The sequence below is a fragment of the Arvicola amphibius genome, chromosome 10 (genome assembly GCF_903992535.2).
Source record: "Arvicola amphibius chromosome 10, mArvAmp1.2, whole genome shotgun sequence".
Classification (NCBI taxonomy): Eukaryota; Metazoa; Chordata; class Mammalia; order Rodentia; family Cricetidae; genus Arvicola; species Arvicola amphibius.
The window spans coordinates 61,768,837-61,837,147 of NC_052056.1; the positions used below are offsets into that span (position 1 = coordinate 61,768,837).

Here is a 68,311-nt window from a genome sequence, read left to right on the forward strand (position 1 = left end):
TGGCTCAGCAGATACACACACTTGCTGCTGTTACAGAGGACCCACCCAAGTTAAGTTCCCAGCCCCTGAGTCTGGTGGCTCACACTGACCTGTAACTCCAGCTCCAGGGCTTCCAGCACCCTCTTCTGGTATCCAAGGGGAAACCCACATACACATGGCATTCTCTCTCTCTCTCTCTCTCTCTCTCTCTCTCTCTCTCTGTTTTTTGAAACAGAGTTTTTCTGTGTAGCCCTGGCTATCCTGGAACACACTCTGTAGACCAGGCTGGCCCTGAACTCACAGAGATCCACCTGCCTCTGCTGCCGGAGTGCTGGGATTAAAGGCATGCACCACCCCGCTTAGCCTACTTTGTTTTCTATTGTAAAAAAAATACTACGACCAAGCCACCTTATAAAAGGAAGGGTTTATGTGCCGTTTTAGTTGTTCCTGAGAGAGAAGAGTCTGTCATGGCAAAGAACTGTGGTAGCAATCAGCAGGCGTGGCGTCAGGAACTGGATGCAGAGAGCTCACATCTTGAACCACAAACACCAGAGTAAGGCCACACCTGAGACCTATACAAATACAAACGGTGCCACCAACTGGGGACCAAGTACTCAGACATCTGAGCCTGTTGGGGGCGGGGTTCTCTTTTAAACTACCACTGCTACAAACTCTCAAAGCCCAGGCCACCTCCAGCCAGGATCAGAGTCCTGAAGGTTCCCTAACCTTCCCAGCCAGCTGCACCAACTGGTGATACAGGAGCCTCGTGGTGGTGTAGAGGGATAGTCTCGGCCAAACCACCACCCTAACCCAGCCGGATTTACTGACTAGGTCCTGCTCTCCTCCATTGACGGGCAATCCCTCTCTCACCACTTGCAAGTTTGGATCCAGGCCTTACTAACTTTATTTTTGGCTTTTTTTGAGAAAAGGTCTCTATGTAGCTCTCTCTGTCCTTGAACTCTCTATGTTGACCAGGTTAGCCCCTAGCTCTGGGAGCTCTGGCTGCCTCTGCTTTTTGAATGCTAGGGTTAAAGATATGTGACACCTCACTCAGCTCCTTTGTCGTGTTCTTTTTAAAATAATTTATTTATTGTTATTTTATGCGCATTGGTGTTTTGCCTGCATGTATGTCTGTGTGAGGGTGTCAGATCTTGAAGTAACAAATCGGTGTGAACTGCCATGTGGTGCTGGGAATTGAACCTGTGTCCTCTGGAAGAGCAGCCAGTGGGTGCTCTTAACTGCTGAGACCCCCTCCCCCCCACACCTTGTCATGTTTTAATCCACAATTATGTTCAATCTGGAGTTTATTCTGTCCATTAATTATTTCAAATTATTCTGTGTATTATGTTTCTAAGATTTCTCATCTGCTTCTGATGAAAGGTAAACCAATAAGGGCTGGAGTTGTGGCTCAGCTGCAAGGGTGCTTGCCTGGCGTGTAGGAAGCCTTGCGTTTGCTCCCAGTACTGCATAAAACTGGGCATGAAGATGGATACATGTAGGTCCAGCACTGGGGAAGTGGAGGCAGGATATCAGGAATTCAAGGCTAGTTATCAGTGGCTACGTAGCAAATCTGAGACCCTGTCTCAAAAAACCAAACAAAAATAATTTTATTTTTGGATTTGAGTTATGACTACATAGTTCAAGATTTAAAACACACAAAATATAATAAAAAATTATTAGTTTAAAAATATTTATCTCCAAGACGGGCTGTGGTGGCACACGCCTTTAATCCCAGCACTCGGGAGGCAGAGGCAGGCGGATCTCTGAGTTCGAGGCCAGCCTGGTCTACAAGAGCTAGTTCCAGGACAGGCTTTAGAAACTACAGGGAAACCCTGTCTCGGAAAAAACCAAAAAAAAAAAAAAAAAAAAGAAAATATTTACCTCCGAGCTAGGTGGCACACGCCTTTAGTTCCAGCACTTGGGAGGTAGAGGCAGAGGGATCTTCAGGTTCCAGGTCAGCCTGGTCTACAGAGTAAATTCTAGGACAGCCAGAGCTGTTACACAGAGAAATCCTATTTCCAAAAGCAGCCTTCCTAGAATTCAATGGGAATGAATACACAACATACTTAAACTTATGGGACACAATGAAAGTGGTTCCTCCAAAAACAAACAAACAAACAAGAAACAAAAAAACAAAAGCCTAGAAGTTGTGATACAGACCTTTAATTCCAGCACTCAGGAGGCAGAGGCAGGCAGATCGCTGTGAGTTCGAGGCCAGCCTGGTCTACCGAGTGAGTTCTAGGACAAGCTCCAAAGCTACAGAGAGAAACCCTGTCTCGAAAAACAAACAAAAAAGTGCTAAGAGGAAAGTTCATAAGCCCTAAGTGCCTTCATAAAGAAACTGGAGAGATCTTATAGTAGCAACTTAGCTCACCCAAGAGGAGTAGGCAGGAAATAATCAAACTGAGGATTGAAATAAATAAAATAGACAAAGAGAACAACGCAAAGAAACAATGAAACAAAGAACTGGAGAAAATCAACAAGATAGACAAACCCTTATTCAAACTAGCCAAAAGACAGAGAATATCCAACTTAACAAAATCAGAAATGGAAAAGGGGACATAACAGACACCAAGGAAATCCAAAGAATCATTAGGTCATACTTCAAAAACATGTACTCTACAGAATTGGAAAGTCTAAAAGAAATGAACAATTATCTCAGCAGATACCATTACCAAAGTTAAATCAAGATCAGATAATCAAACAGAAGCAGTCATTAAAAGTCTACCGACCAAAAAAAGTCTAAGGCAACTTGGTTTTCGTGTAGAATTCTACCAGACTGTCAAAGAAGACCTAATGCCAATACTCTTCAAATTATTCTACAAAAAAGAAACAGAAGGAACATTGCCACATTCATTTTATGAGGTCACAGTCACCCTGATATCCAAACCACACAAAGATTTGACGAAAATTTACAAACCAATTTCCCTCATGAACATTGATTCAAAAATACTCTAAAAATACTGGCAAACCAAATCCAAGAACACATCAAAGATATCATCCACCGTCATCAAGTAGGCTTCATCCCAGAGATGCAGGGATGGTTCAAGATACGGAAATCTGTCAATGTAACCCACCATGTAAACAAACTGAAGGAAAAAACCCCACGTGATCATCTCATTCGATGCTGAAAAAACCTTCTATAAGATCCAACACCCCTTCATGATAAAGGTCCTGGAAAGAGCAGGGATACAGGGACATGTCTAAACATAACAAAGGCAAGTTACAGCAAGCCTGTAGCCAAAATCAGATTGAATGGAGAGAAACTCAAAGCAATTCTGCTAAAATCAGGAACAAGACAAGGCTGTCCATTCTCTCCATAATCTATTCAATATAGTTCTAGCTAAAGCAACAAGACAACTAAAGGAGATAAAGGGGATACAAATTGGAAAGGAAGAAGTCTAAGTATCGATGTTTGCAGATGATATGGTAGTGAAAGGGGCACACCTTTAATCCCAGCACTCGGGAGGCAGAGGCAGGGGGATCTCTGTGAGTTGGAGGCCAGCCTGGTCTACAGAGTGAGTTCCAGGGCAGCCATGGCTACATAGAGAAACCCTGTCTCGAAAAACCAAACCAATCAAAGAACACACACACACACACACACACACACACACCAAACCAAACCAAAACAAACAAAAGAACAAAAATTCACCTGTTCTGCCAGGCACAGTGTTGTGTGCTTTTTTAGTCCTCACACTCAGGAGGCAGAGGCAGGAGGATCACTGTGAGTTCAAGGCCAGTCTGGTCTAGAGTGAGTTCCAGGACAGTCAGGGCTGCACAGTGAAACTGTCTCAATGTATATCTCTCTATATATTTTTTCTGTTCTTTTTTGTTTAGTTTTGTTTCATATACATACTTACATACATACATACATACACACATACTACATACATACAGACATAATTTTGTTAATCGAGGTGCAAGTGTTGGAGTGTGGGTGGGAGAGAAAACAGTCACTAGAGCAACAGTGGGAAGAGAGGAGCATGGGCACTGCAAAGAGTTCTGTTAAGGAGACAGCCGGCACGAGTAGGGAGCGTGGGAAGCAAGGCTAGCACAGGAGGTGGGGGCTGTCTGGAGTCTCTGGAATAGGAGAAAAGAAAGCATTGCTGAAGGACCTGGACGCCATTTTCTTAGCCATGTAGTCTTTGCAAACCTTCCTGGCAAAGCGTAACACTGTATTTGGGGAGCGGAGTATACTTGGACCGGTACCCAAGGCAAGAGGCAGGCCCGCTGTTGAAGCCTTTAAGCCCCTGATTCTCGTTTGCTGTCCCCCTTTCATAAGCTTGTATCTTGACTACTAGCCAGAATTCTAGACTTTGCCAGTACAGATTTATGTTGGTCTCTGGCTATATTTAAAGACTATTTTACTGCCTGCCTCCCACAGTTTCTGCCTGCATGTGGAAGGCAGCAGCCCTCCAAAGGGGGGGGGGGGCGGGTCTGACAGGGTTTATCCAGCAGGGGGCAGCAGCAACACACTTGGCGATGGGGTAGGTTGGGGTGCCAGGGCTGACCCGCAGAGAGGAGCTTGCTGGAGGCAAATGTTCCTCAATTCCACTTCCCAGTTAAGCCACACCCTGTGGCGGGTCCTGCCCACATGTCTTCTGCAAAGCTGAGGAGTCTTCTGGAAGGAGGAGACCTGGCTCAAACCTTTGGAAGACCCGGCCTTTTGTTTTTTGGTTTTTACCTAATACATCGTCATCTGCCTCAGCCGGAAAAGTTCTAGTTTCTCCCTGGCTGTTCCACTTCCCGTCTCTAGTAGTTTCTTTTCCTCCTGCGCTAAGATGACCTGGCAAAAGCCACTTCAGGGAGAGGGGTTCACAGCACAGATTTCCAGCCCTCAAGAGTCAGGGAGTCTCATCTATCTATCCACAGTCAGGAGGTAGAAACGGGCGGCGCACCTGCTGCAGATCTGCTCTCTTTCTCAACTAGATGACAGCCCAGGATCCCCTCCTGGGGAATGACGCTGCGGGGGTGGGGAGGGTGGGCAGGACTGCCACTTCCAGGAACTCAATCAAGATAGTTCCCCAGAGTCATGCCCAGAGCCCGTTTCCCGGGAGGATTCCAGGTTCTGTCAAGTTGACAAGACTAACCACCACATCTTGAGTTCCTGACATTTCCCCCATTTTCCTCTCACGGTCAGGACCGTGGGTTCATCCGTGTGACCTTCCAGTCCCTGTGGAACTCAGGGACACAGTGAACTAGAAGCCTGATTGCCCTGACTCATCGCATTCACCTCCAAGATTACAATCACCAGGAAGGCAAGAGCTCCTCAGTTTCTCATGTCTGTGCTCCTTCCTCATTCGCTGGCTCTTCTGTTGACAGAGCAGGGCATGGGCTCTGCCTGCAATCAGTCCTGCAGCTTTGCACACACATGGATGCCACAGGGAAGGTACCTGGGATCCGGACATACATGTCTGGGGATCAAAATATAGTGATAATGAAGAGTTCTGAGAAGATTCTCAGACAATCTGAGCCCAGGCCCTTCTGTCTTTCTCCAAAACCCACTGGCACACCCTAAATAACCTCTTCACCGCGACAGCACAGTGGAGGCAGCGTGGAGAGCACTGTCTCTCTTTGCCTAAGTCACCAGTCACACGCCCCATTACCCGCTGGACTTCAGGCAGGTCGCTTGCCCTTTCGGAGGCTCCACTGTCTGGTCTGTGACCGGGTGGTAATAACACGTTCCACAACCACCTGATTGACGTGCTAGAGGAAGGCAATGATGGAGGTGTCCCGTATAATGGAGGGCCTCAAAGCATTTTCTAAAATGTTCACGTATTGTGTGTGTCTTCATGAATGTATGTACACATGCGTATTGAAAGGGAATGGTATCAGATCTGGACACCCCAAGACCAAATTCTCAGCACAAAGGAGATTTATCTGTCCCAGAGGGACAGAGGGCAGGGACAGGAGATGGAAGATGAGAGAGAAGAGAAGGGAACAAAGGAGAAGGGCAAGGGGTATTTATCTCAGGGTGGAGGGTGTGGGGCTGGGGACAGGCAACAATAAAGAACTACCTCTGGATAGAAGGGAGACAGATGTAGATAAGGACCATAGGAAAACGGCATTTTTCCCCCTGAGACAGGGTTTCTCTGTAGCTTTGGAGCCTGTCCTGGAACTCGCTCTTGTAGACTAGGCTGACCTCGAACTCACAGAGATCCACCTGCCTCTGCTTCCTGAGCGCTGGTATTAAAAGCGTGCACCACTGTCTAGCTGGAAAATGATGCTTTATATGATGAGGTGTTTGATTTTAACTGGGCATGTTAATTAGAGTAGTCAAAGGAAGGGGGGCTTTTGATTTCTGGACTTCAATACTCTGGTAGCTGGACCGTGATAGTCAGCCTCAGGAGGCGGAAGGATAGGGAGGCCTACTTTTAAAACTGGATCTGGATTGACTGAAGCAAAGGGACACAGGCTTTAGACCATTTCTGAGGCTGCATCTAAAATAGCAGTGGTGAATGAGATGGACATGGGATAGAGTCTGCCTGTCAGCACTTCCCAGATAAATTCCAGGTTGTCTCTGGCAATGCAGGACGAAGCACGCTTTAGTGAGCTGTTCTTTACTATTTGATGTTTAGTTTTCTGATGCAATTGATGGCTGGGAGTGTTCTGAGGGTAAGAAAAAAGGCTATTCATTTTATATCCTGTCCGGCACCAAGTGGCCCTAGGGTCCCATTTGTTGACCTGACTGCATTGTTCTTTCCTCTCTGGAACTCGGAAATATGCTGGCCGGGGTTCTTTGTCTGATTTACAGGCAGCATTTGCAGAGTTCAAAACAACCCTTGCTTTAATTAGGCTTGTAATTTCTCTCCTGTTAAATCTCCCTGCTGTCCGCGTGGGCTGGGAGAGGAAGCTTTAACTCGGAGCACCTGCTTCTATATCAGGGCCATTGCTGTTCCCTGCGGTGCATGGTGGGGGCTTCCTCACCCACCCCCACATCCTTATCAAATGAAATCAAACACTGAAGGAAACTGGCCAAGAAGCCAGGGCCCCTGGGGAAACCAGAAGGCCCAGAATTAACCCTGGGCCCAGCTGGGTCGGTGGTCCCCTCCCTTTCTGCGTCTCCACCATCTTCTGCCACCTCTGGTTCTGGGGCTGGCATCTGGGGCTGAGAAGTTCTTTAGGGGTCCACGGCTTACTCCTAGCTCCAGTTCCCTCCTGACCACACTTTTCACTGCAGCTGACATTCCCAGAGGCGGGATTTTGCCACTTCCCCAGCAGATCAATGACACTTGACCTTCTGCTGCCGGCCAGCTGCCTCTAGAGGTATGGGGTGGACCCCTCTGCCCCATGGGACGGCCCTGGGGACGTTTGTTTCTAGCTCACCCCTGGGGACACCCCTGGAAGGCAGGAGTTTCTCAGAAACTTACAAACCCAAAAGGGAGTCAGGAAGGGAGGCTAAGCAGGAAGGAAACGGGAACAAAGCAGTGGTGGGCCTTCCTCCTAGGGGCCTGGGTGGCAGTTTTAACCTTGGCACTTGGCACAACCCTAACTGCCCTGCTGCTTTCCTGTGTGAGTTCATGTGTGCCAGGCGTCCTGTGGGACAAACGAGTCCACTCTCACCTTGATGCCTGTGTGTTTGTGATCGGCTCCTTGTGTGGCTCAGGCTGACCCGGAATCGACCCTGTAGCCCAGGTGGGCTGGAACTCCCAATCAGATCCTCCCACCTCAGCCTCCAGCTCGCTGGGAATAACCGGTGTATGCCACCACGCTGCGTTCATTTTCTTGCTTTATGTTGAAACTCTAAGACCATTTAAAGACATGGCGATAACCAATCCACTCTTAAATATTCCAGTATATGCGTGTAAAGCATAAGGTTGTCATTTCACCGCGAACATAAAAGTGTAAGTAAATGAGATTAACAATAATTTTCTATCACTGATGCTTTATCTATACTCAAACGTCTACAGCTGTCCTCAGAGTCTTCTCTGCTATTGTTTTGTCCAAAGTCAGAGTGTGATCTAGCATTTAAGGGCTCTTCTGTGTAGGATGTCTTCCGTGTATGATGTCTGTCTTCCGTGTGGGATATCTGTCTTCCATGTGAGATGTCTTCCGTGTGAGATGTCTCCCGTGTGGGATGTCTTTCATGTGGAATGTCTTTGGTGGGGGATGTTTCCCGTGTGGGATGTCTTTTGTGTGGGAAGTCTCCCGTGTAGGCTGTCTCTCGTGTGGACTGTCTCCTGTGTGGGCTGTCTCCTGTGTGGGCTGTGTAAATGGATAAAACAGGATTGTCATATCCTGCCAAGACAGGGTAAGATAGTTTTGAAAAGTTTCTTACCTTTGAAAATGGTATGTCAGTTAACTTAGACCTTAGCCAAAGTTGGTTGCCTCAACATTGCAAATGAGACTTTGGGTGACTGCCCAGGTAGCCAGTTGTCTCTATTGTTTGTTGCACATTTTGGAAGTTTTTTGATTGCACTTCCTGTTTACTCAAGTAATATTACTTTCCTTCTCAGATCTTTGATGGAGTTGAAGATTAGATAATTGTAGTTGCCTTCCTCATGATTTAGCTAAATTTAATTTCAATACATTATTTAGACTCCTTAAAATAGAATGCTTAGTAAAACTTTTGTTTTGCGTTCCTTGCTTAATATTGTTTATTGCTTGTAATTTTATATTTGGTATCTGTTCTTATTGTATATAGTTGTATTGGTTTTGGATCGATCTTGTTTAGACAAAAGGGGGAGATGATGGGGAAGCTCAACCAATCACATCTAGTTAGGGTGTGGCTGCCTGGAGCCCAGGTAGAAAAACCAGGAGATGCAGGTGTGCGTTCTCTCTCTCTCTCTCTCTCTCTCTCTCTCTGCGGTGCCCACCGGACCTATCGGATTTCGGAACTCCCATTCTTATAGTGTAAGTTTCCCCTCTTTAACCATTAAAGTATTCCTGTTACTCTTGAGCTAGCCTGGTTATTTATCATACCGACCTAATTCGCAACAGGGCTGTCTCCCGTGTGGGATGTCTTCCATGTGGAATGTCTTCCGTGTGGGATGTTAAGGAGTGGGGGTGGGGGCTCATTTCCTCCCGCTGGAGGCCAGTTCTTCTGTCCTGTGCAGGCCTGGGGTGAATATCAATCCACTTTGCTCAGAGTCCACAGGTTTAAATGTTAATCGCATGCATATACATTTCACAAAAATATCCAGAATAGTGTCTGACCACACTAGTGCCTGGGCACTGTGGCCCCCTCAGACTGACACACTCAGGTATCATATCAGTGCTGAACTAAACAGAGCTCCCCCCTACTCCTAGTCTCCCCTCTACTGAGGATTAGGAATGGAGCAACACTCATGGACGGAGCTTTCTTCTTGGTAAAACAGATTTGAACAAAAAAAAAATCCTTCAAGTTCCTTTCAGCTTTGAACTGCTTTTAAATTGTGGGGAAAGACACACAGCATGTGGGGACTCAAGAGCTGACTCAACAGTTAAGAGCACCAGATCTTTTCCCAGAGGATCCAGGTTCAGGGCCAGTGCCCACATGGTGGCTCTCAACTGTAAGTTTGAGGCAGCCTAGTCTACAGGGTGAGTTCCAGGACAGCCAAACCAAGGTGGTTATGCACAGAAATCCAGTGTCAAAAAAAAGTAAATAAAAAGTAAAAAGAATCTATTGTATAGGGGCTGGAGAGATGGTTGGGTGGTTAAGAACATAGCTGTTCTTCCAGAGGACCTGGTTCAGTTTCCAGCACACACTTGGCAGTTTACAACCATTTGTACTTCCAGTTCCAGCAGATCCAGAACATCTGGCCTCCTTGGGCACCAGGCACAGATGTGTGTGTGTGTGTGTGTGTGTGTGTGTGTGTGTGTGTGTGTGTGTGATGTACAGACAGGCAGTTAGGGAAAACATCCACACTCATAAAAATAGGAATAAAGAAGAATATACTGTAGGAAGATGTTACTGTTGCCATGACACTGTAGGTGGAGTTCAGGAAAGCAGGGCAGAGATGAAGCAGAGAACGTGACTCACCCCTGCTGCTGGGGCCACACCTGCAGGCTGCCCCGGCTTGTCCTCTGTACCCACCCTGTGATGACCATAAGCAGCCGGTCCTTTCTTGTCTTACCAAGCCCCTCGCAGCTTCTCTGACCTGCTAGATTATCTGTGTTCTTTGACCTTCTGAGACCCCGAACAGGGAGCCCTGGCAAGAGATGTCCCAGCTTCCTCCATGAGGTCCCTTTAGGAAACCGATACAAAGTTTCCTTTAGGAAACCCCCCTTAGATTGCCCAGTTTCCTGTACTACGTTCTATAATGCAACAACAGAATATGCCATAGTACATATTCTGTGTCCACATTGGAAAGTTGCATGGGATTGTGGTTGCTGAGCTGCAGGAAAACTATAGGCACGTCGGGTAGTGTCTGAGGAGACGGAGTGATGGAGAAGTGGGGACTGAGGAGGAAGAGTCATGTGGGACACGGGTACCTGAGCAGGCCTCATCAGATAGATGATAATGTTCACACCTGACACACATGTGCCTGAGCAGGCCTCATCAGATAGATAATGTTCACACCTGACACACATGGGGCCTGAGCAGGCCTCTTCAGATGAATAACGTTCACGCCTGACACACATGGGGCCTGAACAGGCCTCTTCAGATAAATAACGTTCACGCCTGACACACATGTGCCTGAGCAGGCCTTTTCAGGTGGATAACATTCATGCCTGACACACATGTGCCTGAGCAGGCCTCTTCAGATGGATAACGTTCACACCTGACACACATGTGCCTGAGCAGGCCTCTTCAGATGGATAACGTTCACATCTGACACACATGTGCCTGAGTAGGCCTCTTCAGATGGATAACGTTCACACCTGACACACATGTGCCTGAGCAGGCCTCTTCAGATGGATAATGTTCATGCCTGACACACATGGGGCCTGAGCAGGCCTCGTCAGATAGATGATAATGTCCATACCTGACACACATGTGCCTGAGCAGGCCTCTTCAGATGGATAACATTCACACCTGACACACATGGGGCCTGGGCAGGTCTTGTCATATGGGTAATATTCACGCCTGACACACATGTGCCTGAGTAGGCCTCTTCAGATGGATGACGTTCACACCTGACACACACGGAGCCCGAGCAGGTCTTGTCAGATGGATTACATATACACCTGACTACAGGAGAGAATATTAGTCTGGAGACCACACCTTGAATCTGGACACACACTGGATTTTTTTTTTAGTGGTGCTCAAGGGTGAATCCCAGGCCTTTGCACATGCTAGACAAGCTCCATCTCTGGCCCTTGGCTTTTTAAGACAAGACCTCATTATATAGCTCAGATTGGCTTTGAACTCACTATGGTGCTGATTTTGAGTTCCTGCCTTCTGCTTTACCTCCTGAATACTAAAATAGAAGTTGTAGACCATTACCATGCCCAGTTTAGAGACTAAAAACAGCTTACTTTCAGCTTTATTTATCTTATTTGTACGGGTGTTTTGCCTGCATGTATGTATGTGTGTCCCATGCATACCTGGTGCCCCAGGAGGTCAGAAGAGGGCCTCAGATCTCTTGGAACTGGAGGTATGCATGGCTGTGAGCCACCATGTCAGTGAGGAACAATTGTTTCCGATGAAAAAGATTTCACTAGACTAAAAACAAAAAGATGAATGAAGATGCAAATAATGGTCAGAGGTGGATGGCAGGCCTTTAACTCCAGCACCTGGAGGTGAGCTGGGGCTAGCCCCATCTAGCTACATAGTAAGTTCTAGGCTAGCCAGGTCTACATAGTGAGACCCTGTGAAAGGAAGGAAGAAAAGAAGAAAGAAAGAGAGAGAGAGAGAGAGAGAGAGAGAGAGAGAGAGAGAGAGAGAGAGAGAGAGAGAGAGAAAAGAAAGAAAGAAAGAAAGAAAGAAAGAAAGAAAGAAAGAAAGAAAGAAAGAAAGAACTCAAGTGTTATGGAAAGACAATGAGAGATTAAATTTTCTTAAAAGGGAGTTTGTTCCAGGAAATACAGTTCTGATATAAATAATTAATGCTGGCATAATCCATCTGAAATGTCTATGGTACGGGTATTGGGCCTGTCCTCACAGTACTTGGGAGGCAGGAGCTGTAAGATGTTGATTGAGCTCAAAGCTAGCCGGGGCTACACAACAAGGCTCTGACTCCAAGATGGAGTGGGATCAAGACCCTCCTTGAGGGCAGAGTGACAGGAATCGAAATGTCCAGTCCCCTCCACTGACCATGAGGAGTGATATGAGCTTTATTAATTTTCCATTTAGGTCTGGGCTGCATAAACACAAGACTTATGGTTCCTGGAATTGAGTTTCCTCCAGTTTTGAAAATTACAGTGTCTGCCTCTAGGCCCCTGTCTGCTCCTTCGACAACACCAGAGGACCACATACTCCTGCCTCCCTCCCAACAGTGATTTTCTTGGTCAGAACTCTGGACTCCACACAGTGGCCCCACAGCGATGTGTTACAGCCTCTTTTTTAAACTTGGGTTGGGTCTTCCTCTGGGAAACTCAGTCCTCAGAACATTCCTTCCCTTTGACAGAGAAAATGGAAGCAAAACACCTGCCTTGCGGAGTTCTGCTTTCTGTCAGCGCCAAGAGGACAGCATCAACCACAAGCAGCCCGGTCCCTTTCTTGCCTTACAAAGCCCCTCGAAGGCCTCTTTCCTGTGTGACTTTCACTTTCCCAGAGGACCTAGTTCGCTCCTCCCCTCCCCTTCCTCTGTGGTTGCTCTCCCTTGTCCAACTTGGCTTCACTTTCTCCCACAGTCAGAGAAATGGCTGAGCCGGGAGGCTTCTTCCACCCTCCCCTTTGGAGACTGTACTTGAACTCTCACAGGTGGAGGGAATCTTCTTTAGCTGTCACAGGGATTGGGGTATAGCTCAGTGGTGGGCCCCTGCTTAGACTGTGCAAGGCCCTGGGTTGGGTCCCTAGTGATCTGGCACCTGCCTCCACCCCCACCCCAGCAAAGTTAGGAAAAGCTTCAGCTTTCTCCCAATGTGGTGTTTCCTCGAGCTGTAGTCTATCCTTTTAATTTTTGAAAAGATTTATTTATTATATGTGTGTCTGTGTGTGCCAAAGTCTACCTATGTGGACCCCATGCATGCAGGTGCCTGCAGACACCAAAAAGAACGATGGATTTCCTGAAGTTACAGGTGGTTGTGAGCTGCCATGTGGATGCTGGGGACTGAACCCAGGTTCTCTGCAAGAACAGAAAGTGCTCTCAACTGTTAAGTCTTCTCTCTCTGTCTCCTAATTTAATTGTCTCTGTCTTCTGAGACAGAGTCTCATATCGCAGTTCGGGCACACCATGTAGCCAAAGACAGCTTGAACTTTCGGTCTCCTCTGCCTCCTCTGTCAAAACTCTAGCAAAGGTATCTGTCACATGCTTTCTGCTTTCTCCCAAGGCTCCCTGGCACTTCCACCCTGCCATCCAATTCCTCCTTCTGGCCAAAATTAGGTACAGAGTGGCAGTTCCCCTTAATACTTCCTCTGGCTCTCTGGAAGATGAAATTGTCAGTCAGCATTAATCCTTTCCCACAGGATGCGTGGGCAACCGGAAGCCAAGCACCTTGCTCTAGTTCATCCATGGCGAACAGTGGAGCTCTGACTCCAGAGGCCAAACGCAGGCCCCTGTGCTGAGTACCTGTTAGAGTCTGGATAGACCATAAGTGGCTTGGGGGGGGGTGTTTCTCTGCAGACACCAGGTACGGTAGAGTGTCATCCTCACGAGGCAAGAAGGTTCAACACAACTCAAAAGTTGGTGTTGGTTCAGACTTCCAGAGGCTGACCCCGGGCAGTTTACTTTAGTAGTCATACATTAGTACAGCACGATTTGGAAAAAGATTTTAATTAACTCAGTCACATGTAGACAATGAAGCTGAAGATGGCATTGGATTGAAACTCTTTTCAAAGCCCATGTGGTCTCTTCCATGCAGATGGGTTCTGATGACTGAGAAACAGCGCTCAAAGGTCTAAGGAGGAAGTCAGGTGTGGCCTGGCCCTACAGACGGCACAGGGCACCAGGTGACTGACTACATCGGTTCCCAGCCTTCTGGGAAGAAAGTCTTCATCTCTGTCTTTGAAGAGCGAGCCCTGCGTGTTGAACGTCCCTGGTCTCCCTAGTGCTTATCTGTGAGCACAGCCCCGGTGGCCTCCATAGTAGACTCGCAGCAGTTTGAATGTGCCAAGGCCAGCTGTAGGCACCTCTCTGCCTTGGCTACTTTTGCCATGGGAGGTGGAGGGGTTTGTGGTTCATGTTCTGGTTCTGGAGTCTCTATTAATCCTCCTGGAATCTCTGATACCTCCTTTCTGGTATTTCTCCTTCTATTCTTGGCTTGCTTTCTTCCTCATCATCCTTCTCCTTCTCCCTTCTTCGTCCTTCTCTTCCTCCTCCCTTTTATCAATTTTGACCCAACATTTCTTGTCTTTTACAAAGTGTCAAAGTTGTTTTGTGTGTGTGTGGTTGTTTAGAAACTACTTATAATTAACTTTTAAACAATAACTCAAAAAATAATAAACATACTCTCTCTGTAAACAACCGGCAGCCATGCGCCTTCATCTGCCAGCCAGTTTCTCTACTAGAAAGGAAGGCTCCGGCAGCCTCGAGCGGCAAACAGATGCTCCCCCGTGGTGGTGGGCAGACTGCTCGTGCTGCTCCAGTTTCGGACTCAGAGAACTGTGGCCCAGCTTCAGTGCAGAATCATCCCTCTGCCTCCCAAGGGCGGGCACCACAGGCCTGTGTCACCGTTCCTCAGCGCCCTTGGCTTTTAATGCTTGTGGCCCCAGGCTCCGCTCTGCTTCTCACAGGAGTTCCTCAGTTACCCTCCAGAAATCCTCATCCCAACAGTTCACACCGAGCTCCTCCCCCCACCCCAGTGGGAGGCCCCCAGACTGCATGTACCTCTGGGGACTAAATTAGTGGTGAGTTCCAAAGAAAATGGCCTGTGCTTGTGGCCCCTCCTCTAAAAGGTGGAGTATTTTCCCCCACAAACGGAGGTGTTTGTACAGAGCCACTCCATTGGGTTTCTTTGTTTTTTTGGTTTCAGTTTTTGGAGACATGTTGTTTCTTTGTGTATCCTAGCTGTTCTGAAACTCACCCTGTAGACCAGGGTAGCATAGAACTCAAAGATCCACCTGCCTTTGCCTCCTGAGTGCTGGGATTAAATGCACGTGTCTCTACTACCATCAATGTCTTTATTTTTAAATTATGTTTGTGTGTGTGTGCATGCACGCATGTGCATGTGTGAGTGTCTGCTTCTGTAGCAACTCAACTTCAGGCCAAGCAACCAAAACCCTAATCATCATGATACAAACAGCTAATGGCCACTGAGTTACAAGGTTTGACAGGGGCAACATTTCATTTTCTTAACAGTGCTGAGAAGTGCGTTCTACTATCAAATGCCTCATAAATGTGGACTGAAGCACAGAGAGGCACACATAGGGGCAGAGCCAGGCAGTTCTGCAGGGAGCCATCCAGTCTATGCAACCTGTCGGTCCCCCAACAAAGTTTCCATGAATTATCTCCAAATGCTCCATGTAATTGATGCATTTAGGTAAAAAAAATTACTAAAGTAGTCTGAAATTTACTGTTATCAAACTGAATCTGCAAACTATCATAAACTCAATACTGTTTTCTTATTAATAACTCCAATAATCATGTTCAGAGTTACAATGATACAGAATTGTAATTTCAGAATGGCTTCAGTGGTAATTGTAACCCAGACTACAAATGTGCCTGTCTCATAATCGATTATGAGTTGATTCTGTTCATTATTTTTGAGTCTGCGCTGAGACTACATCCCTTGTAAATGCATTCATTGTCTACTGAAATTTCTGCTTACATGTTGGGCATGCTTTGAATATGTCAGTTCTTCCTCTATTATTCAGTCTGGGGTAACGCTGAATAACGCTGAACTTCTAGGTGTTTCCAGGCCTTACCTGCCCTAACGTATCCCCCAGTAAACATCTCAGCAGAGCAGAAGAGACTGTCTTGGAGGGGAACACTCCCATCCTCTCAAGTGACTTGGTTTCCTCTGGAGCAAGCTGACTGTCATTTTCAATGTTTGCTAACTGGACTACAGCCTGGTTTCCCCGGGGTTCCCAGGGCACCCGCAGAGCCATGGGCAATAGGAGTTTGCTCCTGGGAGACCAGTAGCTATCACTACCTTCTGGTTACTTGAGGAGGAAGTTTGTTTTGACTTCCAGATCCCACTATTGCCGCTTTCCCATCTCTCTTCTGAACCAACCATCTTTGTATCTGAAGTTAGTTGTTCCCTAGAGTCAGGGCTCCTGATCCCAAGCAGTAGAAGACGATCGGCAACAACAGCGGGAACAGAGTTTATTGGAAGGACCATGGTGGACACGGGTGTGAAGGCTAGGGATCCAGATGAGGAAGCAGGCAGCTTCAGGAAGAGGCGGGCAGCTCTGAGCACAACCTAGTCATCACGCCCACGGAGCAGCTGGTTGGAAGCCCTCGTCACCGCGGCTGCTTAACATGGCCTCTGACGTCATCAGAGGTCTCTGACATCTCTGACGTCATCAGAGGTCTCTGCCGCCTCTGACGGCATACTCACTCACACCGTGAGCTCCAGATTTGTGGGTTTGGCATGGCTCACAGTCGAGGACAGAGCCTGGATTATACAACCACACTTTAATTCTCTAATTTTCTAGGGGCACGGCTCTGTTTCTTCAGACTGTGCAAGGAAATGCTTCCCTGAAGCATAGAGGAGCCTGGGTGCTGTCAGACTTCAAAATCCCAGCGAATAGTGACTATTATAGACCCCAGCTCTAGGAACATAGCCTTCTCTTCTCAAGGGGAGAAGGGAATTGCTTCTTCCCAAAGGGATAAGTGTCCCTTCCTTCTTAACAAAGAACATCTACCATCAGGGACACAAAGGCAGGTGGATCTTTGTGAATTCCAGGCCTGGTCTACAGAGTGAGTTCCAGGACTACACAGAGAAACCTTGTCTTGAAAACCAAACAAATAAAAAAAAGTAATTTTCTGGACTTTTCTGATCTATAACAATGTGCAATCAATTTATATAATCAAATTATACTTCCTTATAAATATTTATTATCTATTCCATTCTATACTCATATTCAACATATCATCATGAAAATATTTACTTTATTAATGTAAAATAATGAAATTAAAATATTAATGATCTCCTTAACAACTGTCTCCAACATAGGACTAAGATAGCTGCATTTTAAATAAATCTACAGCATCAAAATATTCAAAACATAGTATTTAAAAATGTGCAAACATGTAAATACACAAACACATAAACATACAAACATGCAAACATGTAAATATAAACACATAAGCATGCAAACATGTAAACATGTAAAAGGGAGAGTCCAATGGCTGTAAATTTTTAATATTTAAGAGGCTGCCTCAGTTTACTTTCTAGGGCTGTGATAAACACCCTGACCAAAGGCAACTTTGGGAAAAAGGTTTCTTTTTATAGCATCGTGAAAGGAAGTCAGGGAAGGAACTCAAGGTAGAAATCTGGGGGCAGGAACTGAGGCAGAATAATGGAGGAACACTGCTTACTGGCTTGCCCTCACGGTTTCTTCAGCCTGCTTTTTAGTATAACCCCGGTACCACCTGTCCAGGGGTGGCATTGCTCAAAGTGGACTGGGCCCTCCCACATTAATCCTTAATTAAGAAAAAAATATGCCCCCACAGACTTGCCTACAGGCCAATCTGAAGGATGCATCTTCTCATGTGAGGTTTCCTTTTTCCAGATGACCAGCTTGTATCAAACTGACAAAAAAACACAAAAACAAACAAACAAACAAACAACTAGCCAGTACAAGCCAAATACAAACTTAAAAACATTTGGTAACATGTTATTTTTATACACCCTGAATTTATATCTTATGATTTATCAACGAAGACTTGGCAGTTAGAGGCTGGGGTAAAACCCTCTAACTCAGAGAGGTTGAGGAGCAACTAGCTGACCTTCCTTCTTTGCTGTTACCTCAGAAAAGATCATGTCAGTACACTGCCCCAAACTGTAAAGGCCCACCATCCTCAAAGTCCCCCCTACTCCTGCATGTGCATCTCTCTATCGTCCTCTAAACTCCCTCTGACTCTACGATTTCTGTCAATTAGTCGCTGACTTTGCCTCTTGACCCAAGTTGATTTCATTTGATTAATGCAACATTTCCCTGTTTTTGTACAAATAAAAAAGAAAGGTTTTGCTGGACAGTGGTGGGCACACACCTTTAATCCCAGCATGGGGAGGCAGAGACAGGCAGATCTCTGTGTGTTCAAGGCCAGCCTGGTCTGAAGCAGGGATTTTGAAGGAGTGTCCCACCTTGTCTTGGCAAAGTTCAGCAGTCAACTTCTTTGTGTCCTGCTAGTCCAAGTTGTATAGTATACTGTCAGCAGCAATGCAAAGGCAGTTTCTTTCTTTCTTTTTTTCTCTTCTTTGAGACAGGGTATCTCTGTGTAGCTTTGGAGCCTGTCCTGGAGCTTGCTCTGTAGACAAGGCTGGTCTTGAACTCACAGAGAGCCACTTGTTTCTGCCTCCCAAGAGCTGGCATTAAATGTGTGTGTCATCACTGCCTGGAAAGGGAAGTTTCTTGCAAGTGACTAACTTTGCCACAGAGAGAGCAAACTACATATGGAGATTCTTTGAGGCCCATCATCCTTTTATTTTTCTTAAGTAGATTGGTGCTGCCAGGAGTAGACATGTCCCACTGCTATAAAAAGCCTTATGTTATTAAAATATTTTTGGCATATTCTGTATAGCTTTGAAGCATTTGAAAACCACCTCCATCTCTCTAAAATACATGAGGTTAAATAAAGCTTATTTCTGTCTACATCCAAACTCTTACTACAGTTTAATTGTTATCTAATTATCCTAAACAGTCTGTAATATTAGTTTTCAAGGACTAGAATGTTACATTTTCAAATGAGTTGCATAGGTACAATACCTTACAGTATGATGTAACACAAATTACCTTAAATTTGTATCACTATACAAAAATCCATACCAATTTAAAATTTTTGAGACTAGTAGTTGCTTTTTAGTTTAAAAGTAGATTCAATAATCTACCCTTTTATCCCTTTTTTTTTAATAAGAAAAACAGAGGAAAGAAAAAGAAAGAAGAAATTCCTAAAATCTAACCTACTTTTAGTTTCCTCCCTGACCATAACCAATAACAACTTGCAACTACCTCCCCTAAATGATGACAGATATCCATAACCCACTGAATGACCAAAAACACCCATGCCACCTTGTGGGAATGTAGGCATTGTGTTCTTAAAATCACTTCCTGTTTCCTGGGGGCAAGGACATCTTTAGGGGGTCCTGAGAAAATGGGGCTAATGGTTAAGTCCTGGGAGAGCTAACTGTGTCTTTTTTTTTGTCCGTGTGTGAAGAGAAAGTGCAGGGTTTATCTCAAGTCCTGGCTGGAGTAATCTATGGCGGGGGCAGGGGGGGGGGGGACCATCTTAGCTAACTGTCTGGACGTTGTCCTGAGCAGTTTGTAGTCCAGAGCTGACCTTTGGGAGGTGTTTGTCGGCTTAGAGGCTTACTACAGTCCAGGTGGAGTTGTCATTACAGGGCCCCGTCACCATCTTGGAGACCACCAACATCACCCCTAAGAATGTCATATGCAGCAGATCTCCGAGAGGGTAAAGGACCACACTCTGTTAAATACATCCAGGGTATACAAACTCAGCTCCTAGTTACCTGCTTCAGACTCAAACCCAAAAACCCATACAGGAAGGTAGATGAAGCTTACATCTAGAAATAGCACTCTATATGACCACTAATGATGGGGCAGAGAGTTTACATATACATAATAATCTTACAGATTTTGAGATAATATTTATACCTTAAAAAAGCTTTAAAAGTCAAATAAAAAAAGGGAAAAAAGTCAAATGAAAGGCAAAGGATGATGAGATTAGCACACATTCACATTCAAGTACACATACATAGTTAAAACATTTTTAAACTTTAAAAAATAGATTGTCTTGATAACTGGAAAGTATCAGCTTAACTGTTAACTTTTTATTAAGATTTAAAAAAATCTTTAGACAGGGGCTGGAAAGATTGTTCAGTGTTAAGGGCACTTTCAAAAAACCTGGGTTCAATTCCCAGCACCCACATGGCCGCTAACGAATGTCTGCAATTCCAGTTCCAGCGGACCTGACACTTTTACACAGACATACATGCAGGCAAAACACAAATGCACATGAAATAAAAATAAATAAATAATTTTAAAAATCTTTAGACAAATTTTTTACAATCTGAATTTTTAGTTTATTATTGGTTAAAGATCAGTTGTCCTAGATAATATTTTGTCAAAATTCAATTATATTCAAAATAACCTTTAACGGAGGTGATTATAACTTTACAAAACATGTTTTATATCTGAAAATAAGATAGTTTATTGCAATAACTTGTATTATTTTCTATTCTCCTGCCCTATCTGTTTTTTATTTTATGAGTAAATGTATTGATAATGAAATTTTAAAATCATAATCAATTTCTTTTTTTATTTTTATTAAAAATTTCCATCTCCTCCCTTCCTCCCACTTCCCTCCCCTCCCCTCCACCCATACCCCCATTCCCTCCCTCTCCAGGCCAAAGAGCAGTCAGGGTTCCCTACACTATGTTAAGTCCAAGGTCCTCCCAACTCCCCCCAGGTCCAGGAAGGTGAGCAACCAAACTGACAAGGCTCACACAGAGCCCGTCCATGCAGAAGAATCAAAGCCCATTGCCATTGTCCTTGGCTTCTGACAAAATTTTTTTTTACATGTCTTACAATCAAGACGGGGTGGGAGAGGATTCTCCTCTTGATTCCTGCTTAGATATTTTTGGGGACTTTTAATGTTTTAATGAACTGTAACTCACATATAACAGAAGTCAGATTTAAGAGGCAATGTTCTTCTTAGCATACTCACCGAGTGGTGAAACCATCAGTACTCGAGAGCATTTCCACCAACCCACGAGGAAACCCCGTGATCAGCAGCAGTCACTCCTGTGTTCGCCAAGCTAAATCTACATGATTACAGAGCTTTCTGTTTCTGTTCACTTAGTCTGGATTTTTCATACACAAAATGGAATGAGAAAATAAGCAATCTTTTGTCCTTGCCTCCTTTTACTAAACGTAAGGGTTTAAATTTGTCCGTTTGCAGTGTGAACCAGTATGGCACGCCTTCTGTGTGTTTGTGTGCATGGCGTACATGCATGTGTGAAGAGGTCGGGAGTTGATGGTTAGTGTCTTCCTCAGAGGCTCTCCACTTTATATTTTGAGATGACTCTCATTGAACCTGGAGCTCACCAATTCAGCCAGGCACCTTCTGTATCCACCTACCTAGCACTGGAATTACAGCTGTGCTTCATGGTGCCCGGCTTTTACCTGGGTGCCAGGGACACCGCATGCCCGCACAGCAAGCATTCTTACCCACTGAGCCACCTTGCCAACCCTCACGGTAAGTTGTTATCCCACTAAATGGATATACAATTGGCCCTGTGTGTTTAATGAGTCCACACCCACAGATTCAACCACTCGTGGATAGAAAATATTATTTTTATCATTTTTACAAACAGTTACAAAGCCAAGGAGAGGACTCATTAGGCCAAAACAGTGACTGCACAATCTCAATGACCTGAGTTTGATACCTGGAACCCATGTAAACTTGGAAGGAGAGAACAGATGTCACATATTAGTCCTCTGCCCCCCACACTCACACTATGACATACATACTACCCCCCCCCTCTCTCCCCCTCTCTCTTTCTTCCTCTCTCTCTCTCTCTCTCTCTCTCTCTCTCTCTCTCTCTCTCTCACATGCACACGTGTGTGCATGTACACGCACACACACACAATAAAAGCACAAACACACAGCCAAAAAAACTAATTAAAATTTTTAGATAGTATACAGAGTAATGGGTGTCACTATGATGTGTGTGTGTGTGTGTGTGAATTGCGCTTTGCTCTTATTCACCCTCTCCTGCCCTCCTCCCCAGCAGTCCCTTCTGCTTTCACGTCACTTTTTCTATCACACTTTCTTGTCCTCTCCCCTCCTTTAGATTTCATCCCCCCCCCCAAGTCCCTTTTATGCTTTTAAGCTCCACATGCACACAACACACACGGACACACGGACACACACTCACTCACACACACACACACACTTAAATCAAGAGTCCACACATGAGTGAACATGTGATATTTTTCTTTCTGGGTCGGAATTATTTCGCTTAACATAATTATCTTCCCTTACATCCATTTCTTGTAAATGTTATAATTTCTTTCTTTATTGCTCAACAGACTTCCATTGTGTGTATGTCACTTAAAGATTCTTCTCATCTGTTGATGAGCCTTGAGCTGATTCCAGATGTTTGCTAATGTTACTAGCAGCAGGAGTATCTCTGGGGTGTGTAGACTCAGATTCCTTTGGGTGTATACCCAGAAGTGGCACATCCGGGGAGCGGGAAGGCTGGTCGTTTTATTTTTAGTTTTTTTTGAGGAACCTCCACACTGACTTCCATGGTGGCTGCACCAGTTTACACTCCGACCAGCTGTGTGTGAATGTTCCTCTTTCCCCGCGTCCTTACTAGCATGGGCACAGGCCGATCATCCTGGCACGTGGGAGGTGCCGGTGAGAGGATTAGAACTTGAAGGTCATGCTCTGCTGCAAGTGTGAGGCCAGCCTGGACTACAGTATCTAAAACAAAATAAAATAAGAAAGAAATCAGGCCTGACAAAGTATAGTGGTACATATGTATGACGATGCCATTATGAAACCTGCCATGTTGCATACTAACCTAAAAATAAATAAAATGTAAACTAAAGATCTATGAGGAAGGTTAGATTCTTTCCTACCATATCCATAAGTAATATATGTATAACTTAAACACTCACAGTATATTAGGTATGGTAGAAGGATTAGGGAAATGATTTAAAGTACATGGGAGGGGTTGGTGAGTTGGCTCAGTGGGTAAAGGTTTTTGCTACCAAGCCCGATAACCTGAGTTTGATCCCCAGGACCCAAACAGTAGGAGATAACCTGACTTTGCAAGTTGCCTTCCAACCTACAAACACGCACAAACACATGTGTATGCACACATAAATAATAAATGTAATTTTAAAAACCCAAGTAGATGAGAGAATGTTCATAGGTTATTTGCAAATACAACACCATTTAACATTTTTAATTATGTTTGTTTGTTGTATATGTGAGTTGTGTGGGCCTGCTTGCCATGATGGATGTACAGAGGTCAGAGGGCAGCTTGTGTGAGTCAGTTCTTCCCTTCTACCATGCTGGCCACTGCAGCACCATTTTACATAAGGAAGCAGAGCTGCCAGGGATGCTGACGGCGTGGAGTCAGTCCTCTGACCGTCCCATGTTCCGTCACTGATCAGCGGTGGCCACTTGCTTCCATTTTCATGAATGTTGCAGTGAACGTGCATATATTTTGGTCGCCCAGGAACAGAACCGGCAAGCACTGGTAAGTCTTAGGTTGTTTCCCAAAAGCTTCCGTGCCTTCACACATTCCCACCAGCAGCGTGTCAGGACCCGATCTCTCCACATCTTGTCGATATTGTGAGTTTTCCATTCTGCCTGCCTCAGCGGATATCAAGACGTGCCTTGATTTGTGTTTCTCTGGTGGATGTGAACATCTTTTCCGTGTGTATAGGCCATTGGTAGATTTCTGAGAAAATGTGTGTTCAGACCTTTGCCCATGATTGCTCTCCCTCTCTCCCTCCGTCCCTCCCTCCCTCCCTCCCTCTTTCCCTCCCTTCCTTCCTCCCATTGTTCTGTGGACACTGAAACCAGGGTCTGGTGCACATGGTAGGCAATTACTCCATCACTGAGCTAGACCTCCAGTCTAGGAATTCCCTATGTGGGTGATACTGCTGTATCTAGAGGAACTGTTTTTTTTGTTTTTGTTTTTTAGGTTCTCTCTTCCATCTCTTGTATTCTGCTGTTTATGCTTGCATTTGTGGTTCCTGATCGTTTTCTCATGATTTCTGTTTCTATATTTCCCTCGGCTTGTGTTTTCTTTATTGTCTCTATTTCAGTTTTCAAGTCTTGAATAGTTTCTTTCCTATGTTTGATTGCTTTTTCTTGGTTTTCTTTAAGGGATTTGTTGATGTCTTCCAATTTTTTGTTTGTCTTTTCTGAGGAACTGTCTTTTGGGGAGTATCTCTTGAAGTTCATCGTGATGCAAAGGCCCTCAGGGAGAACTGACTTTGGGACTGCTCGTTGGTTAGAGTCTGTCCCGTTCTTCCAGAAGGCCAGCCCTGATCCCAGTACCCATGTCCAACAGCTCACAACCTCCTGGAAGTGGAACCCAATGCTTCCAGCTTCTGTAGGCATTGCAATCGAATGCACACAATCCCTCCCTGAACACAATTAAAAATAACAAAATCTGTTAAAAGCAGATAGAAGATGACATCATCACATTTCTGTGTGTCCTTTTCCACTGCTACTGACCCTTGTCCCCACAATTCTAAATAGACGTTATGGCTCTAGGGCAATGATTCTCAGCCTTCTTAATGCTATGACCCTTTAACACAGTTCCTCATACTGTGGAACCATAAAGTTGTTCCATAGCCACTTCATAACTGTAATCTGCTGCTGTTATGAATCGTTATATAAATATCTGATATGCAAGATATCTGATATACGACTCCTGTGAGTCATGCGACTTGCAAAGGGGTCGCGACCCGTAGGTTGAGAACCACAGCTTTAGCGCGCCTGAACGTGGGAAGGACCACTCAGCTTCTCCCAAACACGAGGCATCTCGTTTTGAGAATTCTCTTCTAGAATTTAGGCAACTGTAGTTGCCAGAAATCTGAGTTCTGGGAGAATTCGGGGACGTTTTATGAAAGCAGAGTGGAAACGGTCACTACACTTGGGGCAGGTATGGGGAGGCCTTTGTGGAATTCTCAAGAAAGCAATGGGAAGGACTGACAGAAAAGACTATGGCCAGGAGAGCAACAGGGGAGCTTGGGAAGGAGAGAGGACCTGGAGGACAGGGGTGGGGTGGAGTGGGGAGGCTGGGGGAGCAGGCAGTGGCATCTGAGCACCCGTCTTCAGGACGGCAGTGGGAACCGTATCTCTGATCAGCGTGCTTTTATAAACACTGTGTGAAATGTGGAGAGGAAAAGTGGTTGAGGGGTCTGAATTTAGCTTCTGAGCTCAGAGCTAAGCTGGTAAATGTTTCTGGGGTTCATCTTCCTCTGGTTTGTTGGTGTGAGAAAAAAAAGCTTCCCCGTTTCCGCCTCAGTGGCCCCTCTCCTCTACCGACCCCACCCTGCTCCCCGCTTGTGGCTAAACTGCCCAACTGCCAATTAAAACCCACATTTCCCAGCATGCCTTGCACCACTCAGAAGTCTCAGTTCCTTCCATTCACCCTGCACTTCAGCTGAAAGGGGCTTTAGTCAATCACCCCTGGTTCACCACAGGGCAATGTGCTCTCTCTGGGCCTCTGCCTCCACCTCCCCCGGGGGAGGGAGAATCTGCTAGCACTCCACAGTAAACCACACTTGAGCAGGAAGAGCCTGCCCACTGCGCTGCCCTGGGCCACCATCACCAGAAAGCAGTGCCAGGCTTTCTCTCTTCGGGAAGCTCCGCGGGGGCTCTTCTGTGAAGTCCTGTCCAGGAGTGTATGGCTTCTGGTGAGAGCGGGCTGAGACGTGAACTTGAGCTGGGGGCCTCTGTGGCAGTGGCACCTTGCCCCACTGCCAGGGCTCTTCTGGGCTGCCAAGAACTTCCTCTTAGCCCGTGCATTTCCTCACAACTCCGGAAGCTACAGCTGACCCACCGCCCCCACCCCCAGGCCCGCATCCCTCCCTGTTCTAGGAATTCACCTCCCTTTTTGTTCCCTCGGCCCTGTGAGTATTCCCTTCTCTGGGTCACCATGTCGGGTCGGATTCTGAATTCTTCAAGCTCTGAAAACCAAAGGGTTGTTCGGGTTTCCTAGCCTGAAGGGGCAGAAAGCTTTTTGTTCACTTTGTCTAATTGCCCAGAGATTGGGAATTTCACACTTGCTGACAAAAATATCGCTGGGTTTCGAGACAGTTTCTCTGTGTAGTCTTGGCTGTAGAACAGACTGGCCGCAAACTCAAAGATCTACCTGGCTCTGCCTCCCAAGTGCTGGGATTAAAGACATGTGCCCACTGCTGCCAGGCTCAGAAGATAATTTTTACAATTTTACATGTGTATGAATTTTTGTCTTTATGTATATATGTATGTGTACCATATGTGTGCCTGATGCCCATGGAGGTCAGAGGTGTCAAACTCTCTGAAACTGGAGTTATGTACAGTTGTGAGCTGTGTGAGGGCGCTGAGAGCTGAACTAACGGAATCTGCCAGAGCAGTAAGTGCTCTTAACCACCAAGTCGTCGCTCCAGTCCCCCAAAACTTTCAATAAAAAAAAACATAGTCAGTATTACTAAAAACCTAGTTGATCTGGGTTCCTATTGTTGCCATAAACCAGTCCAGACTGAAAGACCCCGCGGGTCACCCGTCTCTCACCACCTCCCTTTGTTCGGTGTGAATGAGTGGGGCGCTCAGGTGACAGTCGGAGGCTAATTCGCGGGAGTTGGGTCTCCACCACACGATACTGGGGTGGAACTCAGGTTGTAGGCTTGGCGATGTGCGTTTCTAGCAGCCGAGCTGTCGCCCCAGCCTGCACCTGTGTTTTTCCGGGTGTGTCTTTCTCGATGCTCAACAGGACTTTCAGGTTTCTTCTATTACATCTCCATATGCAGATGAGTTTTCACTTTGTCAAAACTAAACCTTTTTTTTTTTTTGGACACTAGGTCCCATTTCTGCTCATCTTCCCCTGATCTGTTTTGCCAGGGAAATGAGTGCATGGTGGGGTAATTTATTATATATATGTATATATATATTTGTATATATTTACATAATAATATCTCACTTTTAAAGATTTATTTTTACTAAGCTAGATGTGATGGTGCACACCTTTAATCCCAGCACTCAGGAAGCAGAGGCAGACAAATCTCTGTGAGTTCAAGGTCAGCCTGGTCTACAGAGTGAGTTCCAGGACAGTCAAAGATACACAGAGAAACCCTGTCTCAGAAAACAAAACAAAAAATTTATTTTATTATTTCTAAGTAAATGTGTGTGTGTGTGTGTGTGTGTGTGTGTGTGTGTGTGTGTTATGTGAGTATATTTGCTGCAGAGGTCAGAAGAGGGCACCAGATCTGGAGCTGGAGTTAAAGGCAGTTTTGAGCCACCTGATATGGATGCTGGGAACCAAAATCAGGTCCTCTAAAGAGCAATCGTCCTTCCCTGTTTTCACCCCAACACGCCACTTTACGAGTTGAACAACATGTGCAACTGTAGCTTGGCTCCTGACTCCATCACTCCATCGCTCTCTGGAAACTTCCGTGTATGATCATCTCTTCACTCATCCCCACCCACAGGAACCTACGAGCACCTATCCCAAGCTGGGCCGTGCTCTGTCGTCAGCCTTGGGGTAGAGCAGTCAGTTTACAGGTGCTGGTTTCCTTAGCGGCACAGCATCTAGTAGGCGACTGAGAGAAATTAATTAGCAAAATATAATGAGTCAGCAATTATAATTAAAGTATTGTGCAGTGACGTAAGGAAAGGAGAGGTTGGGGAAAGTGACAGAGGGTTGGTGTTTAAGGGGCGTGGTCAGAGACTCCCTCTTTGGAGATGTGACCAAGAGGCATTTAAGATGTGAGCAGCACATCACAGTAGCAGAAAAGCAGCAAAACTAGTGCCCTTTTTGTTTCTTCTTGTTTTATTTCTGTTTCTGGTTTTGATTTTTTGTTTGTTTTGTTTTATTTTTTTGTTTGTCTTGTTTTATTTTTTGTTTGTTTTGTTTTGTGTTTGTTTTCCAGACAGTATTTCTCTCTGTGTCCTGGAACTCACTGTATAGTACTCCAGGCTGGCCTCAAACTCAGAGATCTGCCTATCTTTGCCTCCATAGTGTTGGGATTAAAGGCGTGTGCCGCCACTGCCCAGCTTTTTTTCCCTTTATGTATTCATTTTTTTTTTTTTAATTTCTATCTTGAAATTCACTCTGTAGACCAGGCTGGCCTCAAACTCAATAAGATTCACCTGCCTCTGTCTCTCAAATGCTGGGATTAAAAGTGTATGCCACCTTTAATCTATTTCTATTTCTTTTTTTAAAAAAAGATTTATTTTATATATATACTATATATAAATATTATATATAAATATATATAAATATATGAATACTATATATAAATATTTTATATATATAAATAATATATAAATATATATGAATAAATATATATAAATACTATATATATATATAGTATTCTTCCAGCATGTATGATAATATGCCAAAAGAGGGCACTAAATTTCATTATAGATGGTTGTGAGTCACCATGTGGTTGCTGGGAATTGAACTCAAGACCTCTGGAATAGTAGCCAGTGCTTTTAACCTCTGAGCCATTTCTCCAGCTCCTATTTCTATTTCTTAAACTAAGCTTCCTAATAGCTTGTCACTTGTGGGCCACTCAGGGTCAGGGATGCCTATAGTGGAGACTGGAAGGCCACAGACTTCTGGATAGGAGCAGGTGGGACAAAGCGGGTCAGCTTCCTCCTTCTGCAGAGGGGTCCGTGGGAAAGAGGAGTCAGCATGTACACCCAGCCATGGAGTGGCAAGAACTAGGCCTGGAAGGTCACCTCGGGCTCAGAGATTGTCTGTTTGCTTCACCTCTGGCATTTCCATCTGCCTTGGGTTGTCATCCCCTCACCACAGACAGGGCGACCTTCCTATCCTGGCCTTTCGGCTTGGCATCTGGCCTGGCCATGACATGCCTGGTGCATGCTCTACTTCTCCGGGCCCCCGCACATGACAGGGAGGGGATTTCCTTTGAGGCCTTAACTGGGAATCGTCCTCCTGCCCCACGTCAGCTGGCTGCTGCAGGAGACTCTTCGCTAGTTTCATTTCCCTCATTAGGAATGAAGTTTTTTAAGAACCAAAAATCTAAACCACCGCCCACATTGGTACTTCATGGTGCCAACCCTGGGAAAGCTGGAGGTTAGTGTAAAGACCCCTGAGCTTTAGAGGGTGAGGGCATCAGTTAGCACTGGCTCCTTCCCAGAATGTTTCTCCTCTCCAGCCACCTGGAGGATGAGGCTGGGCTCAACCCTGAGGCTGTCTCCTCTTGGTGCTGGTCTTCCTCAGCCACTAACTGCAGCATGCCACCTCTTCCTGTTTAAGGACATGCTGACAGTATCAACACATACCCAGACATTGAATGTTGTACAATGATAACGAGATGTGCTTGGAAGTCCCCTGTGAAGGTCAGAGCTTGGTGGGAAAGGGGGCAGCAAGGTGGAGCCTCACAGCTGCCCACCATGATGGACAGGAATTGGGTGCTGGGCTTTGAGGGAGAGAGAAAGCACAAGGGTGGAAGGCGGCAAGCTAGCCCTTCTGGAATATCTGAGCTGGATCCAATGCGCTGGGCCTTGTGTGCGGTTAGACTCTGACAAGATGAGGAAAACTTCAAATAAGGCCAAGGCCAAAAGGAGAAAAATATGGGAAAGAAGAGGCCTCTCTGTGCCTGTGTTCAATGCTGAAGCTCTGAAATGCTAGAGCTATGATTTAGTTGTATTTATATGCTTCCGTAGTCTAAGGACCTTGTAGGGGCTGTGCAAATGTTTCCAGGCCAAATGAAAGTTCCTGTCATTTCCTCTGCAGTGTTTGGAGAGGTTAAGGACTTGGGAAGTCATTCATTGGTAACTCAAGAGCACTTTTCCGTTTTGAAATATCTTTTACTTTTGTTTATTTTATGTATATGAGTGTTTTGCCTGCATGTAGCACTGGCTGTCCTGGAACTCACTCTGTAGACCAGGCTGGACTCGAACTCACAGAGATCCACCTGCTTCTGCTTTCCAAGTGCTAGGAGTAAAGGCATGTGCCACAACCGCCCAGCTAAAATAAACATTTTTAAAGAATTCTGCCTTGCAGCTTTCACCTTTTTTTTTCCTAGATTTAGAATGTTCTTAGGCCACTGTGCGCTGTGGAACAATCTTTGTACACTGTAAATACGCATAACACCACGGTCAAGGCAGCGTTTAATCGGGCATATGGTTTCAGAGCGTTAGAGCCTATGATGGCAGAGCAAAGCCATGAGGGCAGAAACACCTCAGAGGATGGCTTGAGACGGTGGAAGCCTCAAAGCCTGCGTCTAGTAACATACTTCCTCCAGCAAAGCCATGCCTCCTAAACCTTCACAAACAACCACCAACTGGGGACCAAGTATTATGCAAGACTCTTCCTGGGGAGATGTAACACACACTTCTACTCACCCCAGAAAGGGAGCCCGTGACAAACCAGAGTATGGATACCATCAAAGCCCAAGTTGGTGAGCTGTGAGTTGTGTTCAGGTTACGTCTTAGTTGCTGTTCTATTGTGAAAGAGACATTATGACCAAGATAACTCTTAGAAAAGTAACATTTAATTGGGGGATTGCTTAGAATTTTAGAGGGCGGTCCATTATCATCACAACAGTAAGTCTGATAAGCTGGAGAGGTAGGTTAGAGCCTCATCCTGATCTGAAGGTAGGCTGGCAGGCAGAGAGACTCTGCGCCTGGCCTAGCCTGCTGTAGGTTTTTGAAACCTCAAAGCCAATAACACTTCTTTCAATAAGACCACACCTACTCCAACAAGGCCACGACTCCTAACTTTAATCCTTCTCAGATAGTTCCACATCCTGGTGATTAAGCACTCAAATATATGAGCCTATAGGTGTCATTTCCACTCAAACTACTATAAACTGCTTACAGGAATACAGGTGAGGAATTACTTACAGGAACAGAAGTGACTCAAAGGCAGCTGTGTGACCAAAGACCACCTTAGAACAGATAGCAGCTCACAAAAGCTGGGAGCACACTGCACAGCTTGCAGGCAGCTCAGCAGGTTGGAGAGGGTCCTTTCCAGGTGCCTCAGTTGATCTAAACCTCTTCCGGGAAGCTCGGCTGATTTCTGCTTCTCTCAGGCAGCGGGTCTAGTCTGAGAGTCTTCTTTGCAGCTTGGCTTCTCTGAGAGTGACCCTTAGGAGTCTTTATCAGTTACATGGGAAGGGAGGGGCCTAGTGAATCTGGTCAGTTTTAGGGACTTCCTGAAGTTGTTTACTTTCTGGTTTAAGGAGCTTCCCTGCAGGGTGGAATATTTCAGTCTTAAAGGAAACTGCAGCACAACACCAAGTATCCAAAAGTCAGAGCCCATGGGGGCCACAATCATCTAAACAACCAAGACTCTAACACAACATCAGAAGTCAATGACAGGGGAATCACAGGAAAGATAGTTTCATTTAGTGGCTATTTCTCTCTCTTCTTTCCTTCCCCCCTTTCTTCTTTGAATAAATGTTTACTGAGCCTCTTTATGCACACTGGGAAGTATGTTTTTTTTGAATAGCACATGGTTGCTGCCCTTAAAAGTTGACAGTGTAATTGAGAAACAAGATACAATTTCAAAAAGAGAAATCACGGCATAAGCCCTGTCATGAAGTCGGGGGAATTATACACAATGTGTGCAGAGGAGGAGGCTCTGAGGTGGGAAAAGCTTCCTGGAGAACCGGGAGCCCCACCCATGCCTTGAGGATGGAAAAGTCTGAGAAAGGCAGGGAGGGGATCATTCCCACCAAGGAGGTCTTGGGAGAATGGAGTGTGTCTGAGGAACTTCCAGGCAACTGAGACTAAAATGAGACCCTGTCTTAAGAGAAAGAAAGGTAGATCAGCGGTGGTGGCGCACACCTTTAATCCCAGCACTTGGGAGGCAGAGGCAGGTGGATCTCTGTGAGTTCGAGGCTAGCCTGATTTACAAAGCAAGTTTCAGGACAGCCAAGGCTATATTATAGAGAAACCCTGTCTCGAAAAAATAAAAGAGAGAGAAAGAGAGAGAGAAAGAAGTGAATGAGAAAATTAGGACTCAGACACCAGTGATTCTTAAACCAGATAGGATAGAGTCTGACTAGGAGATGAACAAGACCGGACTTTGTGTTGGCCATCTACTGCTAGGACTGGGACCCGCCCTTAAGTGTGGTTTGTATACCCACTGAGACTCCCTTGGAGAACCTAATTTTTCCTTTGTGAATGGTTAGGGATGGGAGCTCATGTCTGCTTTTCCATCTCTGCCCAGATTTGGATCTATACAAGCCCTGTGCACTCAGCCACCACTGACAGAGAATCGTCAGAGAATTTTACCCAGCAAATCGAACAACCTACCCATACTCAATAGAGCCAAGAAATTGATGGTACTGACAGTCTACAATGCAAGCGCCATTAGAAACAAACCAAACTTTTCCTTTCCTTGTCTTCCTCTGTTCTTCTTGCTTGTTTGTGGCAGGGTCTCATGAACCCTAGCGAAGCCCCAAACTTGCTATTTATGACAGGACAATCTTACACTCTGATTCTCCTGCCTCAGCCTCTCCAGGGTTGGGATTACAGGTGTGGAACACCATGCCCAACTTTCTTTTCCATTTATTCATTTACCTTCTTTTTTTTTAAAAGCATGGTGCCCATAAAAATGATTAATAAAGACTAGCAGAGTAGATAAAAGCAAAGATTAATGGGTGAACAACCCTTCTAAATGGTGGACTGGTACCCTTTTCCAATTAAACAAACTTGTGTTGCCCTTCACCAAATTCTGTCCCAACTTGATCCTTGGACAGAAGCGTGGAGACTTCCTGGGATAACCGACCACAAGCCAGGACTCCCAGCTCTCAGGCTCACCCACCGGGGAGGGAGCTTAGCGATCCTAACATCTTGGCAGACTGCACCAGCGTGGTGACAACTCTGCAGGTCCTCCAGGGGCTGCGTCCTCGTCCCATCCCCCGCGCCCCCCGCGGTCGCAGTTCCTTCTAAGACGCTTGCTGAGTGCTGAGTCGCTGAGCAGCGAGCTCTCCATGTGACTTCAGTTTCCGTCGGTTCCTTCCGCAAGTGCTAAAATAATCTGATGCCCCAGAGCGAGTAGGCAGCGCGGCAGCGGCAACTGCTGTCCAGGAGGCCCGGGCCCTGGAGACGATGCGCCCCACGGAGCCGCCTGGGCCTGCGGGAGCCGTGAGTATTTCGAGCTTGGGCTCACCGCCGGGCACCGCCAGGCTTCTCGAGGTGGGCGAGCTGGGAAAGGATTGGGTGGTGGGAGGTCAGGCAGCCCCCTCCCCCCCACGCGCGCGCACACTCAGGCTCATTGTGAGTTGGGTTTGCGGTATCCAGATACCCCGCCTCTGGGCTGGATTTGGGGGCTACACCTCTGGTGTAGGTGGAAGTCCCTCCCTCAGGAACTCTTAGAGCAGAGAAAGGGGGTGTGATATGGGAGAAGCACCTAGGGCTTTAGAACCAGCTGTGGTTCGATTCCTGCCTGAGCAGGGCGAATGTGAAGAGGTCACTGAACGTTCTGAGCCTCCGTTTTCTCATCTGCACGATGGTTAATGCCCTTTGCTTGGTCTGAGTGACCGGACATAGAGAGACGTGACTGCAAACACTCACCATGCGGGTGTTTGCTTTGTCTTTCTTGCCGGCACATCGACATAAATTGAGACCCACGATTACACAGGCAGTCATAAGGATTTTTCCGGATCTTCCAGGCTCAGCTGTGTGTTCAGCCAACAGACAGTGAAAGCCCTTCTAGAGTCTTTGTCCAGGGTAAAATCTACTAGGATGTTACTCTGATCTACAGATCTACAGCTATCGGAGCCAGGCTCCTGCCTCCTGCCTCCTGTCCAGTATTCTGCTGTAGCACTCTTGGCCTCTCCGTGCGCAGACACTCACCTATGTACCCATAAACACCCAGGAGCTGGGCAGGAAGAAGCATTACCCTCAGAGCTGGCTCCACGTTGCTTGCTCTACGGATATGAACACGTGCCTCACTGTGTCTAGGATTAGAACAGGCTTTCCAGGGTCCCTTTTTGCTACTGACTGTGAGGCACAAACTTTACGTGGCTGCAGGTGTTTGGGGCCTTTCTAGCCTGGGGCTCCCCCATAGGCTGTATATGTAAGCCTCAGAGTTCCTAGAGGGGTAGAGAGATTCATGGGCCCAGGAAAAAACCTCAACACCTGCCTTTAGGTTAAAAACAAAACCAAACAGCCTCACAGAGAAGGTGCCTTCATTTCCTTCATTTGATGGGTCCCTGGAGGGAGCTCTGTGGACGCTCACACAGACTCCATCTGGCTGTCCTGGAACCCATTACCCTATAGTTCTTAAGCCACTATCCAAGGGCTACAGGGGCATCCCAAACAGAGCTGGCTCCCTTTGTCTTTGTCCTGAGGAACACAGGCACTGGCCCGTCTGTCCCTAGTCTTCCAGACTTGAAAAAAGACCCAGTGCAGACCCCAAGCTGCTTTCTGGTGGTGCACATCCCACCACGGAGTGGAGGCCAGACTCTTCTGTGGATAACTGGTAGCTTGGGTCATGCTACATCCATGTGATAACCACTTATCACATGAGAGCTTTGATCATCTTCCCCAGGACCTGCTTGTATGTATCACAGTCCCAAGTGCCACTGACTTCTGCTCAAATGTCATTCCAGCGACGACTTCACTAACCAATGGATGTGTCTCTGCCCTTGGTGTGACTTATTATTACCTTCCCTCCAAACCGTTCTTTTCAGCCTCATAGCTGAACAAAGGTGATGTGTGCAACCTGCTAGGTTAGCCAGTGGTTCTGAAAGCTTGGAGAGGCAAAGAAGAAATAAAGAAGACCATGAAGCTTCTAGCTCATAATGCTGTGTACAACTGCAAACCTGGTCTCAAGGATCTAGAGATAAGATGGTTTTATTATTTATTTATTTGGGGGATCAAACCCAGGTATTTGCACATGCTAGGCCAAGACTGTCCCAGTGAGGTACATACTGGACAAGCCCTAGATGGGATTACTTAAACTGCGGATGACAAAGCCCACCTGAAAACGGCTTCATCCCAATGAGAGGATTTGTTCTGTCATATACCTGAAAAGTCTAAAGGCAGTTACTTCAGGCATGTCTGGATGCAGATCTAAAAAAAAAAATGCCACCAAGAATCCATCTGTCCTCTTCTGGCTTGGCTTTGCTCTTACTGGGCATGTTCTGGAGACAGACAAAGGCTACCTCAGCTTCCAGGTTAATCCCCACCAGTGTGACATGTGAAGCAGAGAAAAGGTCTTTCCCCTGAGTGGTGTCCCTGGATTGATGCTATGTCTGACATAACCCAATCACTCACTCTGGTTAGGGGCACAGGAGGTTGTAACAGGGACAGTTTCCTTTATAGTCCCCACAGTGAGGAGCTGGGATCAGCCAAAAAGAAACAAAACCCAAAGAAGCAAAAAGTTAGGCTTCTTAAGAAGGCATGGAGTAGGGGAACAGTGAAAGTACTGCCTACTGAATTGCAAGCCTAAAAATGGTTACAGTATTACATTCTATGTGATACAACAGAGGGAGGAAGGGAGGGAGGGAGGGAGGGAGGGAGGGAGAGAGAGAGGAAGGGAGGAAGAGAGGAAGGGAGGGAGGGAGAGAGGGAGGGAGGGAGGATGTTGTGTGTGTGTTTCCCCAAAAAGCAACCCAGTAGTTGTTACCAGAAGCAGGAGAAACGAATGTGGACAGACAGAGAGAACTTTCCAGGACTAACAGAATCAGGGCCTGAGACCAAACTGTGTGTCTTCGGTGTGAGACTTCAGCCTCAGCAGAGGGGACAAAGGAGGAAGTAGGAACTTTGCCCTGATGGTCACTAGTGAGTTGGGCATAAAGAACAAGGCTGGGAGCAGTGATGGGCTCAGCGTGGCCACAGAGTTCTGTGAGGTCCCGGGGGACTCCCCTCCTTCAGCCCCAGCCCCCACATTTACCGCAACCAGGCTCTGTACTTGGGCTTGCCCTACACTACTGCCTGCTCCTACCTCTAAGAAAGATAACCATCGGGGAGGGGATTTCTCCTCAGGAGATAGCATTTGGGGCTCTGACTTTGCACACTGCCTCTTCTCCGTGAGTCTTAGACATCTAAGGTAGCCCCAGTCAGTCTCTCCTGGCTTTTCTTGTGTCCTTTGGGTGAGAAGACTGAGGAATGTCCCTCAGATTGCAGAATCAATGGTGAATAGCTCTCTCCCTGCCTGGCCTGTGGCCACCTTTTTCAGCCTGTAACTCCCACACTTTCACTTACCCCCCAACCCTGCAAGGCACTTGAAACTTCCACGTGGAACAGCCCTAATGGCCTTTCTCTTGCTCTGGCTATTGACCTCTTCTTCTAGTCCTTAAATTGAAGCTTCTATTTTAGCAATAATCTTGGCTTGTTTCATTCTAATTCCCAGGGCTTCAAGGCTCTCTAGTCATTAGCTCATTCCCCCAGAAGATCACCCTGCTTCCACAAAGGTGCTAATCAGATCATCAAAGTTAGCATGGCATTGGTCTCTGACCAATGAGAATAGATTCTGTGGTTAGATATAGGATCCTAAGGGTCAGATGTCACCTCTTGGCCCGCTGAGTTATAGTGGCACCCCGAGAGTTCTAAGGTAGTAGCCAACTATCTTGGCTAGAGGCTCCTGGCTACTCACCAACAAGTATATATCATATCTACCTGTGCACCCCAGCTGAACATTTAAATGTCAAACAAAACAGCTCCCCAGCAGGTGTCCCTGCAGCACCTTCTTCCTGGACTGAACTCAGTTCTACATGACCTGAGTCACTATGAGTTGACGCCGGCCTTTTAGAACCGTGGATTCCTTATCTGAAAAATGGAAATAATTAAGCAGATTATCTGTGTGCCTGTGCTCAGATACAGCATCCTTAGTCACAGTGGTCAAAAGGTGATGAGCGATGAATGAATACATGAGATTTGGTAGAGGCAGCACTCAGCTTTCAGAAGGAAATCCTGATGTGTGCCACAACCGGATGGACCTTGGAAGGAAGGCTTCTGATGCAAGAGAATAGCTATGACCCGATTCTCTTCAGAACAGGCAATCCCCAGAGGAAAATCCGTGGTCACAGCTGTGCCAGAGAGGGGCATGTGGGGAGTGATTTCAGATGACAAGGGTTTGAGGGAGGGCTGATGGGAAGGTTATGGCAATGGTGGGGTGGTTACCTAGCCATGTGAAGGTACTTAATGCCACGGAATTATGCTCAAGAGAGTTAAAGTGGTAAATTATACACATGTTACCACAATAAGAAGAACACGGAAGTCACCCCTAGTACATAGAACCTGCCGCTGATGTTAAGTCATGAATCGGGGTCTGCAGGGGTCTTTGCAAGCTCCGGCGTTAATGTTACTGACTGAACACATTTACAATTCTCTTGGCTTTATGCAATAATATTTCAATTTTTCATTTTTTAGGAAGGTAACTTTTTTTTTAAAGATAGACTCTCACTATGTAACCCACGCTGGTCTTCAGTTCTCCATCTTCCTGCTTCAGTATTCTGAGTACTGGGATTACAGTCTTGTATCAGCATGCCTCATTTAGAAAGGAATTTTTTTAAAAAAAATCACAATACTCTCATTCCTCTTTGAATTCACAAATCTTCCTCTCCTCCTCTTCTTTTTCAATTTATTTTGAAACAGGGTTTCTCTGTGTAGCTCTGTCCTTGAACTTGCTCTATAGACCAGGCTGACCTTGAATTTAGAAATCTGCCTGCCTCTACTTCCCAAGTGCTGGAATTAAAGGCTTATGCCACCACCATCTGGCGTCAGAAGAATTTTAATTTTCTTTTTAAGTTTATTTTTGAGACAGGTCCTCACACTGGAGCCCAGGCTAACCTGAAATTTATACAGCCCCTGTAGGTCTCAAACTCATGACAATCCTCATGCCTCTGCCTCCTCAATGTGGGTCTTACAGGTTTTTAAAATTTTTGTATTTATTTTTCTAATGTACCTGAACAGAGGCCAAGAAGTCTTTGGATCCCCTGGGGCTGGAGTTAACAACAATAGTGTGAGCTTCCATGTGGGTGATGAGAATCGAGCCCAGGTCTTCTGGAGGAGCAGCCAATGCTCGTAACTGCTGAGCCATCTCTCCAGCCTCCTTACAGCAAGGTTTAAAGTGTTAAATTGTTTAATATGCACTCTGAAGTATTTGGGGAGAGAAGTACCGGTGACCATAGTGTGCGTGTGTGTTTGTTTGGTGCTGATGGCTGAACCATGCATGCAAGGTCCGTGTTCTGCTGCTGATCTGCCTCCCACCCTTTCTAAGTTTTGTTTTGAGAACAGGCCATGAAATTCCATGGCTGGCCTCAAATTCACCATCTTCCTGCCTCAACCTCCTGAATATTGGGATTACAGGAATGTAACAACATGCCTAGCAATTTGGTATTTTTAAAAATAGTCATTTAAATTTACCCATATTGTATGTGTATGAGTCTGTGTGTGTGTATGTATGTGTGTGTACCATAAGCATGCAGGAACCCATGATGTCAGAAGAGGGTATCAGATCCTGTGGAACTGTAGTTACAGGCAATTGCGAGTCACCACTTGGGTGCTAGGAACTGAACCCAACTCCTTTGCTAGAGCAACAAGTGCTCTTAACCAGTGAGGCACCTCTCTCTTCCCCGTCTATTTGTGCTGGGTTTTTTTGTTTTAAGGTTTATTTTTGTTGCTTTTTAATTGTGTATGTGTGTGCCTGCAGGTGCCTATGAAGTCCAGAGCCATTTGAATCCTCTGGAGCTGCAGATGTCTTTGTGAGCCACCAGATGTGGGTGCTGGAAACCAAATTTTGGTTCTCCGGAAGAGCAGACACACGCTTGATAGCTGAGACATCTCTCCAGCTCCATGCAATCTATTTGTAAACATGATAAAAATAAGATGAAGTGAAGGATAAGTAGAAAATATGATAAAATATAAGTATAGTAAAATGTCATGAGCGGAATGTAGGTTGTGGGAATACAGTGGTCACTGACCACAGGCTTTTTTCAATTTGGCTGTATGATCAAGGTTTTTTTTTCATATGTAACTGTCAGAGGGAAGTTATTAATAATTAATAATTACTCAAATTGCTTCTCATAAACATAAAGTTAATAAAAAACTGCAAGGATAGATAGGATTTTCTATATATCTATCTATCATCTATCTATCTATCTATCTATCTATCTATCTATCATCCATCCATCCATCCATCCATCCATCCATCCATCAGAGCATGTGGGCTGTCAGATTAGTCTTCAGCTGGACTGTTCGGCTGTGAACAGGAGGAAGGTGCCTGAAGGATCAATGGGAATTTGGTAAAAGAAGACCACAGTGAGGGTCTTTCCTGCAGAGGAAACAGCTTGTGAAATGTGTGATTCAGCCAAGGACTGCATGCATCCCAGGGTGGTTGGAGTTTGTGGTATTGAGGTTGAGTTGATGCGGAACTCACAGGCTTGAGTTTGAACTGAGGCTCTCCGTTCACCAGGCATTTGGCCACACCCCTGTGTGGCTCAGGTCTCACACGGATGCCCCATAGGGATGCCAGCGTTTCTACTGATCTGGGCAACTGTTAAGAGTCCCTGTCAGTTGTTGCTCTTTTGTGCCTTCTCAAAGAAGCCGTGTTGTGGAATGGGTATTTTCATTCCCACTCCAGGATAAAATTAGCTGTGGTTAATCTCTGTGGTCTTTGTGCAGAGGGCCCACAGACTCAGGGTGTCACCTCCCCAGGAAGCCCAAGATTCACAGGCATTTCCCATGAATTTTTTTCCACACTGACAGAAGACCTACCGCCACTTCCCATTGGTTCAGATGATACCTGGCTTCACCAAGGCATGTGTCTGCCCTCTAAGTGGGAGGAGAGGGCATGGCTGAAGGCTATGGAGGCACTTGTAGTCCCCGATGCCATGTGCTTACATGGAAACTCTTGGCATTTCCTTATGAAGACAAAGGTTTTGCACGCACCTTCTTTACTTCTGTCTTGGCCCAACCTTTTGTTGTGTTATCGCCACATGTGGCTACTACTGGAGAGGAGCCACGTGGGTCTAGGCCTTACCCTAGCCCCCTCCTTTCCACCATTCTTTCCTGCTTCCTCTTGAAGAAGCATGATGGCTTGCCCTTACTCTTGCAGAAGTCACCAGTGCGGGTGGGGGGGGGGTGGGGAACCTGTGAAAGGAACTGAGAAACTAATGCAATACAGGTTGGGTGCCTGAGGAGATGATTCTTTTCTCATGTACAGAGGGGATACTGGGAACCCACTGCCAGCCACAGTGAGCCAGATGCGATCTCTCAAAGAGGGAGCACATTTGCAGTCTTGAAGATCTGTGGCCAGATATGCTCTGTGGCCGCAGACTGGACAAAGTAAGCTGACCTCTGTTGGTTTGGATGGGCTGGCCCTGACCACATGGGGAGTCCATTTACTTCTCTGTTGCCCTGAGAAATGGAGTCTGAGGAGGTAGAAGCAAGCAGTTGCTCACTCTAGGAAATGCTCAGTGAGGGGAACTGCTGTGTGGCCCTCAAGCCTCTATTCAAGCAGAGGCTAGGGTGGAGGCTGGCGGGACCTGGCTCATTTGCCCAGGAGATATCTTGGCATCCGCATTTGACAGATGTTTTGGGGCTATTTCACGGTCTCAGCTGGGCTGACTGCCAACATCGCTCCATCCCTATGTTAGGATTCCCAGCTATAAAACAGTGCTGAGTGATCCCATGGGAAATTGTGCTGGCTAGTTTTTGGTCAACTTGACACAAACCAGAGTCATGTGGGAAGAGGGAACCTCGCTTGAGAAAATGTTTCCATCAGACCGCCTGCAGGCAATTGTAGCACCCGAGCCGCTACAGGACGGTATGCGAACCAGGAACTAGGCTGGAGCCTTAAAAACTTACAGAGACAGACAGAGGAGATGCGGGGACGCGGGTCATCCTTGATATAAGAGTGCCAACTTTATTGTGCTCAGGGACAGTTTATATAGGGATCTTTAACTGATAGCCACGCCCCAGCTCTTGGGATTTTCAGCCGTAAATCCCACCAGAAACCACTCCCCTGCTGTCAGGAACTCCTGAGGGTCTCGTGCTCAGAGCAGCTGCAGGCACAGGTAAACAAGTTGTTTTGCTAAGTTCACTCCAGCAGTGAGGCAGGCAAAGAAAGTCAAGGGGCCAGGGATCTGCATCCCCCAACAGGCAAGTCTGGGGAACATTTATTATTTTTTTACTGATGTGGGAGGGCCCAGCTCTCTGGGGGTAGTGATATCCTTGGGCATATGGTCCTGGATGCCATGAGAAAACAGGTTGAGCAACCCATGTATGCAAGTCGGTAAGCGGCACTCCTCCATGGCATCTGCTTGAGTTCCTGCTTCCAGGTTCCTGCCCTGAGTTCCTGCCATGACTTCCCTCCGCTGTAAGGTGAAATAAACCCCTTCCTCTCCCAGTTGCTAATTTGGCTATGGGGTTTATCACAGAAATGTTGAGTTTAGAAACCTAGCCAGGACAGAAATGTTACCTTTTCTCAAAAGGGTGGCCAATTACAAAATTTGGATTAAAACTTACTTGCTAGAGGGGTCCGCTTCAATTCTTTAGCTGCTCGTCCAGCCCATGTCCCAGATACCTGCATGGCGGGACCCAGTATGAAGACGTTATTCTTCCCTAGATGTGTTGAGCATAGGCTGTTTGACAACTCATGAGGTGTTGTCAGGATGCTGCCTTTTGGAAATTCTTTTAAAACCTAATCCCGTTTAGGTTTGAGCACTGCTAGTCTCGTTTTATCGGAGAAGAAACTTTTTGAATTGGAATTATTGAATTACAAAGAATGCATACATACATCGAACACCTATGATCCATTGTATAAAGTTGTCTTCCAGAAAAAAAGCATATTTTAAATCTCACATTCTTTTTTAATTTTGAGAAACTTCAAGTCATAGAAAAGTTAAATGAAAGTACAACGATTTTTTAAAAGCACAATGTTAAAATGACCAATTGGCTGACTAATTTAGGTAGTATTTTCCATTTACCCTGACTAAGCCATTGAATGTAGTATCTATATGTGTGTGTGTGTGTGTGTGTGTGTGTTACACACACACACACACACACATATAATTGATGGTTGATAATACTATTTTTGTTTGTTTTTTAAGGGGGAGGCTCAGTCTGTTCCCCAGGATGCTTGGAATTCATGTCAGTCCTCTTGTCTTGGCCTTGTGGGATTATAGATGTGAATCCCTACACTGGGCATGTCTTTCACCCTTGAAGAATCCAAGTCCGTTGTTTGGTAGGGCAGTACAGCCTGGATCCATGGGGTTTTTGACTGGCTTCGGGGCATGCGCTCTCTCCTGTAGGCTGTGAGAACAGAGTGGGGCATGCACTCTCTCCTGTAGGCTGTGAGGACAGAGCGCTGTGCTTCAGTGTATCACTCCTGGAGCTCAGAGCTCACCCTGGGAGCCTCGAGGTTTGGACTTGGCTGAGGGTTGCAGTCCCGCTAGTCTTGTGCTAAGAATCAAAAGGAGTAAACACGCTTGCCTGGAGCTTTCCATGGCACTTCCTGGTACCCAGGGCTGTTGGAAGCAGTCACAGCGGAGATGCTAATGTTCTTTATTCTGTGGTCTCTGGCCAGCCGCCCTCCCCTTTCTTCCAAGATCCCAGGTGGCAATTGCTCTTTACTCTTCCACAAAGGCAGACCCTTCCCTCAGATGTAGTCACATCCTCTATGTGTTCATGGTGTCGCCTTCCCGCGCTGACACTGCACACCTGTCCCTAATACCAAACATCTCTGACAGCCGCCTGCTTGCTTCTCCACAAACCTTTCTTTAAGGCTTGTTTCGCTTCTCTGATTACTTGAGGAGAAAGTTCTTAATTATGTGGTCATTCATGCACGGCACTTGCTAATAGCTCCTTCAGCAAAGACACTGCAGTCCCTTGCCTGGCAGCCATGGTATGGGGTGGAGAGGTTGAAGAAGGCAGATGGAGGGGGGGTTCGCTGGGGTTTTCCAGTGAGACCTGAAAGGTCCGCTGATCATCTCCACCACTGCGGTGTAGTGTGTCCAAGGAGCTTTCTGCAGATCTGTGGTCCAGAAGAGCATTTCCAACCTGAAAGTTACTGCCTCGAGAGCTTGTTACTCTTCCTTGATAATTCCATGCCTCTGTTTCGTGTCAGTCCCGGGGCTTGCACCTGCACCCTACACGGGCTGCTCTGGTGCACTCAGCTTGCACCTGCGCCCTACACGGGCTGCTCTGGTGCACTCAGCTGCTGAGCTGCATCCTGGCCCAAGAACCACACAGCGCTTTTTGTTTTTCATTTTTGAGAGTCAAAAACTTGACTCGACTAGCCTCAAAGTTGTGATCCTTCTGCCTCAGTAGGAACCATCACCCCTGGTTCTGTATTTTCATCGAACACTGCTTCAAAATCATTTTCTTTCTTTTTTAAGATGTATGTATGTGCCGGGCGGTGGTGGCGCATGCCTTTAATCCCAGCACTCGGGAGGCAGAGGCAGGCGGATCTCTGTGAGTTCGAGGCTAGCCTGGTGTACAGAGTACTAGTTCCAGGACAGGCTCTAAAGCTGCAGAGAAACCCTGTCTCGAAAAATCAAAAAAAAAAAAAAAGATGTATGTATGTATGTATTATGTATGCAGTGTTCTATCTACATGTATGTCTGCAGGCCAGAAGAGGGCACCAGATCTCATCACAGATGGTTGTGAGCAACCATGTGATTGCTGGGAATTGAACATGTGGTTGCTGGGAATGGACCATGTGGTTGCTGGGAATTGAACTCAGGACGAGCAGGCAGTGCTCTTAACCACTGAGCCGTCTCCCCAGCCCCTCAAGGTCAATTTCATTTGCATCATTAGCTCAGAAAGGAAACAGAGGTCACCTGGACTGTTTCAAAGAGGCGATGTCGTGCAGGAGACTGGCAGAAGATGATGGCAGAGGCTCTGAGCCAAACAAATAATAGCCTCTTGCTGTGTAGGAATCTGTGCCCCAGGTAGGAGGGAGGGAGGAGGGATGGTGGTCACCAGGGAAATCTCAAGGGGAGAGGGAAAGGAGAGATATTCTGGAGTGCTCTCCTGCCTTCTAACTCCCCAGCAGCACTCCTGATGGCCGCAGATGCTGTGGGCCAGCTGCCACGGGCTTGCAGAGCCTTCTGCACCTGCTTAGTGAGCAGGGCAAGGCAGGATGAGATCATCACTCTGAGGATGGAGTGCTCTTTACCAGCGCAGTCATCTGCCCCTGGGCCACCCTATTTATTCTTTTCTTTAAAACCAAACAAATAAATAATAGAATAAACATTTCTTTTTAGTTATGTGTATGTGTGGGTGTGAGCACATACACGTGTGTGTGTGTTGGGGCGGGTGCCCTTTGAGGCCAGAGGCGTTGGATCTCTTAGAGCTGGAGTTGCAGGAGGTTGGGAGCACACGATATAGGTACTGGGGATCAAATCCTCTGCCAAAGCAGTAAACACGATAAGCGTTGAGCCATCTCCCCAGCCCCTTGTCTTATTCTTGCTTCTCAATCCAGACTTTTCAACCCAGCCTTCCCGAGTAGATTGTTGAATTGGCATAGCTGAGCAGTCGCCCCTCTAGCCGTGTCATTCCCTGTATTTTTCCTGTACCATCCTAGAGACGATACCTAAGAACAACAGCCACACAAGCTCTCAGCGCTATTTGGAATTCATAAATAATAATTAGGTTGTCAGCAGCTTCCACTGTTGATGATGCACTTACAGCTTAAGTGCATCCTGTGCTGCTCTCATGAAGTCTGCGAGGGGTTATTAGTGCGCCCGTTTTACGGGAGGATTAGCCAAGACTTGGAGACTCTATAAAAGTTATGGAGAGTGGAGGCAGAATTTAAACTCTGGACTATCCAGGTTCCAAACTCTATAATCGCATGACAATTCTGTTACTTAATGCCAGATGTTGCCCTTGTGGGCCTGGCATTTTTTTTTTTTCTGGGCTAATAGGCTGAGTTTAGGAGGAGAGAATACCTTTAAATTTTGCAAATATTTTGGTGTCTTACAAATTTAAATTACCCTGAGTGTAGTGACCCGTGCTCCTCTAGCATGCCAGTCTGAGGTGTTGTGAGCCCCCAGAGAGCTGCCCTCCTGCCCTTCACATACCAGAGTTTTAGCTTGTCAATATTCAGCGTACAGCTGCGTGTAGCAGCCCACGCATGACAGGAAGTGGAGAAAAGACTTTACTGTGCTGACAATTCCCATTTCCCCATCTCTCCTCCAAGAGCTTCAGGACATTCAGTGAGATGAGAACGTGAGTGAGCAATTTTTATCATCCTTGGCATTTACGAATTGGCAGCCTTACCTCAGGATGGGCGGGGATCCCAAAGTTTCAGGGGTGCTTGTGTGTGTGTGTGGGAGGGTGCCGGAGGACAATGAGGACAGGAGTCCAGATGGCTCTGCAAATGCCATCTGTGTCCTGTGCTGGCCATGAGGTAATAATTCCCGCACAGGTGCAGGAATAGGAAGAGGGCCTTGGAAGGGATTCCCAGAGGCTCACAAGGACGGATCCCGGGTTGTTTCTGTGGCGTAGAGAACCGGTCTGGCCTCCAGTGGGAGCTGATTTGAGTGGTTTCACTTGGTTTTTTGATAGTCTGTTTTCAACAGGGAATATTCAAATCTGACTAAGATGTTAAATCACCCTTTGGGATGAGTAGACATACTAGAAGGAAGGCAAGGAGGGGCCCTACGGTGGTCCGCATGTGTCAGCAGAAAGGTCTGTGAGTGGCGTGGAACGGGGGCGGTTCATGTTAAACATGGTGCTGCTGCTGACCCAGGGAGAGACCAAAGAGCTGCTCTCTCTCTGGTCCCTCTTGCAGGTATCCAGGCAGATGGGATGTTGGACCAGGCTCTTGCTGTTGATGGGGGTAGAGGAGGGTGAGGATACCACTGGGCTCTCAGATCTCACACTTGGAGGGTTGTCCATGACATTCCATCTAGGGGGAAAAAGCTCCCTGGTTACCCACCCTGGAGCTCAGAAGGGGGACCTGGGCTGCTCTCACCCCTCGATACTCAGATTTGGAACCCTGGATAGACCAGCATTCCACTTGGACCTTTGTTGCCCTGAAATTTGTGAAGGTGGTGGAGACTCTGTTGATAGATCATTTCAAGCCACCCACCACTGCCACCATCTTTCTGGCTGGCCAGGCAGGAGGGCCATATCTACACCAGAATTTTTTGATCTACCCAAGGATTGCTTTTTCATTTTCTCAAGTTTTTTTTTTTCTTATCTAGGTAAAAACATGAATATCCTTTTATGGATGGGCTATATTTAAATGAGCTAACCAATGTGACAGACTTATTTCTGAAAGCCTTTCTTCTTTTTTTCTTTTTCTTTCTTCTTTTTTTTTGGTTGTTGTTTGTTTGTTGTTGCTTTCCGAACACAGTTTTTCTGTGTAGCCCTAGCTGCCCTGGAACTCACTCTATACACCAGACTGGCCTCAACTCAGAGATCCGCCTGCCTCTCCCTCCTGAGTGCTGGGACTGAAGGTGGGGGCCACCCGAACAAGGCTTCAAAGCCTTCTCTCAGCAAAGCAATTGATCTGTCGAAGTCCAGAGGCTACAGTCAGTGTTTCTATCCTAGTTTATCCTTCCTTTGCCATGCACTCATTCACTCATTCATTCGTTCATTCTCTCATTCATGGCATGTATCTCGAGTTCATGTCTGCATCAAGCAGAGATGAGCTTCAGAGAGAGAACTGCAGGCTGGCAAAACACAGGAAACTCTCGGTGACCTCGGGCCTGGTACTCAGCCAAGGCCTTTGCATCTCCTGTCCTGTCCCTTTGGGGTTTCAGAGGTCAGCCACCTGCCCATTGAATGGCATAGACGAAATGAAATGAGCTCTCGCCGGAGGTGTCAGCGAAAGGTTGAACGTGTTGGCTGAGCTGAGAAACTTGAATAATTTGTGGTTTTCCACCTCCTTGTAGTTGTGGGCCTCCAAGAGATACGTGCAGAAGCTAGCTGATTCCTTGGGCCCATGCTGAGCCCGTGGCTAACCCGTCTTATTCAGTTTGTCCTGGTCTTCTGCCCACAGTGCTGCGCTTGAGATGGAGTTCCTGCCCCTTTGGCTCTGCCTGGGTTTTCACTTCTTGGTTGTGGAATGGAGGAACGGAAGTGGGACAGCCGCTGCAGCTTCCCAAGGAGGCTGCAAGGTGGTGAGTTTCCCCTTGGATTCCGCTCTCTCTTTGGCCCCTGTCCTCATGAGGCTTGCTTAGTCTGCTTAGAAAGCTGATGCCTTGTCAATCAAAGGGCAGTCTGACTCAGTGTGTACCTGCCTAGCAGCATACCTGCCCAGTGCAGTGTGCATGCTGCTCCTTAGCGGGAGATTTCAAGATGGCACTTGGGAAGGACACGGAAGTCCCCGCCCCACCTTTTCACGTGTACTGACAGCAGGAGGCCCCACAAACAGGCCTACGTCCGCCACCAGGAGCAGAACACCTGGCTAATGAGCTCTGCTAATGTTACCAGAGTCCCTGAGGGATACACACCAGTACTGGAGAAGTCCTGCCTGCGAGTTCATGTGAGCCAACACAAGGCTTTGGCAGCCCCGCAGAGAACACAGTGCCCAAGCTGTATTACATGTAGAGCCATGTTCACATTGGTTGTGAGCTTTGCTTAAGCTTCTGAAAGTCCAGAGGCAGGTTGCCCCAAGCCTTCACAGTTGTCTTTTGAAGAATCCCTACCTGAACATGAAGATAGATTTAGGCCATCACTGAGCTCAGTTCCAGAAATTCCTATAACTGAAGGATGTCAAAGGTCTGCGTGAGAAACTCATACCCACTCAGCATTCCTCAAGCCCAAGAACTGGAAAGACATATTGGAAGCCAGGCTTAATTCTTATATTCAAGTTTTTTTTCCCCCCAGTATATTTGGTGCCAGGGAAAGATAGTGTTCTTGAAGCTGATTAATCTCAAACCTCGTGGCCATCATGGTTCTAAACCACTTGTGGCAACCAGTAGCCAATGTACTTGAGGACACCCCAGTGTAGTGCAGGGGTCACCGGCCAGACTGGCCAGGCCTAAACCCTGTAGCCCCGCCACTGCTTGGCCAACGGTCCTGACATCGCTCTATGATAGTTTCTTCATCTATAACATAGAAACAATAATAATAATGATATCAGCTGGCCATGGTGGCACACACCTGTCAAGCCAGTACTCAGGAAATGGAGGCAGCAGAGTCAAGAGTTCAAGGCCAGTCTCAGTTACATTTCAAGTTCAAGACCAGTCTTGGCGACATGAGACCCTATCAATAATGATAACAATGGTAATCACTAATTATTTCTAACATTGATATCACGACACCGGGCTCTTTTGATGATTGAATGAATTTACAGCACGCATTCACAATGATGCCTGATATGTAGTAAGTGCCGTGTGTTTAACCAGTTATCATTATTATGTTATCATCAGCGTCACCCCAGCTACATGTGACTGCCACCATTCCCCTCCAAAGGCAACGAGTGACTTCACATCACAATAGCTTTTTGGGGGTGACCAGACACAGGAAGAGAAGGGAATAGAGCATGAGATCACCAGCCACTTTTTGGGGCTCAGTCTGGTAGGGAGCTGTAGAGCTTGACCATCAAGGAGGTCAAAGAAAGGGTTTCCTCTGGCTCTTATGATTTGAGGAGTCTGAAAACTCTGATGCTACTCTCCATTACGTCAGCCATCCGGCCTGACCATAAAATGGCCATGGGAAAGCTTCCTATGTGCTCCGGTAACCACATGATCCTTTGCAACACTTTGGTGGGTCCGAGGGAATTGCAAAGGTCTGAACCCCTTGGACTACAGCAACTGTGGAGGAACACGGTCCATCACAGGCTGAGGAAAGCCACTATGCACAGTAGTCTCCAGGGAGGCCTCGGGAAAATGCAGAGACGACAATAGTCCCAGTGCAGAGATTCAATCTGTAAAATCGTTAGCTCTTCATACATTAATACAATCCCAAGGTAAATGCAGTGGGCTTTGGGGGGGGGGGGCACGGATGTAGGAGGAACCTGGCAAATTCATTCTAAAGTCTATCCTGAAATTAAAAACAACAACTCAAATGTTCAACAATGAGCAGCTTAATTAATTAGCACACATTGGTAATTACAGCTGATATGCCAACACTCATTAGCCATAATAAATATAAATAATAAATATAATTTACATAAGCAATCACACTCAATTCTCAGGGGCAAAAAAACCTATGAGCGAATTACAGGTATAATGGTTATGTCTTTTATCTGAGGGAGAAGCTGAGATTATATGAGTTTCTTTTTTTCTTCTTTTGATACAGAGTCTCTCAATATAGTCCTGGCTGGCCTGGAACTCTCTCTGTAGAACAGGATGGCCTCAAACTCACAGAGATCCATCTGCCTCTGCCTTCTGGGTTCTGGGTACTGTCACCATGCCCAGTTACCTTTTTTTTGTATTTTAATATAGCATCAATTTTTTTTAGTTATTATGTTTTAATAACCTATTAAAGAATTTGAGACTTTAAGAGATTAGTTCTTTGCTGAGGGTCAAATTGACATACTCCAAAGTAAAAGTTCAGACTTGAGTGCTGGCTCCAAACCTGGGTGTCGTCCTTTTCTTGGGACTTCTCTCTTCACTCCATTTTGTCCTTGGAGACTGGGCCATTTGATACTCATGTGTAAGTAAGAAACGCCTTGTTCTACCGGCCAACCTATAGAAAGCAATGGCAATGCTCTTCTTAACTTTTTTTTCCCCCCCTGGATTCCTAACTAACATTTTCTGGCTAGCTAATTGCTTTTGCAAACTCCATATGTGTGCCTAAATTTTGTGTGTTTTTGGACCTAGGTGGATGGAGTTGCTGATTGCCGGGGGCGGAACCTTGCTTCGGTACCCAGAAGCCTCCCATTACATTCCTGGACACTCATTCTGGATGCCAACCCTCTCAGGGTCCTGTGGAATCACTCCCTCCAGGCCTATACACACCTGGAGAACCTCAGCCTGCACGGCTGTCACCTGGACCGTATTGGCCACTACGCCTTCCAAGGGCAAGGCCACTTACGCAGCCTGGGCCTGGCAGACAACCGCCTCTCCGAGAACTACAAGGAGACAGCGGCAGCTCTCCACACCCTGCTAGGACTTCGGAGCCTGGACTTGTCTGGAAACGCCCTGACCGAAGACATGGCAGCCCTCATGCTCCAGAACCTCTCCTCGCTGGAGGCTGTGTCCCTGGCAAGGAATACCCTCATGAGGCTTGACGACTCTGTCTTTGAGGGCCTGGAGCACCTCAGGGAACTGGATTTGCAGAGAAACTATATCTTTGAGATTGAGGGTGGTGCTTTTGATGGCTTGACTGAGCTGAGGCGCCTCAACCTGGCCTACAACAACCTCCCCTGCATTGTGGACTTCAGGCTCACACAGTTGCAGTTCCTCAATGTCAGCTATAACATCCTGGAGTGGTTCCTGGCGGCCAGGGAGGAGGTGACCTTTGAACTGGAGATGCTGGACCTGTCTCACAACCAGTTGCTCTTTTTCCCCCTCCTGCCCCAGTGCAGCAAGCTGCACACCCTCCTGCTGCGGGACAACAACATGGGTTTCTACAGGGACCTGTTTAACACCTCCTCGCCACAGGAGATGGTAGCCCAGTTCCTTCTTGTGGATGGCAATGTGACTAATATCACCACTGTCAACCTCTGGGAAGAGTTTGCCTCCAGCGACCTGTCAGCCCTTCGCTTCCTGGACATGAGCCAAAACCAGTTCTGGCACCTGCCAGATGGTTTCCTAAAGAAAACACCATCCCTTTCCCACCTGAATCTCAACCAAAATTGCCTGAAGATGCTCCACATTCGGGAGCATGAGCCCCCAGGCGCCCTCACTGAGTTTGACGTTAGCCACAACCAGTTGGCAGAGCTGCGCCTGGCTCCAGGGCTCACTGACGGCCTCAAGAACCTCCAAGTGTTCAACCTGAGCTCCAACCAGCTCCTGGGAGTTCCCACTGGCCTGTTCAACAATGCCAGCAACATCACTACAATTGACATGAGCCACAACCAGATCTCACTCTGTCCCCGGATGGTGCCCTTAGACTGGACGGGATCCTCCAGTTGTGTGGATTTCAGAAACATGGCCTCTCTGAGGAGCCTCTCTCTGGAGGGCTGTGGGCTGAAGGCATTACAAGACTGCCCATTCCAGGGCACCTCCCTCACTCATTTAGACTTGTCTAGCAACTGGGGGATTCTGAATGGGAGCATCAGCCCTCTTTGGGCTGTCGCCCCTACGTTACAGGTCCTGGCTCTCAGGAATGTGGGCCTCAGTTCTGGCGCTGCAGAGATGGACTTCTCTAGGTTCGGGAATCTGAGGGAGCTGGATCTTTCGGGAAACTCCTTGACTAGCTTCCCAAAGTTCAGTGGCAACTTGGCCCTGCAGACTCTCGACCTCCGCAGAAACTTCCTCACGGCCCTTCCTCAGAGGGCTGTGTCCGAGCAGCCACTGAGGAGTCTGCAGGCCATCTACCTCAGCCAGAACCCTTATGACTGCTGTGGGGTAGAAGGATGGGGGGCCCTACAGCACTTCAAGATGGTTGTAGACTTGGCCGTGGTCACTTGTAACCTCTCTTCTAAGATCATTCGTGTGGTCGAGCTGCCCGAAGGCATGCCTCGGGACTGTAAGTGGGAGCAGGTAGACACTGGCCTGTTCTACCTCGTCCTCATTCTGCCTAGCTGCCTCACCCTGCTGGTGGCCTGCACTGTCATCTTCCTCACTTTTAAGAAGCCTTTGCTTCAGGTCATCAAGAGCCGGTGTCACTGGTCCTCCATATACTGACCTATGTGCCAAGGTTAGAAATTTGATCGGTGCACATAGGGATGGGTTTCTCTGATGGGTCTCCACATCTGTCAATGCTGAGTGTGACCCGCTGAAGGTTAAATTAAAATTTTTATGAAATTTCTATCATTAGTCCCCTTAAATTCTCCTCCCACCCTTGTGGTTTATTCTCATCATCCTGGTGGAATATTTATTAAGTGGCATTCTGTTAGAATAAAGGGTGCAGCTCATAAATATTTTTTAAATCAAATGTACCTTGTGTAATAGATCCTTTAATGGTTTCCTTTGGGTTATTTTTCAATGATCTTTCTTTGGGGACATCTATGGAGGCAAAGGGTATCAGCCTGATGCTACTTGATAACACATCCATCTCCTACTGCATGCCCAGGAGATTTGCCCAGGATGGGAATCCCAAGGATTCTGCTGGAGGGTGTGGCACCAGATGTGAACTCCCCACTCTGGCAATGGCTGAGAAAGGGCCGGTGGCAGGGGCCCTTTCCAAGTGCACTGGGTTCACATGTGGAGTCTCTAGCTGGCAGCCATGATGTTTCCATAGACAAGCTAGGAGAATGGTAACTCAGCCTGAGTTCTGCCTGTCTGTGAGCCAGGGGCTGTGCTTGCTCTGAGGGAAAGCAGAGGAAATGCAGAAAGGAAGGAAGCCACATCCTGCCACCTGTGGACCTTCCTACTTCACATCCACATATTAGTAACATTCAGCACCGCTTCCTGAAAAAACAGAATATTCCCGTGCTCCGTCCTGGGGACAACGCAGTCGCCGTCCCTATCCTTCTGGCAGGTGCGAGTTTACACAGCTGTTGCTGCTCATCTCCACTTTCTCAGTCAGTCGTGAAAGAACCACATGGAGGGGCAAGTGCAGCTGAGGGGACAGAAACTGATTTCTGTTACTGAGCAGACTGATGTCAACGGAACTGTTGAGGCAAATCAGAAAATCTGTGGTCTTGGCAAGGCAAGAGTCTTCCTTGCTTTGTACGCAGCTGTCCCAGTAAGTCACCATGTTCCGTGGCATCAGTGGCAACCCTTAGGTGACATTAGATGTTGCCCTTATAGTCATCCACCTTTTCTGTCAGTGGCTTGACACATCCTGTGTAACCTTTGCCTAGTGCTTCCTGTGTTCCTGACGCTGCCTTGAAGCCTCTGCCCTGTTCTGCCCGGCGAGCTTTCTCAGTATCTGCTCACAAAGTGAGGCTCTCACAATCTCCCCATTAATAAGACCCATCCCCTGGGGCCCTGCTGTTTTCCAGAGTGATGGCTAGCTGCTTAGATAAAGGAACGTAGCTGGGTGGTGGTGGTGGTACAAGCCTTTAATTTCTGTACTCAGGAGGCAGAGGCAGGCGGATCTCTGAGTTCGAGGCCAGCCTGGGCTACAGAACAAGTTCCAGGACAGCCAGGGCTACACAGAGAAAACCTGTCTCGAAAACAACAACAAAGGAACTTAGCCGTGACTAGTCTTGAGTTAGTATGTCAGTCTTGTGTCAGCTGATGCTTTTAGTTTCTCACAACAAAAGATCGATTCTGCCTGATTAAAGCATCATGGGAATTTAAGCAAGAGGATCCTGGGACGTTCTGAACTCTCTGGGTAAGCTGAGGATCCACCTTGGAAAGTGGGTGGGAACAGAGAATGCCACATCACCCTTAGAACCACATGCAGGAAACAATGGTTTTGAGAATGGGACTGCAGCCAGCCCTTCATTCTGGAACCACAGCTCGCACTGCTACCAGGGCTACAGGTCCCTGCGTTCTCCTGTACCACCAGCTGATGCACAGCCTGGAGTGAGGGCATGGCTAACTGACCCTAGGTCCTGTGACCCTGCCTGGCTGCCAACAGGATGAGCCCTGAACTAAGCGTTTGATGTGCTTCTAGGTGAGATGTTTTTGCAGAGAAAAAAAAAAAGACTGTGTTTCTTGCAGATGCTCATATGCTCATGCCGGACAGAATCTCTAGACATGGGAATGAATAAAGATGCCAAAAAGACAAAAGAGTAACCAAAAGGCATCATGCTTTTTTGGATGATTTTGCACATTTTAGAAGATTTCTAGAAGCAGGTTCTGGGCACAAACGATTGATTCAAACGATGGAAACCTCAAAAGGAATTTCAGTTCACTGGGGAGATATTTGGGGTCTATGAGGCCCTTTGAAGCTCCTCCAGTGGACTGAAATCATTGTTTTTAGGACCCCGCCTCACAGGACTGCAGTTGAGAATTTAGGACAGAGCCCTACTCTGGCTGCTGTCAGTGGCTTCGGAAGGCTGTGGCTGTCCTGTTAGCTTGGTTTATCACTAGTGTCTGATGGCTCCCTTCAAAGGGATGAGAAGTGTGGTTAGGGCAGGTGGAGTTTTCTTTTAAACTTTCCTTTTATTTATTCTTTGTGGATTTCATATCATGTGTCTTCATCCCATTCATTTCCCCATCCCTTCATATCTGCCCACTGCCCTTGCAACCTCCCCCAAAATAAAATAAAATTTAAGAGAAAAAAAGAAAAAAGAAAAAATCTCTCCATGGAAGCTGTAGTGTGACACAGTGAGTCACACAGTAAATTCTTTTTTTTTTTTTTTTTTTTTGGTTTTTCGAGACAGGGTTTCTCTGTAGCTTTGGAGCCTATCCTGGAGCTAGCTCTTGTAGACCAGGCTGGTCTCGAACTCACAGAGATCCGCCTGCCTCTGCCTCCCGAGTGCTGGGATTAAAGGCGTGCGCCACCGCCGCCCGGCTCACAGTAAATTCTTGTAAGTATTCATTGCAAAGAGTCGTTGGTCTGGTTCGAGGCCTCTGGTTTCTGCTACACTATTGATGCTGGCCCTCACTGGTACTCCTCTTGGACATCCTGTTGTTATCCTGTGTCAGGGAGATATGGGTTCTGGGAATTGAACTCCAGTCTTCCCCAAGAGCAGCACGTGTTCTTAGCTGCTGAGCCATCTCTCCAGCTATGCCCTCCATCCCCAGCTAAAATTCTGTCTCTAGTCTTGATCTGTGGATTCTTCCAACAAATCCTGTACCTTTGCCCTGATTTCCCCACCCACCTCTCTCCTAAGAGTCCACTATAACATTCTCTCTAGCCACTGGAGAGGGGAGAATCACAGAGCCTGTTACCAGAGTTCTCTGGACAATGCCACATGCCAGAATGTTCGGATGAGAGAGCACCGAGAAGCAGAGAGAAATGGGAGGCTTGCCTGTTGGCACAAGCTCTTGGATTTTGACGATTGAGTCGCAAGGCAAAAGCTTCTGGTCTTCCTAGAAATGCAGAGTGAGTTATCAGAGCTCAGCGGAGCTGTAACAGTCCCAGTCCCGAGGAATTGAATGTCCTTTCCTAGAAATGCAAAGTGAGTTATCAGAGCTCAGCAGAGCTGTAACAGTCCCCAGTTCTGAGGAACTGAATGTCCCTTAGTTTGATTCCATCTGGGTACCATTTAGCCATTCTTGGCTCGCTTTTGTTTGTTGAGCATGTCTGATAATTTTCTCCACAGCACCAGATCTGTAGTCCACCCTACTGGGGAGACTGATTTGGCTAAATAGGAGCTTCAGAAGATTTGAGGGGAGATGGGGGTGGGTGGGTTTGGGGGAATGGGGGGGGATGAGATGAGGGATTTTATTTCTCTGACATTTTGTGAATTTGTCTTGAGCTGGCTACACCTATCAGCCAGAGATCATTTCTCGGTTAAACTCAAAACTCTGCCTGGAGGTCCAGGCCCCACTGACTCTACTGGCCCCTACCTATAGGTTTAGGGATGGGTAGCAGTTCTGGGTGACCAGACCTGTGTCAGTGCCTTGTCCTTTATGGGGTACCTGTCCCTAACTGCCGCTTTGTAAACAGTGCTTTGTTCTTGCTTGAATGTACTATCTGATTCCTTTGGGGACCCTGGGTGGTAAAGTTCCTTATTTAGTAATACTTGCTTGGGAAACCCTAGCATTTGCATCAAAAAGCCACAGGATGCTGAGAACACAGCCAGAGCCTGGAAAGCCAAACCTGAAGAAGGCATCCCTCTGACTCATTATGGGTGAACTTGAGGAAGGAGTGGCTATAAATAGCTGACATATCTCATCATATTACAAATAATTACAAATCACCATGGAAGATATTTCTAGCCTGATGAGTGTAGGTGTGGTGACGGCTAAGGGAAGCGGACAGTGGAGCTAGCGGAAGATGCTATTAAAGAATACTCCCTGTCAGGCGGTGGTAGCACAGCCTTTAACCCCAGCCCAGCACACTCGGGAGGCAGAGGCAGGCGGATCTCTGTGAGTTTGAGGCCAGCCTGGTCAACAAAAGGAGGTCCAGGACAGCTAGGGCTACACAGAGAAACCCTGTCTCAGAAAAAAAAAAAAAAAAAGAGAAAGAAAACAGAATACTCCCTGGGGCTTGGAAGATGGTGCACTGAGGTGCTCACCAAAGGGCCACAGCTTTATTGTGAGTAGGAGCAAACCTCCAGAGGCAACTGGAACTGTCCAGAGCTCAAAGGAAGCAGGCTGGACATGGCCAGGGGTGGGGCACGGGTGTGGGAAAATCGTGCAGGTTAGGAGGAGGACGAGTAACTGAGGGAGGGAAACCTGGACCTGGAGCAGGCCTGTGAGTTCAGGGCAGAGGACAAGGACACTAGCGAGGGGCCTTTGAAATGTGTAACAGGGACTTGTGACTAGGGACTGAGGGGTCTGGAGGCCAGCATGGGCCACCATAGGTACATGTTAATGCAGAGTCATGTGTCCCTTACGCCCAAGGCAAGGAAAATGACTCCTTTGGTGGATAGAAAACCTGTTCCACCAATTCCTGAGGAGGATCAGCTTTTATTTAACCACCAGGAATCCTTCTAAAATCCAGTCTGAGCTAAGCCAAGGCTATCATTTATGGACATATGCACTTCCTGGGACCTAACCATGGCTCAGTGGTTTAAGAGCATATGTTCTTCTTCCAGGGAACCAGGGTTCAGTTTCTAGCCCCCATGCTGGGCAGCTCACAACCATCTTTGTCCATGGAATTCACTGTCTCTAGCCTCTGTGAACACACATACACACATAAATAAAAATAAAATAAAACAGGACACTCCCATATCACACTTTTTCTCAGATACAAAACCTAGATTGAAAGGGTTTGCCAGTGACTGTGTTTATGCACATAGAGCCTGTGTGTGTCTGCACGCGCGTGCGTGTGTGTGTGTGTGTGTGTGAAATGAAAGAAGAGTGACTAAAGGAGGAGGGAGGGGCACAAGAGTGCCGGGGAAGAAAGAATAACAGAAAGGGTGTGACTGCATTTGGAGTCAAAATATTTATCTACAGAAAAAGAGAAAGTAAAAAAATATAAAAGTGTTTTTTTAATGCATTTTCATTTTAATGAGGACAAAACTATTGTTCACAGCAACTTGACTCCATGCTGGCCCTGAGTGTCTCAAGGTGCCCTGTGGGGTTTCAGCATAGACCTCGCTGCTCCAAGGAGTTAGAGATGACAGCATTGTTGGAACGCAGCGGAAAACTCAGGACAAAATTAAACAGGATACTGCAGTAAACTACCGTCAACTTAAGAAATCCCCCCTTGTCATCTCCTCCTCCATCAAGTGTTTGGACAATTTCCAAACACTTCTTTTGTGCTGATGTTTTAGGTAATTTCACCTAATCTGAGGGAAACCCTGGGCTGAGAGTAGTTAAGATTTGCCTACGGTCATATGGAATTAAGGTCAAGATATTATCAGTGTAAGCAGCCTGGCGTGTTGGCTGTCTTTATCGAGTATATCAAACTGTCAGCCCTGGGTCATAGTGGTCCCTGAAAAACACACATTTACTGATTAAATGGCAGATTCAGACACGGTTCACATGGGGCAGAGGAAAGAACACTCAGAATAGTAGTTGTCACCAGCTGACCCACATGGAGACAGCCCGGAGGTCCTTTACAGCCAGTCAGTTGTTGGGGACTGCAGACCCTCAGACCCTGAATTTTCTATGACCCCTTGCCTGTTGAAGTAAACAACTTGTTTTCCTGTGCTTGCAGCTGCTCTGAGCAGGAGACCCTTATGAGTTCCTGATGGCAGGGGAGTGGTTTCTGGTGGGCTTGCAGCTGAAAAGTCCCAAGAGCTAGGGCATGGCCATTAGTCAAGGAGAGCCCTGTGTACTCTGCCTTGCAACACAATAGAAGGGGCAATCTTTTTTCAAGGATGACTCCTCTCTCTCTCTCTCTCTCTCTCTCTCTCTCTCTCTCTCTCTCTCTCTCTGTGTGTGTGTGTGTGTGTGTGTGTGTGTGTGTGTGTTTCAGTCTCCTTGCCCGACTCGCAAACTGTCCTGTGGTAGTCAGGCGGTAGTGTACAGTCAATCCCACTCAGTTCTTTATCTTTGTGTTGGAGTTGGTGGTCCCATGCAGCCCAGTTTGGCTTCAACCTCTGATCTCCCTTCCTCCTGTCCTAAGTGCTAGGATCACAGCATGGTGACACCGTGCTTAGCCTGGGCTTTATTTATTTAGTGTGTGTGTGTGTGTGTGTGTGTGTGTGTGTGTGTGTGTGACATGCACATGCATGTCAGGGAACTCGTGGCGTTGTCTTCTCCCGTTATGGGCCCAGGGACTGAACGCAGGTTGTTGGGTTTGTTGGCACGTTACCCATATGCTGAACCATCTCCCCAGTGCTGTGAATGAAGTTTTCAGTGGGATTAAAGCTGGCTTGAGTGTTGCTGTGGCCCAAACTGTGGTGCAACCCCCCAGACCTCTGAGGCTCTTGAGGGTATGTTGGGGCCAGGATGGGAGGGCCTGGGGTGGGGGTAGGGTGGGCAGAGAGGGCCATGCTTTCTAGAGGGGGTGTGTGTTTCTTTTTCCGGCTGATGTTTTCGATGTGGTGAGTACATCCCTTCGACGGAAGCCCTGGAGAGGAAGCCCGGTACTTCCTGTTCTTACCAATGCTGGGGGAAAAAAAAAAGCAAACTAGAAGTGAAGGAAAATGGGGGAAAGGGAGGAAATGGGAAGCTCTGGCCAGGCCAGGATGCCAGGCTCCAGGAGAACCCAGCTGGCTTTCATCCAGGAAGCCTGGAGGAAGAGGCACCGTCCCCATGGCAGATGCTCAGATCAATCAAGACCCAGAAAATAACTTCTCCGTATGAAAAGAGCACCTTGACAAACATCTGAATGTCAGGACAGTTGAAGATCTTGAAAGAAGAGATACATACAGGGTGAGGCTGTCAAAGGAATACACGTAGCCCCAACGCTGCCCTTAGCTTTCTCCTTCCCCCTCCAGCGTCCTGCAGTGTCTGAAATAATCATTTTAATATCAGATTCTGCTTGTTGTCCTTGGGAGGAACATCTTTGCTTCCACAAACTGTTTCATAGGATTTAGCAGGAACAGCCTAAACAGTGTCCTGGTTTCTGGGCGGAAGTCCACAGGCACTGCTGACGGGGGATGGAATATTTATATGCTTATTTTTATCACACAAACCAAGCCCAGGGGCTGGAGAGATGGTTCAGCTGCTAAGAGCACTGGCTGTTCTTGCAGAGAACTGGGTTCAGTTCCCAGAACCCACGTGGCAGCTCACACCTGTCTGAAACTTCAGTCCCAGGGTTTCTGACACTCTCACACAAACATTGGTGTTCTGAATGCAAGCAGAACACCAATGTGCATCAAAAAAAAAAAAAAAAAAGAAAAGAAAAGAAAAAAAAAGACAAACAAAAAACTAGCCCATACCTTCCTTTCTTTCCCACAGCACCACCAGCTTGTCCCTTCCAGAAGAGCCTGTCGGTGACTAGCTTTTCTCTCATATTTTATTCTTCAAAAACCACCTTTCTTGGGCTGGAGAGATGGCTCAGCCGTTAAGAGCACTGACTGCTCTTCCAGAGGACCCCGGTCTAATTCCAAGCACCCAGATGGCTGCTCACAGCTGTCTGTAACTCCAGTTCCAGGGGATCCAACTCCCTCATGCAGACATGCAGGCAAATCACCAATGCACATAAAATAAAAATGAATAAATCATTAAAAAAAATCCCTTTCTACCCTCCAAGATGTTGGTTGGCCACAAGCCTGCCCTTGCTCTCCTGCGGATGCCATGGGGAGACCTTTCACACTGGGGTCACTGCTCCTAACATTTGGACAGCGAGCAAGAGGCTTATACTCGCTTTCAAGGCCAACCCTGGCTTTCTTGAACTAGATCTCAGGTAATATTGCCTTCCTCTGGTGCCCGTTTCAGGGGACAGAACATCCTTCCTCTGAAGAGAGACAACAAAAATGAAAATCCCACTTTGATCTTAGTGTTTGATTAGAAAAGAAAACACCCTCTAGATTTCTAACTTTTCAGAAGCATCTTGCTTTCCCTTATGGTCCCTCACCCAGTCCAACTGAGTTTTTTGGGTTCCCCCTCCCCTTCTCTTTTTAAAGGGATTTCTTTTTTAAATTAAGATTTTCTTATTTATTTCTTTACTGGTTAATTGTGTGTGTGTGTGTGTGTGTGTGTGTAATAATTCAAAATAGACCAAATCAAACCGACTTAGAAAAAGCCCAGGTTTAATGGATACCAACGCTGCCCTGCCAGATTCCAGCTCCCCAGAGAGGAGATGGGAAAGGAAGACCAGAAAACCATGTGTTTGTTCTCAGGGGGCAGTTTAAATACCCTGTGGGTGTGGTCTTGAGCATCTCTGGGAAAGGGTCATGGTTTGGCTGACTTTCTCAGGGGCGGAGTCTGGACTAAGGCAGCTCCAGGGGAGGGGACTTTGGCAGGAGCCCCCACCCAGACATTCCAGGATGCGAGGGACTGAGGTGAAGCTTCCATCCAAACAGTAGTTACAAGCACTGAATGCTTTTTGCAGAGGACAGGGTTCAATTCCCAACACTCACTTGTTGGCTCAGACTATGTAACTCTAGGCCCAGAGGGTCTGACACCCTCTTCTATCCCCCACAGGCTCTACACACATGTGGTACACAGACATGCATGTAGACAGCGTTGTAATCTGCTGGCCTGGCCTGCCACCTGGGTACTCTGTCCCTTAAGAGACAAGGCCCGCCCATTCCCAATCTCCCCCTCCTGCCTCCACCTCAGCTTCTGTGGCAAGCACATCTCCCACCACCTCTCCAGCTTGCTCTCTCTCTCCATCCTTCTTCTTGCCTCTCTCCCTTCCCCTTCTCCCCTTCTCCCTTCTTCTCTCTTTCTCTCTCTTCTGTCTCCCCCCCTTCCCTCCCCCCATAACCCCTAACTCTTATGCTGTTCCCAACACCCACTAAATAAACCCTATGCCCAGGCTCTCTCTGCATGGCATATCTGTTTGTCTCCCACCTGCCGAGGACCTGATGGGGTCACCTGCATCATGAATGATAACAGGTAGAATATGCATATTTAAAAATAAGCAAACTTAGTACCACTGGTGGACTGAAGGAGGAAACTTGATTTTTTAAAATTTAATTTTATGTGCATTGGTGTGCAGGTGTCAGATCCCCTGGAACTGGACTTCCAGACAGTTTGAGCTGCTGTGTGGGTGCTGGGAATTGAACCCCGGTCCTTTAGAAGAGCAGTTGATACTCTTAGCCGCTGAGCCATCTGTCCAACCCCAACAACTTGATTTTTATAGAAATGGTCATAAGTAACCCAGGCTGGCCTTCTGCTTCCTGTGAAGCTGTGAATAGCTTTGAACTCCTGTCCCTCCTGTTTCCACTTCCCGAGGGTTGAGATTACAGCTATGCCCTCCCCCCCCCCCCCCCCCCCCCCCGCTCTACTTATTACGTAGTACAAGGGCTTTAACCCAGGTCTTCCTGTTTGGTGGGTAAGCACTCCTCCAAATGAGCTACATTTTTGTTCTTTGGTTTTTTCCACTTCTGATGGCTAACTTGAGCACTCATTCTTTTTGGTCTTTTAAAATCTTGTAAATTGTCCTGTGGTGGGATGCATGCCTTTAACCCAACACTCAAGAGGCAGAGGCAGGCAGATCTCTGAGTTCAAGGCCAGCCTGGTCTACAGAGCGAGATCCAGGACAGTCAGGGCTACACAGAGAAACTGTTTCAAAAACAAAACAAAACAAAACGAATCTTGTAAATAAGTACAACCTATTTCTTGGGCTTCAAAGGGAGAGAAACCTGACCCTTGTTGACTTGGAAGCTCGGACCTGTGCCTGGGACTGGACCTCATTAGTTCATCACCCATTTAATCTGCTTTCTCCTTCTTGAGGTCTGCGCTTGCCTGTCACTGAGGGCAAACCCCAAGACTCCTTGGAACCTTTACTCTTGGCTCACTCAGTCTTCACACAGCTGGGCAGGGCATTGTCCTGGCTTTGCTGTGTGACATTTCTCACATCAGGTTGTGATAACAGCTGCCTAGGTTACATTTCAGGGACCTGGGGGCCACTTCTGTTGAAGCGCTGGCTCTTCTCTTAGGCCTGTAGATATCTTATGGGTGACGGGAATGGGATGGAAGGCTAGACATCTCTTCACACTGTTTTGTGGGACAATGGTTTTACCCTGTAAAGATTTGTTTCTTGTACTTGTTTAATAAAAAGCTGATTGGCCAGTAGCCAGGCAGGAAGTAGAGGTGGGGCGACAAGGCAGGAAGTAGAGGTGGGGTGATGAGAACAGGAGAATTCTGGGAAGAGGAAACTCAGTCTGCAGTCGTCATTCAGACACAGAGGACGCAAGATGTCACTGCCTTGTTGAAAAAGGTACCAAGCCACGTGGCTAACACAGACAAGAAATATGGGCTAATGTAAGTTATAAGAGTTATTAAGAAGCCTGAGCTAGCTGGGCGGTGGTGGCGCACGCCTTTAATCCCAGCACTCGGGAGGCAGAGGCAGGTGGATCTCTGAGTTTGAGGCCAGCCTGGTCTACAAGAGCTAGTTCCAGGACAGGCTCTAGAAACTACAGGGAAACCCTGTCTCGAAAAACCAAAAAAAAAAAAAAAAAAAAAAAAAAAAGAAGCCTGAGCTAATAGGCCAATCAGTTTATAATTAATGTAGACCTCTGTGTGTTTATTTGGGACTAAAAGGCTGTGGGACCTGGTGGGACAGAAACCTCTGTCAGCAATACTGTGTCTGTCGCCTTTGCTGCTTTAACCTTTGAGTCAGGTTCTCCTTGTCCTGTTCTGTTCACTGGAGCTGGTGCGCTGATGCTTCTAATCCATCCGTATGCTCCTTCAGCGACTTCAGCAGCCCAGGTAACTAAGGTTCTTCATTATAAGGCCCAGACAAGGACTGGAGAGATGGCTCAGCAGTTAAGAGCACTGGATGCTCTTCAGAGGACCCACATGGCAGCAAACACCTGTCTGTAACTCCAGTTCCAGTGAACCCAACATTCGCTTCTGCATGCTAGCGGGTACCAGGCATGCACATAGACATATGTGTAGGCAAAACACCTGCACACATAATATAAAAAGGAAAACAAGAAAAAGGCCCAAGCAGTACTTCCCAACCAGAATGTTTGTGCAGAAAGATGGTGCCAGCTGCAAGGGAAACCAGCAGCCGTGGGAAGACAGGATTGCCTGTAAACTACAAGCCGTGGGACGATGGGATTGCCTGTAAACTACAAGCCAGGATGTTCGCACAAGAAAAGTAAGACATCTTTTGAAACTCTCCATAGCCAGCGGAAAATTTCCAGCTCTTAAATTAAATCATTCCAGCAAATCAATAAAAGGTTCTCTTCAAGGAGTCCTGGTGTGTCTCACCAGGACTGTCCGCCCTCTGCCCATGAGCTGAAGCCCAGCTAGAGCTGCCTGTATGCCTGCAGTACTTGGTTTGGTGTCCTCAGTACTATCTTTGGGCCCAAAAATCCTGTCTCTGAAACATACACACTCTCCCTTTTCTAGTATGTAGATGTCCTTCTTCGTTGTGCTCTTGTGAGTCCATGACAAAATGATGCTGCACTTAGGTGGGGCTGGGTTCTCCAATGTGTGTATGTTCCTATGGGTGCATGTGTGTGTGGAGTCAGGAGTGGGTAACTTCCTCAACCACTCTCCCCCTTAATATTTAAAGATTAATTTTTAAAACTTATTATTATCGTTATTGCGTATATGATGTTACATGCATGCAGGCATGCTTATGCCTGGTACATGCATGGAAATCAGAGGACAACTTTCAGGAGTCAGTTCTCCTCCGGCTTGCTTCCCAAGGCCTGCTCAGCCTTTCTGTTCTCTTTCCTCCTCCTCTTCCTCCTCTTCTTCCTCCTCCTCCTCCTTTTCTTCTTCTGGTTTTGATTTTTCGAGACAGGGTTTCTCTTTAGCTTTGGAGACTGTTCTGGAACTCTCTCTGTCGACCAGGCTGGTCTCGAACTCAGAGACCTAGCTATCTCTGCCTCCTGGGTGCTGGGATTCAAGGCATGAGCCACCACTGCGCTGCTCAATCTTTCTTCTTACAGCACCAGGAGCACCAGTCCGAGGACAGCACCACTCCACAGTGAGCTGCGCTCTACCGCATCCACCTGTCAAGCAGGAAAATGTACCACAGTTTTGCTCACAGACAAATCTGTGGGAGGCGCTTTCTCAACTGAGGCCCCCACTCCTCAAGGGGCGCTAGCTTGTGTCAGCTGACAATTAACTAACCAGGACAGCACCTCACACTTTAGCTCCGGCTAGTCTGGAATTATTAAAGCCCAGGCAGGCAGCACATCTTCCTGCCTCAGCCTGCTGAGCGCTTGGAACACAGCTATAGGCCAGCACACCGTCCCGCCTTACTGCCTTGCTTATACTCACCGTTTTTTCTTCCTTGTATATAATGTGAGCTTCCGGGTGTGTGGGAACACCTGTATGGCTCTTCTTGTTTCTCATGCTTCAGAGTTTTACCTAACTCAGTATGAAGCTGGATCCTGCTCACAAATCCAGTAACCTTCTTGAGGACGGATGGGTCTCAGCCCTACCCTTCCAAGGGAGTTCCAGGATCCACCTGTGGCAGAATGACCAGGATGGAACCTCCCTCTTAAGTGCTCCCCAGATGGGCTGGAATTTCCCCCCTTCCCCTCCCCCAGCCCCCAAACGGACAGACAGCAGCAGAGAGGACGGGGTTAGAGAAAGATTAGGAGTTATTGAGCGTGACAAAGGGCACTCCCCAGAGAACTGCCCACGGGTTTCTTGGTATCTGTCAAGTGGTGTTTTAGAGAAGAAACAGCTTCGTCAGGCCACCCGCATATCCTCAGAGCAGCAAGCTAAGAGCTACGTGTCGTTCAGGGTCTTCCGTGAGTTCAGCATCATGACCAGTAAGCATGTCACTCTTTAGGAACACACATTTATTAATTTGGCTTATTTTAAGTCTGAACACAGAGAAATACTGTACCGTTGTTTCTGTGCCCCTCAGTGTAGGCCAAGGAGGAAATGGTCGCTCATCCACGTGGGAACATTGCTAGAGCCCCAACGTGGTGCCGGGTACCGCTTAGCTCTGGGAAGACATACAGAATTGGGTTTGGGGACTTTGGGGTTTTTTCTCATTGGTTTGTCACTTACAAATCCCCTCTCCTCATTTGCATCCCCAGTCCCTCCACTGTGTTTGTCTCTCCTGCACCTGTGAGAGCTGAGAACCAACTAGTGCTGGCTGAAGCACTCGGTCCCTGGGGGGCAATAGCAAGGAGATTGTATGTGGGAACACCGTCCCTCTGTGGTCCCTTCAGCTTTCTTAATTCGGTGAGGTCCCAAGAGAGGAAGCAGTTTCTGTCCCCGCATGATCTGTGCATTTGCTTCGCAATGTAAGACAATTGCCTCCTTTTATTTGTGGTCCCAAAGCTGGGCGACACAGAATATCAAGCTGTCACAGATTTAGTCATCCCATCTCTGAATCATAAAGATATTAAACAATATCAGGTTCGCCCTGATACTGGGTCACGGCCTCTTTCCTTTTAGACCTGTCTTCCTCCCCGTTGCTTTCCTCTGTGTCCACTCATATAAGTTCTTAAGTGCGAGGGGGAGACTCTTCTTTACAAAGTTCCAGGAATGTATATGAATGCCCCTTGATCTGGGATGTCAGGTTTAACTCCCTCCCCATACACCTCCTCCACCCTGCTTCCTAGTTTTCTGAGTGTGGGCTGGAGCTTATGACTCATCTCAAAAGAACAGACAACATACAGAGAAAAGCAGGTGTTGGAGGGACCGCTGCATGGTTAAGAGCACTTCCTGCCCTTCCAGAGGGCCTGAGTCAGGATCCTAGCACCCACGCCTGGGCAGCTCACAACAGCCTGTAATTCCAGCTCCAAGGGATCTCAGGCCCTCTGCTGACCTACACACACACACACACACACACACACACACGATAATAAAAATAAAATAAATCTTTGGAGTTTTTGTTTTCTGGAGACAAGGTTTCTCTGTGCAACCTTGGCTGTCCTAGAACTTGCTCTGTAGACATGGCTGACCTTGAATACCCAGTGAAAGGTTGATTTTCGCCTGGCGGTGGCCTTCAATCCCAGAACTTGGCAGAAGCTGGCAGATCTCTAAGTTCCAGGCCAGTCTGGTATACAGAGCAAGTTCCAGGACTACACAGAAAAACTCTATAACAAAAATCAAACCAAACCAAACCAAAATAAAACAAAACAAAATCCCAAAAACAAAATGAAAATTAGAATATTGCTACATTTTTTGTTTGTTATTTATTTTTTGTTTTGTTTTGTTTTCTAGACAGGGTTTTTCTGTGTAATCGCACTGGCTCTTCTGGAACTCACTCTGTAGTTCTGTAGACCAGGCTGACCTCGAACTCGTAGTCTACCTGCCTCTGCCTCTCAAGTGCTGAGATTAAAGGGGTGTCATTCCACAGCCATGTTTAAGGCTTAAATTTTAAGAGATGGTGGCGCGCGTCCTCAATCTCAGCACTGAGGAAGAAGAGGGAGGAGGATCTCTGTGGATCTGAGGCTAGCCTGGTCTACAGAGTGAGGAAGCAGAGAGAGGAGGATCTCTATGGATCTGAGGCCAGCCTGGTCTACAGAGTGAAGTGTATGTGTGATGTGTGTGAGAGTCAGAAAGGGTGGAAGGAGATTGATTTTTGCTGTGTTTCTTAGGCTGGCTCAAAAATTCGGGGCTCTAGCTGGATGGTGGTAGTTTATGCTTTTAATCCCAGCACTTGGGAGGCAGAGTCAGGTGGATCTCTGTGAGTCTGAGGCCAGCTTGATCTACAGGATAAGATCCAGGACAGGCTCCAAAGTTACACAGAGAAACCCTGTCTCGAAAAACAAAGGAAAAGAAAGAAAGAAAGAAAGAAAGAAAGAAAGAAAGAAAGAAAGAAAGAAGGAAGGAAGGAAGGAAGGAAGGAAAGAAAGAAAGAAAGAAAGAAAGAAAGAAAGAAAGAAAGAAAGAAAGAAAGAAAGAAAGAAAGTGAATCCTGGGCTCAAAAATATTGTTCTGTCTCAGCCTAAATAGAACAATATAGAATGGAATTAGCAAGTTCTTTGGCAAACACAAGTAAATAAAATGGATACGAAAAAACATCTGAGCAGAGCTATAAACTAAATCTGTAATTAAAACTTCCCTCTAAGAAAATTCCATTTCCAGATGGCTTTGCCAGCTACCAAGATGTTTAAGGAAGAAATATATTCTTCAAGAACATTTCAGTAGTGGGGAAAAGAATATTTTCCAACTTCAATTTTGTTTTGTTTTGTTTTGTTTTGTTACTATGTGGCCTGGATTGTCCTCTAAATTGAAATCCTCCTGCCTTAGCCTCACAGGTGCTGGGGTAATGTACCATCATGCTTAGTTTAATTTGTTTGATTTTTCAAGACAGGGTTTCTTTATACAGCCCTAGGCTGTCCTGGAACTTGCTCCATAGACCAGGCTGGCCTTGAACTCACAAAGATCCACCTACCTCTGCCTCCAGATCGCTGGGGCTAAAGGCATGCACCACTATGCCCTATCCAACTTGATTTGAAATATGCATAATCCTAATATCAGACCTACAAATGACATTGCCAAACAGAAGATTGTTGAATGATACCTTTAATGAACCCACACACAACTACTCTACATAAATAGGACAAATCAATCCAGAATTATTCAAGAAAAGACACAATACCTTTTAAGGAACCTGCCCCCAACACACACATGGTGGGGCTTCCTCCTAGACCCCAATAAGGCACAAACCACACCCAAACACTGGTTTTCACAGAGAGATCCTTTATTGAGGAAGAAAAGTTAAAGTGCCTGCTTTCTGGTTAAGAAAATAAAATAAAAAAAAAAAAACCCAGCAGCAATGACCTTGTAGGTGCCATTTTCTGTGCTGGAGTGGATTAGGATGCTGTGGTGATGAAGAGGGGAAGAGGAAGGGCTACCTGTCCCAGAGGGACCAAAGACTGCCTCTGGCCAGAGAGGACACCGGTGTGGTGCATCGGAAACAATGGTTTCAGAAGGTAAGGGGAAGCACCGTGTTAGGATGAAGTGTTTCGTTTTAATTGGGCATGTTAATTAAGTGAGCCAAAGGGGGCTTGTGATTGCTGGATTTCAATACTTTGATAGCTGGACCTTGGTAGTCAGCCTCAGGATGAGGAAATGGCCAAATAAGGGAATAGACCTTGGTGGCTAGCTTTAGGACCGCAATCTAACTGGTTTTTAACAAGGAAGAGGGAATGGGAGAGAAGGGCAAGGCCTACCATAGCCAGCCACACACTCAAGTGTCCCTTGAACCTTGATTAGGAATGCCAGGTTTATCCAAGGAATATGAGATCAACGTATCACTCCAAAGTCAGCAATGCCAATTCTACCATCAACACGCTCAGAGAGCAGCTGCAACTGCCTCCGTGTGTCAAAGGCCCTGGTCAGAACATGGCATTTGTTCGTGTCAAGATGCTTAGGAAACCAATAGCAAACATTTCTCTAATAAGTTGTATGCATCTATTAAAAGCTTATAAGGGGCCAAAC

General features: G+C 46.8%; 1 protein-coding gene across 3 annotated transcripts; it reads left to right on the top strand.

Annotated features, from left to right (window-relative positions):
• Positions 1 to 32,894: 32,894 nt before the first annotated feature.
• Positions 32,895 to 51,797, top strand: Nrros (negative regulator of reactive oxygen species). Of its 3 annotated transcripts, none has more exons than XM_038346420.1 (3): positions 32,895 to 32,990; positions 46,807 to 46,927; positions 49,577 to 51,797. In XM_038346420.1, the coding sequence occupies exons 2-3, from the start codon at positions 46,820 to 46,822 to the stop codon at positions 51,545 to 51,547; spliced, it is 2,079 nt and encodes a 692-aa protein (XP_038202348.1). In that variant the 5' UTR covers positions 32,895 to 32,990; positions 46,807 to 46,819; the 3' UTR covers positions 51,548 to 51,797. The 3 variants fall into 3 exon arrangements, with proteins under 3 accessions (XP_038202348.1, XP_038202347.1, XP_038202349.1); XM_038346419.1 differs by having other exon boundaries at positions 32,905 to 33,041; XM_038346421.1 differs by lacking the exon at positions 32,895 to 32,990 and adding an exon at positions 37,878 to 37,916.
• The last annotated feature ends 16,514 nt before the right edge of the window (positions 51,798 to 68,311 follow it).

Bases quoted from the DNA above. Each gene is read 5' to 3' on its own strand.
- Nrros (XM_038346420.1), top strand. From the start codon at position 46,820: ATGGAGTTCCTGCCCCTTTGGCTCTGCCTGGGTTTTCACTTCTTGGTT. The intron at 46,928-49,576 runs GTGAGTTTCCCC...TTTTGGACCTAG, and splicing joins CCCAAGGAGGCTGCAAGGTG to GTGGATGGAGTTGCTGATTG.